This window comes from Planococcus citri, chromosome 2 (assembly GCF_950023065.1).
Source record: "Planococcus citri chromosome 2, ihPlaCitr1.1, whole genome shotgun sequence".
NCBI classification, from domain to species: Eukaryota; Metazoa; Arthropoda; class Insecta; order Hemiptera; family Pseudococcidae; genus Planococcus; species Planococcus citri.
The window spans coordinates 19,013,399-19,085,487 of record NC_088678.1 but is presented as its reverse complement, the minus strand read 5'-3'; the positions used below and the strand labels follow the sequence as shown (position 1 = coordinate 19,085,487).

The 72,089-nt window shown below is 36.8% G+C and overlaps 2 protein-coding genes across 3 annotated transcripts; both read left to right on the top strand.

The window, feature by feature from the left end:
• The first annotated feature begins 21,806 nt into the window (after nucleotides 1-21,806).
• On the top strand, nucleotides 21,807-30,116 carry LOC135834892 (procathepsin L-like). Its single transcript, XM_065348871.1, has 6 exons — nucleotides 21,807-22,116; nucleotides 22,218-22,370; nucleotides 28,965-29,162; nucleotides 29,306-29,488; nucleotides 29,570-29,738; nucleotides 29,839-30,116. The coding sequence occupies exons 1-6, from the start codon at nucleotides 21,985-21,987 to the stop codon at nucleotides 30,048-30,050; spliced, it is 1,047 nt and encodes a 348-aa protein (XP_065204943.1). The 5' UTR covers nucleotides 21,807-21,984; the 3' UTR covers nucleotides 30,051-30,116.
• A 1,044-nt stretch (nucleotides 30,117-31,160) lies between these two features.
• LOC135834891 (procathepsin L-like) lies at nucleotides 31,161-71,822 on the top strand. Of its 2 annotated transcripts, none has more exons than XM_065348869.1 (7): nucleotides 31,161-31,283; nucleotides 31,902-32,053; nucleotides 32,159-32,311; nucleotides 32,567-32,761; nucleotides 32,898-33,080; nucleotides 71,298-71,466; nucleotides 71,566-71,822. In XM_065348869.1, the coding sequence occupies exons 2-7, from the start codon at nucleotides 31,934-31,936 to the stop codon at nucleotides 71,784-71,786; spliced, it is 1,041 nt and encodes a 346-aa protein (XP_065204941.1). In that variant the 5' UTR covers nucleotides 31,161-31,283; nucleotides 31,902-31,933; the 3' UTR covers nucleotides 71,787-71,822. The 2 variants fall into 2 exon arrangements, with proteins under 2 accessions (XP_065204941.1, XP_065204942.1); XM_065348870.1 differs by having other exon boundaries at nucleotides 31,178-31,283; nucleotides 31,889-32,053.
• The last annotated feature ends 267 nt before the right edge of the window (nucleotides 71,823-72,089 follow it).

Genomic DNA, 72,089 nt, shown 5'->3' with positions numbered 1-72,089 from the left:
ATGCTCAATGACATAATACTGTACTGCAGCAAGCATTTTGTTGTTTGCATTTTTTTTTTTTTTTTGGAAGCATTTTTCTATTCTGGCTTAATGGTTTCCAAGGAAACCGTCATTTCACCTATTACATACTTAATTCACACAATTTGATTTTTGAAATTCGTAATAAAACTGGCAACCAAAAGGAGCACTTGGGCGAAGTATTCCTTTTGCACTTGGTGAATATGCAACTTCTTTTACATCAAACTGCTAAATGAATAAAAATGAATTAGGATTGTAGAATTATTCAAAAGTGACCTTGTAACCTATCAAAATGGGTTAAAATTTCGTGAAAAATTCAAATGTTTCGCCAAAACTATTTTTAGAGTAGATAATTTTGTGAAATTTTAAACCCGAAATTGTGTTTTGATTCTCGAGATTTCTGAAAAAAAAAATACTACAAAAATATGAGTGAAAAATTCTGTAAAAACAATCGTCGAAAGAAAAAAAACTGAAAAAGATGGGTAAGACTAACTTCTTTGACCTTTTTTCAAGATTTGGCACTTCCTCTATCTTGATTTTGAAGTTTTCAAAGTAGATTTTCAGGTGGTTGTTGGGGTCAAAAAATTTGAAAAAATTCAAAGTCATTACCCTCAAGTACGAGTATATTCATCTTCATTCCAATAAGTTTCAAATCAATCGATTTGAAACAGCCAAATATCACCTCCCCTCTCTTTTTTGCACCAGGTACAGCCTTCGTGGTTGAAATTTTTCAAAACAGCTTGCAAAAAGCTTTAATAAAAATTTATGATTTTTTCTGCCGAAACTCTAATCAATTTTGGTGCATAACACTTTTTTCAAAAATTCCAAAAATCATCACTCAAATTTTGAGCTCCAAAATTTCTACAACATCGCTTAAACAACATTTTTGTCAGGATATTTGAATTTTTCGCGAAACTGTAACTTACTTGGATGCATATCGCATATGACTGTTTCTTCAGAAATCTAAAAATGATTCCATCACTCAATTTTGAACTGAAAAACTATTTTTTTGCTAAATATTTGAATTTATCGCGAAATCTTAACTCATTTTCGTAGATCGCAAGAAAAGAGAAGTTTCAGCACAGGACTGCTCAAAAGGGTGCGTTTTCGACTATTTTTTTTGGGGGGGGGAGAAATTGGAGGGAGAATTCGATAAAAAGTTGTGGGGAGACCTCAAAGGACCGCCGAAAAAATTTTGGATCCCTTGGTTTGCGATGTTTGCACCATCAATTCTCTACTGAGGTTTTGAATTTTTTGGCGATAATTTGATCATGTTACGTACACTTTGAAGTTGGAAAACCATTTTTAAAATTTCTGCACATTTCCAGGGATTTCAAAATCGGATTAAATAACCTAAAGACGTGAAAACATTTTGAAATGATCTTCTCACTTCTAAGTGAATGTATTATAAACAATAATTAGCTACCTATTACGTACATTTTTTTTTCAACATGAATTTCAAAATTTGAATCCACGGTATAGATAAGTAAGTATGATAGCTCAATTCAGGAATCCAAAATTTTTTCAGCAGTCTTTTGAGGTCCCCCGCAACTTTTTATCGAATTTCCCCCTCCATTTTCTCGAAAAAAGTGAAAAACGACTATTTCATATACCTATAATCACCTATTAAAAAAATTGAGCTGAAGTCACTTTGAAAATTTTGAATTTTTAAGCCCCTATCCACCAATTGTGCTAGAGCGAAAATTCAAAATACGTCTTCTCTCTCATTTTTGAATCATTCATGCACCCTTCAGACAGAAAATCGGATTTTTGGTGCAACAAAAATTCAATCGAATTAGATTTCAGCAGCACTTCTTACCATTTCAACTGCAGACAGTGTAGATTATTCCAATCAAAATACCAGAAATTCTGAATCACATCAAATTCCATTAATTCATCGTCGTTTCGTCGTTCGAATTCACGTACAAAATTTGTTCAACAATAAAACAACAACACCTAAAATACTCGAAAACAGACATAAATTGTCTCGAGAGCATCGTTAAACTGCATCTTGCGGCTTGTCTCATCCTCGTATAGTCGAGCATACTTACAGTCGATAGCAAAACTTGGAATTACCCAAAGTGTCGAAAACGAATACGACACGACGAGCCACCGCGGGGTAGTTTAATTTTCGAGCCATCAAGCCGAGAGCTAGCAGAGATTCTTCGCTAATTAGGTGTAAAAATCAAAGCCCAGCGTCGAAGGAGGAAATGTTGCGTTTAATCAAGCTTCGATAGGTACGAACGAGAGCGTTTGAAATTGGTAAAATTTCGTATCGGACGTGCAATTTACCCGCAACAACAGATTGGTCGGCGGGATGAGACGAAAACCTCGATTTCATTAGTTGACCAGCTTGTAACCGAGTTGCAAAATGTGCCCCTTACAAACGTCACCGACTGCGCGACCTCTTCTACCACCCTGTAGCCTGTTTGTGGAGCATTGGCTCGTTGTCGTAGTCGTCGTGAACGTGAAACAAGGCCACAACTTCATTACGAGCTCAACCGCCGTCTAATTAACCTGCGAAAACGTCGATTAATCATCGACAACGACGACTATATACCCTCCCCTGTCCTCTAGCTTCGGGTATATGAGGACTTCCTCGTTAAGGAATTTTTTTCACTCTGGTGTTATCGAACGCGATGGAGTAATTTTTGGCCTACATCGAAAGCCAATTTTCTCACTTCTAGCAACGTTTTCATTATTTTATCATTAGTTGTTCAATTTATCATTGTAAGAACATGGTAGCCGTCTTTTATAATAAGCTGACAGTTTCTTTTCGCCGGAACTCGGCGGTGATATAAAATGTCTATTGTTTTTACTGCTGGCTGAGTCGACCACGACGATGAGGTAGAGTGAGGCATTTTTAGCTTTTATAACTGCCTTATCATTTTACTCTGGTTTTCTTCTATGTGCTGTATTTTTCCTCATTCATCCTCCTCGCCAGACGGCTCCACCGCTTACTATACAGCAATCTATTGTTTGCACACTTTTACATCAGCCTGTGGTATCCAAGCGGCCGCAATCTGATCCTTTTTTAAAAAGTGAAAATAGAAAAATTTTTCCAAACATCATTATTTAACAACTGCCACAGCACACGCGAGTTTTCACCGAGAAACTCTCTCATACACGGTGGGAAAAGAGGCCTAGCTCTACCCTTATACGTAGTATAAGATGGTTAAATTTTCGCCAACTTGAAAGTTTCTCTTCTCTTTTGTAATTCGATAAGAATCTTTTTCTTTTTTCGCTCATTTCACGACGAAGACGACAAGGAAAAGAGTTCGACATTAAACAGGAAAATACTTTTGTCTTTTAATCTGCGGTTTTGCGCGACAACAGGAGGAGTCGTCACAATGTAACTAGGCGAAAAAAAATTGTCAAAGGTTGCGTTATTTCTTGTCGACGCGCATCCAAATTATTTTCACATCAAAGCCAGTCGCAGTCGCGGCTTTTTCTCCTTTTATTTTTCCGCGACCTGCTGTACAGATCTGCGCGCTAATTTGAATTTAAAATGATTGACGAAATGAGCGCTCATTATTCACCGAGCCAGAAATTCGTCGTCGTGTTCTGCCAGCCTATATATACTCGTTTCACGTATACGTAATATAAAATGATCGCTTAGAATGGGCTGTTTTTGGCGGCTGCGGTTTCTATAACGACTGGTGAGATATTTCGCTGAGTGATGAATTTAGTCTTATAGGATAGTTTCACAGAGAAGAGATGCGCGTAGAACAGGTGCATTTTGTCTTGCAAGAACGATTCGTATACGACTGAAGACCGATATAATTATCGTGGAATTGTCGCGACAAAGATGTAGTACGGCGAGAGTTCCTTTCTTGAAAGGAATGCCGAGTAGACTTCCGTCAAAGGATACTGCTCTCGCAGTAATTTACATAATTCGTCAATTAAATGGTTTCGTAGTGAAGGAATTGATGACGTGGTGATTTTACTATAACCTGGTTGTGGGAACTATAGGAACGTAGAAAAAAAGTGCTTTGCGCTGTAAGTGGGAGCTACCATTTAAAATTCTGAAAAAAATTTTCATAGGGTACCTTTTGATGCTTTTTCAAAATATTTAATTTTCGAGATGGGATCTTTTGATGGAGAGAGAGCATCCCTTCTCCAAATTTGGGCAAAACTTTCAAAAAAAAATCTGAAGCATGCGATATATCGAATTGTATGTTTTTCGTGACGCTGAACACTAATATGACGTCAGATTTTTGATTGGATCTCATATACGGAAATCATTACCTATTTGTTGAACTTTTACCTATTTGGAGAGGTTCTGAGGACCATGGGTGAGGTTCATTTGAAGAACTAAGGCTATATTCGTGGTTAGCGACATCGAAAACATACTATTTCATGTGTCACTCGGCTGAAATCATTTTTTTGACTCTTACATCCTTGGGGAGGTGCTGGGGGCCGTGGATGAGGTCCAATCAAGTATATGACGCCATATTCGTGTTCAGCGTCACCAAAAACATACAATTCGATACATCACATGCCGCAGATTTCTTTTGAAAGTTTGGCCCAAATTTGTGGGAGGGGGTGCTCCTCTTCCAGATCCCATTTCAAAAATTGAATAATTCAAAAAAGCATCAAAAGGTACATTTATGGAAATTTTTCAGAATTTTAAATGGTAGCTCCCACTTACAGCGCCATTTTGAAATTTGAACTTTCATTTTGAAAGTTCAACTTTCAACTTTTAAAAGTTTCAAAATATGTAGCTAAGTACTTAAAAAGTTCAAAATGCAATGCCCTTTGAAATTGTGAAACCAGTCGGGACACTTAACATCATTGTGGATGCCCCATCTGGTAATGTAATGTTTACTGCCATCAAGGTGGCATATCCAGCTCGGATCTTGTTTAATGTGAGCCACTCTGCATTCTGCAATTTGTGTCCATTTGCCAAGTTCTCACTACATGTGACCCCCTCATGGTCTGACCATCTAGTCTCTCTTTCCTTCACAAGGTCCACATCCATTACAATATGCATCTCCCTCATGATACTCTTCCTGGACTTCAGTCTTGGGGTCACCTGTTTTTGGCTGAACATGACATGGCGGAGTCTCCTCATTGACTTTTTAGATATGGACTGCTAGCGGCCCATAAGCTCATACAGCTGTAGCAGCTCTATGTAAGAAATACACGGCCGCTCATTCTAGTTACCAGAAACATTTGTCATTATTTTGGGTTGTTATTTATTGTTATCAAATATATGTACGTTATGACTCAAGGACTCATCAGCTTTTCAAATTTCCAATTTTATATGTAAGGTGCACCGGGGGAAGTTGGAATTCGGGGTAAGTTAGAAATATTGCTCTAGCACCTAGAGGTTTATATCTGGCAAAGTGCCACTAAAGGTGACTTGAGGGTACTACTCCTACTTCATCACGGCATAAAAATTTTCGCGATTCAGTTTCATTTTAGATGTCTTTGGTTCAATTGTATTTTGTTGTTGTTTTGAACTTATTTTGAATTTGGTCTAAAATACAGACTTTCTATTTCTTAGTTTTTCGCATATAGCGGACGAACCGTGCGTCCTAGTGAAAATCTGATGAGAGTGATCTCAAAGAGAATTAAATTCTCTACAATTTTGTTTATATGCAATTTTTCTAGGACGCTCGGTTTGTGATCTACGCCTCTACAAAGTTTAGCCTGTTCTGACTTCCCCCAAATGGGGTAAGTCAGGACAGTTTATATTTTATTCCACTGAGCGAAAGCTACTGTGTCAATCGCGCTCAAATTTTTACCATAGATTAAGAACCCTTATGGGAACCTACATAATAAAGTTGATCCATATTGGTTCATTAGAAGGGGAGTAACAGCTGGTCAAAGTTGAAATTGCGAAAAATCATTCTGACTTGCCCCGGTGCACCTTATTAAGGTTGTTGGCAAACAACTGCAACCAAGGTCGGCATTTCCGTTCCCTTTGACCTAGAAACTTTATTAAAAAAGCATTCCATAGCTTGAAGTATTTCCTATAACATACTAAAATCTCAAGTCGCTGACGCGAGTGGAAAAAAATGAGAGCGATTTACGCGAGGCATGTTTGGTTTGACCCTCCAGAAAAAAACACAGTTTTTTTCACTTTAAAAACCGTTTATTTTTCATAAGTTTACAAGCATTTTACATTTTTTTGAAGTACTAACCTTTATTTACAATACATTCCTGCCATCGCTCAACCCATTCATCAAAAGTTTTTGCATAATCGTTGGCTGTGAGGTTCCTAAAAAATTGATGACAAGCGCTGATCACATCTTCATCACTTTCAAATTGTTTGCCGCGGAGATGAGCTTTTAAACTTGGAAAAAACCAAAAATCGCAAGGAGCGAGGTCTGGAGAATAGGAAGGATGTGGCATTAATTCAATTTTCCACTTCTCAAGGAAATCAGTGGTGAATTTGGCAGTGTGCAGCCTCGCATTATTGGGATGAAGAATCCAGGTTTATTTCAGGTCCAGACATTTTTTCCTGATGTGTTCTCTTAGTGCTGTTAAGACCTCACAGTAATAGGTGGCATTGATCATTTGACCTTTTGGTACAATGTGAGAATAAACTAGGCCTTGACAATCAAAAAATGCTATCAACATGACTTTCTTGACTGCTTTGGCTTGATGAATTTTTTTCTTGCACGGAGAACCATTGTGCTTCCACCTGGCAGTTTCCAGCTTGGTCAGTGGATCATAATGGTATGCCCACGTTTCATTGCACGTAATAACCTTCGATATACAATTAGGATCGTCTTACAGCATTTTTTCCATATATAGCATACCTGTACTCGTTTTTGGAGCTACTCAGTGGTCAGGTGATGAGGGAGAAGGGACCCAGCAGCAGGAAACACGTCTCATTTTCAATTCATCCTTAAGGATTTTACGGACTGTGGTCTTGGACATATCCAAAATTTCCCCTATCTCTCTGACTATAAGGGAACGATCTTCTAGAATTATGAAATGGATCATGTTGACATTCCATTCGGTTGATTTCGTTGCAGGTCTCCCTCTGTGAGGGATCAACTTAACAGACTTACAGTCCTCACTCAACTGCTGATGCCAATGGAAAATAGTGGATCTGTCCATTGGCTTTTGTACCACTAGCAGTCCATATCTAAAAAGGTCAATGAGTCCCATTCTTTCTTTGTCCTCTCTTTGTCAACTGCTACACACTGCCTTATCCCAGGAGGTGTGATGCCAAATATTCTTGGTAGATGTTCAACACTGCACTGGTTGGTTGGAGGCATCCAGAAATACTTCTCATGGTGGTGTTGAGGGCAATGTCAACCTTCTTGGTGTGTGCAGATCACATCCCCAGGTAGCACATCCATACTCTGCTGTAGAGTAACACTGTGCCATGGCTATTGGCTATTGTTCTCAATGTCTTTGGTTTTGCTCCCCATCTAGTTGATACAAGTTTCCGCAGTAAGTTACTTCTAGCTTCCAGCTTCATTTTTGTGTTCTCACAATGCCTCTTATGTGTGAGGATTTGGTCGAGCGTGATATCAAGGTACTTGGGGTTTTAACAGTTCTCTGGCTGCACTCCTCCTCATAATACCAACTTCAATGTGTACTTTGTGGCAGCATTCTTTACTCTTTAGATGGAAGATGCTCACCTAAGTTTCAGATGGATTTGGTCTGAGGGCATGCGTCCAAATAGTAGGTCTCCAGTTTATTCAGGGTTTCCTGCAGCATTTCTTGTACTTCTGTGTACCCCTTGTGTGATTTTTGCCTGATCTTCTGCGTATAGGAGTAAGTGCCTGGTTTGATCTCCAATAGGCTGGTCATTCACATAATTGGAAAAAATTTGCCTCATGGCAATAATTTTATTTAGGCGAATTGGGTGAACTATCACAAAAAAGAATTGTTGAGTGTGACACTCCCCCCCCCCCCCCCTATATGATCAAAGGTTATTCCATACATTACCTGGAGTCAATGCATTAACAGTAACATATCCACTAATTTTTGGGCATTAATGCCGATTTCAAACAATCAACATTATTTTTAGCTATTTTCCCCACTTGATGCATGCTTTCACGCCAATATCAAGAGTTCAAGACATCTACAAACTTCACGGCTGAATCAGTTTACTGGTAACGTGCGAACAAACCTACTTGTCAAAGTGAAAAATTGTAGCAACCACATTACCAACGCGTATTTACATCATTAACTTTTGGATATAAATTTGGTTTGTCGCATAACACTGATTGCGCATTGTAGGTAGATACATCAAGTAAACATTCATCTGAAATACTTGATATGACACACAGTTGTGAAAAATATGAAACTTATATTATTTATTTATGTAAATGAACAATATGAAACACTTTATAGGTCATTTAGAGCAATTTATGTGAATATTCATTTGTTTACACAATTTTCATTCATGAGAACATTAATTTTTATTGAATTACACCAGCATTGTAGGTACCTACCTATACAACTATGAAAATGAAAAAAAAAAATCAGTAAAAATCTACTCTTGTTCTTATTGAAATTTATCCTGCAGCGCTGATGAATAATTGATAAGATGTTCGCACACCCATCATTTTATTCATTATACTTGTACATTATGATCATTGGATTAACACTGTATCCAGTACATAGTATTACTCTGTCAGAGTACAACGGTTTCCAAGGGTAAGAAATACTATATTTTTTTTTTAGCAAAATAAAAACATAAAATTTCCAGCTATTAGAATGTAACAGAATTTTGTACTTGTAGTAAATCCATTGCGCTGATGTCTCAAGATTACCGTAACAGGATATGCAATGCAGTAGGTCCGAAAATAAACATGCCTCCTCTAAACATACTATACGTCTCAGTAATCACGAAATGCAAAATTATGTTGGACCTTGCACCAAAATCACCACCGGGGCAAGACTTTACCATTGATTTCGTATCGCGGTGTTACAATGGCTCACGGGATTTTTGTTATGGCAGAGGGAAAATAGCGGGTAGTGTTTATCAACTTCCGTCCGCCACATTTTCAAACGCAATGATGGAGTGTTATGCAACTGGTGACCGAGCTCAGAATTTTCCTGGTCCTTTCTGAACATTCCTTCACACAAGAAACTTCAAAGGTGATATCGGTGTTTCTCATGGAAACATCTCTAAATGTACTTATCTATCTTTCCTGAAATGTACCAAGTTTGGCAAATAATATAATTATAGGCACATTTACCCGCAAAATGAAATATACCATTGTACTGTACCTTTATCAGTTCACTCAAACCATTTTTCGAGTCCTAATACCCTTTCTGGTGACATTCTGGGTAACCATGACCCATAATTTCCAAACTCTCCATCACTTGTAGACCCCTAACCCCCTCCAATCCACTTCTCTATGTTGTTGACCTTGCCACCAAATTTACTCTCAATGGGCACCTTTTAAGCTAAACATTTTTTGTGAGTGGCTCGCCTCAATCAAAATTAAGGTCATCGTTGAATTTGGTGAAAATCCCTCTAGGTACCATAATTTATTTTTGGTCATACTCATTTCAAAAATTAATTTCAGGGTTAAAATGTCCGATTTTAATATTTTTTTATCGCATAAACAAACAAACATACATACACCACGGTAACTCAAAATAAATTCAAAACATACCCACACAAATCTTTCAACCACACAGCACAGATTCAACATTTGCAAATATAAAATCCCACTCAAAGCACACTCGAGACACACTAAATCCACTATCCAGCACCACCCATACCCCCCCTCGAATTCATCGAACTGATCTGCAGGCATCTTGACGAATCAATGACAAAGTAAACACCAACTCTGTAAAAAAATTATGCATCCTCGTGAAAGCGAAAAATCCAAATATAAACATAACATTCTTGCGGACTAATTTACATAAGCAGCAAAAGAATAAAAGAAGAAACCTTGCAAACGTAAGGTAGGTTATCTTTTTTCGCGATTATTTTCAATTCGCTTCGGTCGATAGGATTAAAATTATTCAACGTCTGGATGCGGAGAGAATTCAGGGATAGATGGAAGATGGAAGTAGATTCGCGAGGTAAATATAAATGGTAACATCAAATGATATCGATGATGGTTTATTTACTTTGCACAGGGCAAATGTACTTCTCTAGTGCTAATGCAACCCTCTTTATTTAACCGAGATATCTCGAGTGAAATTTATTCAGATTAGGTATCGAAAAGCATTGTAGATGTTTCATCGTCTCGTCTCGCTGCCTCTTGCCTGGCTAAAAATTCAAAATGTTAATAAGTTCATCGTATACAAGGGGAAAAAATCAGACGAGATAGTAGCGTTTAAAATCTTCGAATTTTCATGTAGGTACTATGCACTACGTACTGCCATATTTACTCAGTTTATGAAAGTGTGGAGAAGACAGAAGGGGTTGGAGGGTGCATCGTGTACTGAGCCAAGTGCATATAGCTCGAGAATGACGCAGACATGTATTTTGAAAGTTGATTGTGTAGCAAGAGCGCTATCGTCGATGGCTCGAGAGTCGAGACGTTCGACGACGGCGACGCTCCGTAATAAAACACCGGCATATTAACCCTTTCACGTAGATTTGTATTGTCAAATGGTCGACGAAAACGACGAGATTTTCGAAAAATGTATTTAACATGCATTTTTTCCTCCTATTTGAATTTTTTTTTTCTAAATGTACCTACCCAACTCTTGCAACCTACAAATGTAAAAATGGTATTGTGAAAATTTCTACGAAGGTACAATGAGAATAAAAAATTACCTAGGTGCGAATTTATCATTGTATTTTGTTTCATTACCGAGCTTTTTTTCCATTATTTGTCGTCTCACAAGGGCTATCTCGTTTGAATGGCGACGCGACGGTGTTCCTGAAATATGTTTCTTTTTTTCTCGCTCTCTGTTATCTGTTATTTTATGAGCGAATAATCATTTTTCAGCATGTGTTTTTTTTTATTTTCTGCTACACGTAAAACAATCCAGACACAAGCTACGAGGTAATTATTGTTATCTAAATTGCTCCCAGGCACACGTAAAATATTATATAATTCAATCGATTAGGTATTGTGTATGAATTCACGTTCGTATTTTGTGCAAAGATGAAGGGTTGAGAGGAGAAAGTATGATGAGGGGACTGGAAGTGTATCATTTTGGAAATAAATGCACGTATTTACTACAGATCTTATGTTAGATGTACCTATATAGACGATTTCAATGAAACGTCACAATGACGTCACTTGACGGACAGCTGCAACGTGATTGGCTAATGGTGTAGCGACAATTGTTCGAAAGCGCTTTTGACAACGTTTTTGGCCCTCGATTCGTCGTCGTCGTAGTCGCGCTCCTTTACAGGAGATAGCGTATATGTCCATCTATATTAGCCGGTATCTAGCGTATCTAATTGTTTCTTTCAGGGTCTTGCATGGGGAGTTGGCTGGTGAGTTTGTTGTTAACAGTTCCGATCGTTTCCTCCCTCTCGTCGATCTTCCTTGGATTTTCCCCTGTACCGCTAGCATGAAAATACCGTTTTCTCGTATTTTATGAGCTAAATACTTTAGCTTTCTGTTTTTGATGTCTTCAACTACGACTTTCCGCTCCTCTCCTATTCTTGCTAGTACTTCCTTGTTGGTAACGAAGTCCTTCCATGAGATCCGTAGTAGCCTTCGATAGCACCACATCTCAAAAGCGGATACTTTCTTCTCGCATTCTGCACTCATGGTCCATGTTTCGCAGGAATACTTCAGAACGGTCCATACGTAGCATCGCATAATTCTCTTCCTCAGATCAATACTCATCGTTTGATTTCCCAGCACATTGGCAAGGTTGTTGAAAGCAGTCTTTGCCATTCCAATCCGTGATTTGATTTCTTTATGATCTCTACCATCGTTGTTTATCAGTGCTCCAAGGTACCTGAATTGCTTTACATTTTCAATTTCTTGTGATCCGATGTTGATTTTGACCTCTTTATCATCTCCTTTCGTAAATCTCATCACCTTGGTCTTGCCTGCATTTATTTTCATTCCATATTTTAATCCAGCACTGTTGATTTGGTTGATCATTTTCTGCATCTGCGCCTCTGTCTCAGCAAGGATCACTTTGTCGTCTGCATAACTTATTTCATTTATTCTCTTGCCGTTGATCTTGAATCCCATTCGTTCTATTCGCGCTTCTCTCATTATTTCTTCTGCATACACGTTGAACAACCTGGGTGAGAGGGGGCATCCTTGCCTCACACCTCTCTTTATTCCACATCCGTTCTCTGAGTACTCAGTTCCAATCTTGATGTTAGTGCTTTGCTCCCAGTACAGGTTATTGATTATTTGCAGGTCTTTGTTATCGATATTGTATTTTTCCAGGATCTCCAACATCTTCTCATGGTTGACACGATCAAATGCTTTTTCATAATCGACGAAGCAAGCAATGATTTCCCTATTTGCATTCAGTGCTCTTTGAATGATCACTTTTAGCAGGGCAATTGCATCTCTCGTCCCTTTTTTTGCTACAAAGCCATATTGTGTTTCACTTAGATTTTCATCTATCTTCTTTTCAATTCTGGCATTTATGATGGAGAGTAGTAGCTTCAGTGCGTGGCTCATCAGTGCGATGGTTCTATATTCAGAGCATTTTTGCGAGTTGTTCCTTTTTTGGTATTGGTACAAAATTTACTGCTTTGAAGTCCTTAGGCAGAGTGCCTTCATCGTATATTTTGTTTATTATCTTCAGCAGCTCCTTTTCATACTCTGGTGTTAAATGTTTGATCAAGTCTGCTGGTATGAGATCTTCTCCCACTGCTTTGTGTGCTGTGATTGGTCGGTTTCATTATCAACAAACAAATTTGGCCCTCGATTAACATTACGTTAAATGGGGAATTTAAAATCTATAAAGAAATTATGAGAAAGGTTGTATGATATTAGGGTCTTTTTCAACGCAGAATCCGAATTTAACAAGCGTTTTCCTCATTTCTTTATAGATTTCAAATTCCCCATTTAACGTAATGCTAATCGAGGGCCAAATTTGTTTGTTGATAATGAAACCGACCAATCACAGCACAGCTGTCCGTCAAGTGACGTCACTGTGACGTTTCATTGAAATCGTCTATTGATCATAAAATGCAAAAAAACCAAGAGAAACTGCCAATTGTATGGTCATTCGTAGAGTTCTTTGAAAATTAGTTCGAACGAGATCGCCCGAAGCCAAAACTTAAGCTTGCCAATTTTTGAAAATTCAATTATTAAACATTTTCAGGGATACATAATTGATGCAGTTTTAAAGTGAATGGTTCGTGAACGAATTGATTCGGTTTTTGTGAAACTATAGTATGGGAATTGATCTGATTTCAAGCGAGGCGAATCGAATCCTTCACCAACGATTGGTGATAGAACAATATTGATTTATTTCTAGATGAATTATTGATTCATTCGCGAACGAATTGAATAATTTTTTGTGAATCATTCGCGAACGAATTGAATTATTTTTGGTGAATCATTCGCGAACAAATTGATTTGTATAAAAGACTCGTTTACGAACGAATTCAATTGTATAAGTGACTCGTATGCGAAGGAATCGATTATTTCAATTTATTTTTTGTGAATCAATCGCGAACGAATTAAATTATTTTTGGTGAATCATTCGCGAACGAATTGAATACTTTTTAGTGAATCATTCGCGAACGAATTGATTTGTATAAAAGACTCGTTTACGAACGAATTGAATCAATAAATTAATTTTTGGTGAATCATTCACGAACAAATTGAATAATTTTTAGTGAATCATTCGCGAACGAATTGAATAATTTTTAGTGAATCATTCGCGAACGAATTGATTTGTATAAAAGACTAGTTTACGAACGAATTGAATCATTAAATCAATTTTTGGTGAATCATTCACGAACAAATTGAATAATTTTTAGTGAATCATTCGCGAACGAATTGATTTATATAAAAGACTCGTTTACGAACGAATTGAATCAATAAATTAATTTTTGGTGAATCATTCACGAACAAATTGAATAATTTTTAGTGAATCATTCACGAACGAATTGAATAATTTTTAGTGAATCATTCGCGAACGAATTGATTTGTATAAAAGACTAGTTTACGAACGAATTGAATCATTAAATCAATTTTTGGTGAATCATTCACGAACAAATTGAATAATTTTTAGTGAATCATTCGCGAACGAATTGATTTATATAAAAGACTCGTTTACGAACGAATTGAATCATTAAATCAATTTTTGGTGAATCATTCGTGAACGAATTTATTTGTATAAGTTACACGTATGAGAAAGAACCGATTATTTCAATTAATTTCTGGTGAATCATTCGCGAACGAATTGATTTGTTTTGGTAAATCAGTCGTGAACGAATTGAATTATTTTTGGTGAATCATTCCCGAATGAATTGATTTATATAAAAGACTCGTTTACGAACGAATTGAATCATTAAATCAATTTTTGGCGAATAATTCACGAACAAATTGAATAATATTTAGTGAATCATTCGCGAACGAATTGAATCAATAAATCAATTTTTGGTGAACCATTCACAAACAAATTGAATCATTTTTAGTGAATCATTCGCGAACGAATTTATTTGTATAAGTGACTCGTATGCGAAGGAACCGATTCTTTCAATTAATTTTTGGTGAATCATTCGCGAACGAATTGAATTGTTTTTGGTGCATCATTCGTGAACGAATTGAATTATTTTTGATGAATCATTCCCGAATGAATTGAATTATATACATTTATTATATTTGGTGAATCATTCGCGAACAAACTGATTCGTACAAGTGACTTGTTTGCGAACGAAACGAGATTCATTCAATTAATGTTCTATGAATCATTCACGGACGAATTGAATAATTTTTACTACTATAAGATGTAACTTTCTTTTGTCACATAGATCGATTATGCGCATTGCACGTACATCTAGTAGACATTCATCTGAGATGATATGATGCCCAATTGTGAAAAATATGAAACTGAGGCAGATTATTTTACGTAATACGTACCTAAATCAACAACATTACATACCTATTTTACAGGTCATTTAGAGCAATAGGTGAATATTCACTTGTTGACACAACTTTCATAATTGAAATCTGAAAAATGAAATCACGAGAACATTCATTTTTATTGAATTACACCTGCATTATGGGTATAGGTACGTACACCTATTAAAATGAAAAAAAATTTTAGTACATACTCTCGTTCTTATTGAAATTTATCCTGTAGGTCGCAGTGATAAATAATCGATGAGATGTCCGCAAATCTCTCATTTTATTCGTTATGCTTATACCTTATGATCATTGAATTAACAATGTATCGAGTCCATAGTCATCTTACTCGTCAACAGTACAACGCTTTCCAAGGGTAAGAATAATACTAATTTTTTTTAGCAAAATTTCGTTAGAAAATTTCCAGCATTTAGAATGCAAACAACATTTTTCAGTAAACCCATTGTGCAGATGTCTCAATCAGAGCGTGACAGGATATGCAATGTAGTAGCTCCAAAAATAAACATGCCTATTACACGCAATCCATTCATTTCAATAATCAAGCTCTGCAAAATTATATTGGACTCGAACTCACCACCCGGGGTTGACAGTGTTGTAGAAAGCTTATCGGTATGTGACGACGCTCTACATTCTTTTTGTTATGGCAGAGGGCAATCGAAGAATGGTGTTTATCAATATCCGTCCGCCGAATTTAAAAACTCAATGATGGAGTGCTATGCAAATGATGACCGTGCTAAGAATATTAATGGTCCTTTATGAACATTCCTTCAAACCAGACACTTTGGAAGTATCGGTGCTTCTCAAGAAAAACCTCACCATGTATCTACATATCTCCTGAAACAGACGAAGTTTGGAAACTAATAGATAGTCATTTAAACTCATAATGAAATTATACTATCCTACCATTTATCAGTTTAATAATTTTTCTCAGTAAAAGGGATACCGGTAAAGTGAAGGGCACCCTCTGAATGTTTGAATTTGGGGAAATATTTCAGAGCTTAGTGAGGCCTGTTTTTTGGTCATTACTGCCAATTTTGAGATGAAAAAATTTTCAAAACACAAATTCGCCCAAAAATAAGCCATTATATTATTCCAAAAATTAGAAACCTGAGAAAAAGATACTTTGTTTCTAAATTTCTGTAGGTACCTGGAAAATCAAGGTTCACAAAATAAATGTTAAATGTAATTAAAAAGTTCTTCTTTCTCGCTTACCCATGTCCGGACATTGCAACTATGAAATACTGGCAACCAGTTCCCTCCAGCTATCTTTGTCTTCAACCCTACTTGTGCATTCTCCCAGCTACATTTTGGCAGCTTTCTTGATCAAGTACGTGTATCAGGTGGGTGATCATCTCCTTCCTCTCTTACCTTCTATGTGACCTTGGACTGTCAGCTTTTCCAGGTTGTCATTCTCACGACATGTCCAAAATAGCATAATATCCATCTCCTGATAACTGTGCTAAGTCTGTCATTTACTCCCAGTTATTTGCATATTGACACTTTTGTTCTTTTCTGGTCCCATGATATCCTCAGCATGTGACTGTAGCAGTACATTTCAAATGCATCGATTTTGTCTTGATCTGCCATGCATATTGTCCAGCATTCTGAATGATGTTTTTAGTGCCCATTCTAAGGCCTGATGGACTTGGAGTATGCCACATCTTATCCTGCATATTGTATTGGATCTACCTCAACATGTAGGCGTTGGTTTTGTGGTGTAACTCAAGTTTGCAGCGCTTCTGCAGCAGAAAAAGTAAACCGACTTATTGCCTTTGGGAAAAAACGATTTTTCATGTTTTCATATTTTATGTGATAGAACCAGTGTTACAAATTGATGTAAATCAACTCTAATTAACAATACAAAAGTATATGACCAAAAAAATTGATTACAAAAAATTTTACCAGTACTTTTAATAAAAATAGAGTATCAATTGAAAAAAAAAAGATTTTTGATTTAAAAGAAAATCTTACCACTATTTCGGCAATAAAATTACAAAAAAATGTTTGATTTGAAAACATTTGTTATTACCTCTATTTTGGAGATAAAATTAACAAAACAACAAACAAATTTTGGTTGAAACATTTTTTTTTTATTTCATATGATTGGAAAATGAGTAGTTTCCATAGCCAGTTTTGTGGATGGAAAATACATCTTTAACGCAGCCATCTAAACATGTATGGAAAACAGTCACTTTCCTCCCTAGGGAAGAAAGTAACTGTTTTCCACACATGTTTACAAATTCAAAATTAACAATTTAAAAATTTCAGCATTTATTTTCCTCTTATATGAAATTAAAATAGTATACGTTACAAGTAGGGTGGTTCAAAGAACAATAGAAAAAACTTCATGCTTCAATTTTTTGAGCTTACCCCCTAGAAGTGTTCCATTTGGTTAGAAAACACTTCACAAAAAAATTTCAGGGCAAAAAAATTATATTTAGAGGTTGCGCACCAGAGTTGAAGGATGAGGAGGTATGAGTGCGTCGAGTGAAAACTTTCCACGGTTGTGCTCTGGGGAATGTAGCGTTGCATTCCCTCGTTGGATTGAAGTAGTATTACACAATGTTATCCCCTCTACAATGTATGATAAGTAAGGCTAGTCCTGTGTGGGCTTTTTTTTAGATGTTATTAATGAAGAGTCAACGAAAATTTTTCAAATCCAAAGCTCATTGAAGGAGGAAATACTCGTACAAAAGATTTCAAAAGTAAAGAAAAAGGTAAGTATGAATTTAAGATTGTATTTCTACCTATTCTATTCTACTTGGTAGTCAAAGGGGGAAAATGTACATATAGGATAAATTTACGTTCAAATATGAATATTTTATAAGATTCAGCACTTCAAGTTGATGTTTTATTGACTATTATTAATTTTAAAGCTGTTACTTCATAAAAATGGAATTTTTTGATATGCAAATTCCAAATTCAAGTTCAAATGAATTCTACAGCCAGAAAATCGTGATCAATACTTTGGAATGGTTGTTTTAAAAATTCAAGAAAAATTAGTATCAATTAATAAGTTGTGGTGGGGATGCCACTCTCAGTATAGGTGCTCCAAATCAACCCTGTCAAGCTTCGTTGCGTTTCCTGCGGCGCTATCATGGGAAGTATTGTGCTTGCGAGCGCTCGTTGCTCTCAACATTCAACGCTTGTGAGCTACCCCTAAATATTAATATTTTTCAACAAAAATGGTGTCTTTTTTTTATCAAAAGGAACAAAATTAGGGGGTAAGACCTTGAGATTTCAAAAAAAATGTTACATGAACCACCCTAGTGACAGGATTGGACAGTAACGCGATTAACTTGTGTGATTTTAGTCGCTCGGCTTGTTAATCACATACTTTCCGCTCCTGTCATATAATGTACTATTACCTCCATTTCAGGGATAAAATTGACAAAAAATAAGTAGGTAGGTATTTATCTACAACACTACCATTTAAAAAATTTTATCTGCATTTTTCTAATAAAATAAAAATGAAAATTAAGTATAGGTATATTACAGTACTATCTACTAAAAAAACAATGTTTACAGCTCTTCTTTGGCTATAAAATTAACAAAAATGAAGCAATCATGACTTATTGCGTTTTGGAAAAACAATTGCAATCCGCAACTTACGTAAATAAATAGGTATTTTGGGTAGGTTAGGCATTAAATAGGTGAGATACAATCTATAAAACACAATGGTGTGAAAAACTTGATTTTCAAAAAAATTGACTTATATTCGCTTTTGGAAAACCACCCATCAATTATACAAGAGGATGGAGAAGATTAGCGTTTTTATAACTCGAGTTTTGTGACGTTTGTGATATCATGGCTTTTCCAGATCCGATTGAGCTTTCCAACTGCTGCCTTTGCTATGGCCAACTTTCTCCTGATTTCTCCAGCTGAGCCTCCCTGATTCGTTATTAACGAACCAAGGTACACAAGTCCTGTACTACTTTTATGTCATCAATCTCCGCAGGTCTGTTCTTGCGCTTTCCATTGAGTATCATTATTTTTGTTTTTCCTTTGTTGACCTTCTGACCTGCCTCGTTGCTGGCTTCTTCAATCTTCTGGAGCATTTTCCTCAGCTCATCAGCTGTTAACTTATTCTTATAAAAAAATTTCGGTTTTTCTTTTTCAAAATACAACTTTATAAAAAACCATCATTGAAACTCAAAAAAAATGTTTAAATCCAAAAATAAACTCCTCGCATAGGAAAAAAACGTTTTTTTACTTCTCAAAATACAAAATTTTGGGAGCTATTGCCCTCACTTCGTTTGGGTTTCTTGACCTTTCTTTTTTAGAACTGAAATTTCTAAAAAAATTCATTAAAATTCTGAAATTTTCTAGCCAAGAAACTCAATCACCTCCCTAAAATATTGTTGTTTCACTTATCAAAATAGGAATTTTCAAGGGCTTTTTTCCACAATGAAAAAATTTTATGTTTGAGGCTTCTAAAAAATTGAAAAATGAAAACGAAAATGTTTTATAAGTCATGATAGGCAATGAATATTGAATACATAATACCTAATTATCCACATATGATATTAAATATGTAGAATAATTGCGTCTTCTCATGTTTTATTTCACATAAAAAAACTCACCTTTCTATTCGGCAAAATTGATATTTTTTTCCTCATATCAGTTAACATTTTTTTATTTTGAAATAATACCTCTCTAATCAAATCTTATTTCCCAATTGCCACTAAATTACAAATACCTACCAGACTTCTGGCTGAATCAATTTGGTAGGTAACGTGCGAACAATGCTTATTAGTCGAAGTGAAAAGTGGCTGCAACTAGGTACAATAAATAACACATCGTTAACTTTCAGTTATAAAGGTTTGTCACAGAGACCGATTGCGCATTGTACATCTATTACTTAGTAGATAGTCATCTGAGATAATCTGACGCACAACTGTAAAAAATATAATACTAACTAAGGCAGATAATTTTTAGTACCTAAATGAACAATAGGTATATGACATATTTTATAGGTCATTTAGCACAATATATGAATTTTCACCTTGTTGACTCGACTATCATAATTGAAATTTGAAAAACAAAACAACAAGAACATTAATTTTTATTGAATTATACCAGAATTATAGGCATAGGCACATCACATCTATAAAAAAGAAAAAAAAATGCATTTTGCAGTGTACTTTTCTTTTCATTGAAGTATATCGTGTAGCGCTGACAATACTTCGATAAAATGTTTTCAAATCTGTCATACTATTCGTTATGTTTGTGCGTTATGATGATTAAATCAACCATGTATCCAGTCCATAGTCTTACAAAAGACCAGTACAAAGGTTTCTTGGGGTAAGAAATAGATTTCTGTTAACGAGATAAATTCGCCGAAAAATTTTCAGCATGTAACAAAATTTTTCAGTAAGCCCATTACACAGATATCTCAAGCTGACCGTGACAGCATATGCAATAAAATAGCTCCGATAATAAACATGCCTGCAGGGCCCCCGAAGTACACATCAACAATCAAGCAATGCAAAATACTGTTTGAAGAAGGGAAAAGTACGGAAGAAAGCATATCGTATTGTGACAACGGCTCCCTACGTTTTTGCTATGGCAAAGGATCATCGCAGTATGGCGTTTTTCAATATCCGTCCTCCGAAGCTCCTCATGAAATGATGCAATGTCGCGCAAATGATGGACGTAATATTGCTGGTGCTCTATGAACATTCCTTCAAACGAGAATACTTTCTCAAGAAAAATATCACCATGTCCTATTCCTTGGAAATCATCAAGTTTGGCAATCAGTTACTAGCATTTATAAACCTACATTTAACCTCATCGTAATATGAAATAAACTATCATACTAGTACTTTTAACAGATCAATTTTTTTCAGTGTAAAATATTTTTCCAAAATACTCCATCTTTGAGGGTCCCAATCTTTTCTTCAGAGACACCTCCGGAGATGAATTTTTTTGTCGAATGAAGGTCTCTGCAGAATTTAATCAAAATCTACCTACTTTGTTTTCGAGATCCGCCTCAATCAATATTGCAAACCAAATTAACCATTCTGAACCATTTTGGTTTGGAGCCTTCATCGAGACTTTAGATTTCTCCAGAATTTAGGATTTTTCCCCCCTCTTTTTTGAACGTACAAGAATGACGCTCAAAGAACAGCTCCTCATTAATCTTAACCATGCTACCGGAAAATGATTCTAAATCATCCCATTTCTGGCAGGTTTATAAAACACTTGGTAAATCATTTCACTAAATTGAGTTTCAATCATTCGCAGAACTAGTGTAATTTTTACCAAAAATCGATTGCAGGTCACAGGTAGAGACAATATTACTTTCAACAGGATGGTGATTAATTTGTAAAAAAAAACAAACAACAAAAAACGAGTTGATGAAATGAAAAGGTCGCGATTATCAGAAGTGAACGGATGAGCAAATGATTGAAAAAAATAGATAAATACAGCAAATTAGATTAAAATTATAATAACTTAGTGTCACAGGAAAACACGTCAAGCACCGCAGAAATAAAAATGAGTATAAATACTGACAAAATTTCCAATCATTTCACAGTATATATGTAGGTAAAGGCTCATTTATAATGGTAATTGAAAAACTACCAAAAGTAATTGAAAAAATGAAATATTCCAACTCTTCAATGAAAAATCACAAAAATTTCAATTACGGATTATAAATGCTTTCATTGAAAAACGACAGATGAACTTTTCAATTACCTATTTTATTTTATGTTTTTCAATTACCATTATAAATGAGGCTTAATTTGTTTCTTATCGGAAAATTAATTGCAAGTTTGAATGGCAAATAGTGTGTTTACAAAGTACGTGTCCATCATACACGTAGTACAATAGGTACGAGTAACTGGTGTAGGTACCTAGATATGTGCAATTTATTAGCAATATCTAGGTACGTTACGTACGTATACAGAGTGCTTACGTCTTGAAGAAACGGTAAATCAATGATGAAATAGTTTCATAAATATTCTCCAGTTAGGAAGAAACTCGACGGATCAAAATGATGGGAAGGTTATCACTTGTGTTATCATTTGTGTTATCATTTTACTGGTTCATCAACATTCAACTATTTGTGTATGGCACTGATTTTGATGATCATGAACGTAACCTGCACCAGTGGAATTCGTACAAAGTATGGATTCTTGTTATTCAAGATGAAAGTTTTAAATATTTTTTCATGCAAACAATGCCTGACCAATGACCGACCATCTTGTTCGATTTGATCCTTGTTAGGTCCAATTCAACAAAATGTACGAATCAGCAGAACATGACCAAAAAAGAATGAAAATCTACATGCATAATTTGGAGAGAATTGCCAAGCATAATGAACATTATGACAAAGGTGAAGTTACATACAAACTTGGTGTGAATCAGTTCGTCGATATGGTATGTACAACGGCATTTCTCGATAACTGACAAAAAAATCCGAATTCAACGAAGAGTATAGTAAACCCTGTGACAATATTTTCAGATCGCATATCACCTCTAACCTTTACAAAAAAAGGGAAAAATGAAATTTATTTTGAAAGTTTTCAATTCCTGAATTTATTAAACTGAATTTCTACACAATTTTTCAATTGATAAACACCCCAAAAAAATAATAGGTACATAAATAAAAAAATAAAAAAACAGGGACAAAAATAGGTGCCCTACATCACTATCATGGTTCAAAATAAAAATCAACGATTTCTAATTTTGCTGAAATGGCAATAAAATACATGATTGTGTAGGTATTTTGATTTTCATATTGAGCAAAATTGACCACATTAACCCTATTGACAATTTCAAGTGGCAGAATGCTAGCAACAGTGCTAGCATGACCATGCTAGCACTGGTTGCACCATTTTGAACACCTTTCCTAGCATATCTGCTAGCAAACTGTTGCCAGCATAATGCTAGGTAAATGGTACTAGCACTACGCTAGCAGCATTTTTCTAGCATTATGCTAGCGATGGTTTGCTAGCAGATATGCTAGTACAGGTGTTCAAAATGGTGCCATTGGTGCTAGCATAGTCATGCTAGCATATTTCTAGCATATGCTGGCATACAATTGGCATAATTCTAGCAGGGGGACTGGCATTATGCTAGCGCCAGTTTGCTAGCAGATATGCTAGTGCAGGTGTTCAAAATGGTGCTACTGGTGCTAGCATGATCTTGCTAGCTTTTTGCTAGCATATGCTAGCATGTGTATAATATGTATAATGCTAGAAGTGCATTAATTTCCTTATAAAAGAATAGGGTATTTTTAATTATGGTACGTTTCCCAAAAATATCCAAAAATGGGCAATTGCCCTACAATGCTAGTTTAGAACTAGCATTGCACTAGCATCTTGTGCTAGTATAAACTGAGTGATTAGTTTGCCAACTTCACTCTTCTTAATTTAAACAGGAAACCGTATTGAGCTTATATTCGACTTGACTACATACTTCATCTATGAGAAGTTAAGTGTATCATAATAAAGAACAACGCTAGCAATTTGCTAGCATTATGCTAGCACTTGACTGCTAGCACCTGGATAAGAGGTCTTTTAACAAAAATCCAGCACCATGCTAGTACTTTGAGTGCTAGATTTACCAAGGTTAGAATAGCGCTAGCAGTAGACTAGTGCAAGTTTACCTGTGATTGTATTTCTAGCATGTAACTAGCAGATTGCTAGCATGTCTTTTGCTAGTTCACCTCATGCTAGCACCATTACAGGGTGCTAGCAATGCACTAGCAATATGCTAGTAGTGACTGTTAGCTTTACTCGGTGGTTATGCTGCTAGCATGTAACCAGCAAATTGCTGACCTGTCTTTTGCCAGTTCACCGCATGCTAGCATCATACCAGTTCTATGCTAGGATGAATTTTCCAATAAAATGTCTGCTGGCAAAGTGCTAAATGCTAACACCATTCTAACTGGTAATCTGCTAGTTGATTCCATGCTAGCACCGTGCTAGTATTCTGCTACTAATGCTAGTATTCTGCTAGTAAAATCGTTGATGAGATAATTATTCTGCTAGGATTAACTGGTGTATGGCTAGTGTACTTTTTACTAGCTCATATCATGCTAGCAACATGGTAGCTTTATGCTAGGAGAAACTGCCAGCATCGCTCGGTAATTATGATGCTAGAATATAACTAGCATGTTGCTAGCATACATTGTGCTAGCTCATCTCAGGCTAGTATTATGGTAGAATTTTGCTAGCAGGAGCTGCTGGGATCACTCAATAATTATGGTGCAGGGTTTTAACTAGCATATCCCTAGCATATATTTTACTAGATAATCTCACATTAGCAATATGATAGCATCATGCTAGCAGAGACAACTGGCATTACTAGGTAATTATGAGGCGCGGGTTTGACTAGCACGTTGCTCGCATACATTTTGCTAGCTCACCCCATGCTAGCGATATGATAGCATCATGTTAGTATGAACTGCTAGCATCACTTGGTAATTAAGGGGCAAGGGTTTAACTAGCATATTGCTAGCATGCATTATGCTAGCTCATCTCATACTAGATATATGATAGCATTTTGCTAGCGGGAAATGCTAGCTTCATTCGGTAGTTTTATGTTGCTAGCATGTAGCTAGCTCATTTCTAACACACTTCTTGCTAGTTTGTATCATGCTAGTAATAAGCTGGCATTTTGCTAGCATGTTATGCTAGTTCATTTCATGCTAGCATAACGCTAGTATCATGCTAGTTTCCTGCTACTCATGCTAGGTGGGTGCTACTAATGCTAGCATTCTGCTAGTAAAATTGTCAATAGGGAAGTAGGAAAAATCGAGGAAAAAAGCGGTAAGTAATCACATTTTTGTTGAAAATCCCCACCCCCCCCCCACTCACTTCCACTTGTCAACTCCAAAATTTCATCTCAGGGCCAATTCTATATTTTCAACTTACCAAGGGGACATTCCATGATTCCACGTCAATTTGACTAATAAGTGGTAATGGGGGGGGGTCGGCATTTTTTTTGAAAATTTTCGTATGGAAAGTCCTTCCGAAGAGATGACCAATGGCGCAAATCGCAGCTCTCTAGCCCTTTTTCAAAGGCTGCTAGGGGTGTCAAAGTTTTCAGTGAACTTGAAATATCATCCATTTCAGCAGTGGATTACTCGATAACCGCGATACCTACCAAAATGGAACTTTTTCCAATAGTAAGGGGGTTTGAAAGGCTTTTTGGAGATATCATGAAAATCAGTGCTGCCATTTTTTTTGTATGAAAAATTAGCTCAGAAAGTTTTAAAACGTTGTTTTCATGATTTAAAACATGAAAAAAAGTTTCAACTGATGAAGTTGACCCATTCGACCCCTATTCTTACGTATACTTTGAAAAGGTTGAAAAACTCTTTCACTCCATAAAATAAACTCATCATGTCATCACAAAATTCAAAAAAATTCAAAAAATGAACAAATTTTAATTTTTTGCAATGAGGCCTATGAGTGTGATTTTTATCAACTTTTTCATCAAATACTGTCAGAAAGAGGTCAAAATGAGACAACTGAATATGGTGAAATATGCCTTAACAGTTATAAATAGATCTTTCATTATATGTACTGGAAGTATAGGTAACGTGGGAACTATGTATACCCTTTCTTATGGCAAGCTATGTACCATTGCCGTGCTTGCTGTAAGAAAGGATCTTCACTTAGCACCGATATCTCGAGCTTGTCGGTACTTCGTCAATATGAGAATAATTACACAGATGTATAGGCAGGACAGGTCCTCCTGTTCCCCACTTCCCTGATTTTGCCCACTTGTCCAAGTGGATAATTAGTGCTTTTAACATGGTTTTTCTAATATTTTAACAATTGCGGTACATTTGGGCATTTAATCGATTTTCTGCAGCATCGATAATGCTTCTTGTTGAAGAGGAGCTTTGTGTATTACATTTCTGTCATAGTGTTTAGTATTAGGGACACCAGCACAAGAGACAGAAAATATGGACAGTATGGGTAAGAGATGGTCTATACCTACTCACATCATTCATGGAACACAAGTGAACGACTAACTGAATTATATGTTTGACTTATTTGTGATTATTTTGAGACTTTGAGTTGATCCATTGTCCAGGAAATTTTTTCATCAAATTATAGTACTTAAAAAAATGTGAAATTTAAAGACAAAAAATGAAGGATGTGGATGGGTGTTTTTTGAGTACATTGAAAACATTTGATGGCGTTGTTGTATCCGATGATTCTGGTGACGCTTCTTCTTCTGGACTATGTAGTAGCGTCAATTTTTACATTGATGATAAGGAATACCTTGGTGAATTTTTAAAACACCTAAAAAGAGATGGCTACGAGTTTAGCAAGAGAATATCTTGCTTTTTGGAAGGTAAGTATCCAAATTTTTTTTAGTGCTTGTATAATTTTATGTACAATTACTATTCTCATTAACAAAGCAATAAATTCATTTCATTTTGTAGGTTCTGTGCAAACTGAAATAAACGCATCAGATGTGAAGATCCCATACTTACTTTGATCATCCTTTCATAAAAGTTCAGACCTTGTACTATGAATGCAGTCACAGTGCAAAGTATTGTATTTTAAATCAAGAAAATAATAATGTGGTAAACTAATTGAATGTCTTGGTGGAATAAGGGCGTTAGACAAAAACCGATTGAAGATTTAAACCTATGTGACTTAGGCAATACTTCACTTAGAGCTTCGCGGTTACGTTTTTTTTAAAGCTTGAAGTGTTACCTTTCATTTCCGTTACTCAACTTTGGCACTCGGTTACGTTAACCCTTTCAAAAAAGCGATTTTCTCACATCGTCATTTTTGTCTAACGCCCTTATTCCACCAAGACCCTCAATTGTGATACAATGAATGACTTATCTACACACTTTTCATGTTTCATTACTATATGTTTGATAGCAACATCAAGATTATTGGGTTTGTAAAAACAAGAAAAGATTCAGAATTCAAGACACAAAAAAAAATGAACTGCCCTGTTGTCAAGGAAAAAAACCAAGGTATGGTGCCCATTATTTTGAATATTGTAGTATTCAAAGTTCATATAAAACGAGATCCTCAATCTTTCTAAGTATTTCTATTTTCAATAGATGATGAATGAATTCCGTAGATTATTGCAATTGTCCAGTGACAAAGATGGCGAACTGGAGGGTAAAGAATGGTATTACTGCACATTTTCGTTGCCAAGGAATCACAAACATCCGATGATGACCGCTTATTTGAATAAAAAATTGGACCCTTCCATCCAAGAAGAGATTAAAAAACTTGTTGAAAATGGCATAACAAATAGGTATGTACTTTGTGAAGGCTGCCTTAAAGAAGTTTGTATCCAAAATGCCAAATGGAAATCACATACCATGGATGTCTAAAGCGTTCTAACTGTTCATTAAAATCATTTCCAATTACATCGCTAAATTTACATTGGAAAACCGAGTAAGCAACATGGATCAAGTTGCATTGCAGTCAAAAGTGAATAAACGGGAAAAGAACAAGTCCTGCAGTATTTTCTGCCATCCATATTCCACATGATACCAAGAATGATTTCTTGCTATGCTATTTGACTTCATGGCAGAAACAACTATTGAAAACATTTGATGGAATCACTCTTCTAGACACTACTTACAAAACTGTGAAATACACCTTATCAATGTTTTGTATTGCTGTCAAAACAAATGTAAATTATTGCATCATAGGAATGTTTATCACTCTCTCAGAATCATCTGATAAAATCAAAGAAGCTCTTGATATTTTCCAATTGTGGAACCCTGAGTGGAATCTACAATACTTTGTTATAGATTACTCTGAAGCTGAAATTAATGCTATAAGATCGGCATTTGGGTGTTATATTTATCTATGTGATTTCCATCCTGAGCAGGCATGGGTGAGATGGATGAGAAAATGAGATAATTTGGACTATGCTTCCAATGAAGAAAAAATTCTGACCATTTTTAGAGCAATTGCAAACAGCTGAAGTGAGTCGGAATTTAATGAGAAAATTAAAGAGCTTAAATTAAAAGACAGTTTTATTTGAAACTCCAAAGCACATAATTTGTAGAGGATAAATGAGGACCCAAAGTACTCGGCTTAGCAGGGAATATATGCCCTCGGTCATTGGTAACACTGTTGGTGAAACAAGTATGGAAATAGATTATGCTCTTAAGAAAGTCATAGCATTTTACCCAAGTTTTCACGTACTGTGCACGCACCGATCTGTTCACATTGTACAACGTTGCACCCCATTGGTTGCTCCACCGCGTGATGACACCAACATGTCATGCGCAGTACGTAACACATACGTGAAATGCCATGACTTTCTTAAGAGCATACTCTTTTTCCATTCTTGTATTAAAGAGCTTTAGTGCTATCTAGTGGATTAGTTCCGTGTACACTGTCTATAGTTCCATGAGATGTGGCAACAACCGAAACAGCCAGCTGTGTCCCCTTCGCAGTTGTCTCAGGTTGCTTAGAGTATAATTAAGAGTAATCACTCTTCTGGATGGATGTCAGGACAACAAGCCTTGAGTAGAACTGCATGGATGCGTGTGTATTTATAGCTCTAGGTACATATCCATTACCTATTAGTAGTGCTTAAATGTGTTCACTGAAGTACCTACCCCAATAAAGTGTTAAAAGTGATTTATCGTCTTTATGTTATTGTAAGGAATCTACGTGACACATGCACAACCTGTAGTATGACATCACCAAAAAGCCTTTAAAAACCCCTAACTAATGGAAAAAGTTCCATTTTGGTAGGCATTGCGGTTATACAGTTATCCACTGCTGAAATGGATGATTATTTCAAGTTCACTGAAAACTTTGACACCCCCTAGCAGCCTTTGAAAAAGGGCTAGAGGGCTGCGATTTTCGCCATTGGTTAGTCCTTCAAAAGGTCTTTCCATATGAAAAATTTCGAAAAAATCGCCAACCCCTTTCCCCTTACCACATCTTGGTTGAATTGATGTGGAATGACCCGATGCTCTTCATTTGTTTCGCTCATTATAAAAAAGTTTGATTTCAGACTTCTGAAGAATTTGAAAAATTATACTTGGTATCTAAAACCGGCTCCAACTTTGCTCAACATAAGAATTTGCGAGTGATATCACCTCTTCTTTCAAAGGCACAAACGATTCCAAATCATGTAAATTGGGTACACGAGGGAGCCGTGACCAAAATAAAAGACCAAGGAAAATGTGGCTCTTGTTGGGCGTTTGCTGCTGTAAGTTACCGCAACATTTTGTAATTAATAACTATTAACGGATAATTTTTTGAGCCATCGAGTTGGTGAATTTGTTCAAAGGACATCATGAGCTAACCCTATAAGTTATGTGATACGACCACCCAGTTCAAAAAAAATTACAGGTTGGATTATTAGAGGGACATTTTTACTTGAAAAATAAAGTGTTGGAAGATTTAAGCCCACAAAATCTCATGGATTGTGTAAGATCAGCTCATGGTTGCGAAGGTGGTACAGTTCCCAAAGCGTTAGAATACGTGAAAGAAAATGGAATAGCTACGGAAGAAGAATATCCATATGAAGCTAAGGTGAGAATAATTTAAATACATCTCGGGTATCTTGTGTACATGTATGAATATATATATTTTTAAAAAAATACTTAATAACAGAACGGAACCTGCAGATACGCTCGAAATGAACATGATTCTTCTCGTACTATAGAAAAATATTCACAAGTAACGCCACTAGATGAAATGGAACTTAAAGTTGCGGTCAGTGCGGGGCCAGTTCAGTGTTCAATGGCTGTTTCTGATTCAGGCTTTCGCTTTTACGAATATGGTAATCAAGTACATATTAAGAAGTTATTTTTAATTTGAAATTTAATGTTCTACACAATACGAGTATGGTTCCTGAATTCATATCCTTTTTCAAAAATCAGGTATCTATGACAGCAAAAACTGTTCTCAAGAAACTACAAATCATACTCTTGTGATAGTGGGCTATGGTACAACAAAGCACACAAAGCAAGATTATTGGTTGGTCAAGAACTCGTGGGGTGTGACCTGGGGCGAACAAGGCTACATGAGAGTAGCTCGAGGCAAAAATGTTTGTGCTATAGAATCAGATAACATATATATACCAAGGTCATAAATTGATAATTGCGACGCTATATTTTTCTTCAAAGCGCATACCTTATTTGAATACTGATTCATACGTATGTACCTATCTATTGATTATTTGAAAAATAAATACTTCAACAAAATTGCAGTAATATTTATTATTTTTTGTTGAATATACTGTGTTGGTTTGCAGAAGGCTGACAAAATGTTAGAAAGTCAACCAGATTTTTTTCAAATTTTTCAAATTTGACATAATGTCAGAAAGTCAGAATTTTTTTTTTGATTTTTGTTTATTTCTGACATAATATTACGACCACGGGACAGAAAATCTTGTCCACCCCCCCCCATATTAATAATAAATATAGGTATTTTATATGTACTTATATATATAAAAAAAGGTACTAGGTAGTCACCTCTTGTCCAGGTCTCACACAATTATCTCAACACAGTCCAAACATAGCATCTCATTTTTCGTTTCCTCACATCCAAGATTCATTTTTATCATTTACAGGTATTGAATAAAAAATCATACCTGCCGGAATTAAGTAGAGCGAATAATTTTGAACCATTTTCTGATAGCATGGTAGTTGACTGTTGAGTTCTTTTTTTTTTGGGGGGGGGGTGTTTATCACCTGAGAACACTTGACGGTAAATGGAAATTCTTGGAGATAATTTTAATAGAATTATCATCATGTTCAAAAAATTGATGATAAACCATTTCCATAAAAAAATAAACGGTTAATAATCAATTAATCATGTTATCAGAAAATGATTCTGAATTATTTTATTTCCGTTGTGAAATTATATCGCTCGATAAATCGGGGTCATGCGATATTTTCACCGAATTACATTTAAATCATTTGCCATACTCGTATAATTTTTACGAAAAATCGATTGCAGATCGCTAATAAACGAGACAATATTCAGCTATCATCGACTTTCAACAGGATGGTGAATCATTTGTAAAAAACCAAAAAGTGAGGTGATGGAAAAGAAAGGTTGAAATTATCAGGAGGAAACGGATGAGCAAATGATTGAAAAATTATAAAAATACAGCAAATTAGATTAAAATTGTGATGATTTGGTTTGAAAGAGATACACGTCAAGCCCCGCAGATGATAAAAATTAGTATAAATATAGACGAAATCTCCATTAATTTCACATCAGTGATTTGTTCCATATCGGAAAATTAATTGTGAGTTTGATTATTAGCAAATAGTGTGTTTCTGAAGTACATATCTGCCCATCATATGCGTAGTTATAGGTAAGTACTTACCTAATATACCTATTCCTGAAAATTATACCCAACTTCAACTTTGAGCTAAAAATTCATCCAATGTGATCAAAAAAGTTGAAATGTTTTTTTTGACTTTCTGGCCGAAATTTCAATCAATTTTGATAAGTTGCATGATGCCTTTTCCAAAAATCGCCAAAATCATGACCAAATTTTGGGATCAAATTCTTTAAAAATGCTAAAAAGAAATTTTCTATTGAAATTTTTGAACTCCTGGTGAAATTTCAACCTATTTTAATGAGTCGGATGATATTTTCAAAAACCTCGAAATCATTACCACATTTTGGGCAAATAATTCTTCAAAAATCCTCAAGAAAATTTTTCGTCGAAAATTTTGAATTTCTCGAAAAATTGCACGCCATTTTTAGATTTTAAGGTCACATTTAAATATTTCTAAGGCAGTTTATTTTTTCTCAAAATTGAAGGGAGACACGATTAAAAAAGACTCGATTACGTAATCACCATACCTAACTCAGTCTCTCCAAATGAGGTAAAAAAAAACACGTAGGTATCTACCTGCCTACCTACCTATTATATTAAGCAGGTATACTTAATAGTAATCAATGCTGAAATAGTTTCATATACTAGTTTCCAGTTGACAAGAAACTCGACGGACCAAAATGATGGGAAGATTATCACTTGTGTTATCATTTTACTCGTTCATCAATATTCAACTATTTGTGTATGGTACTGATTTTGATGATCATGAACTTAACCTGCACCAGTGGAATTCGTACAAAGTAAGTACGAGTTCTTGTTTTTTAAGCAAAAAATGTTGATATTTTTTCATGCAATGCAACCAATACCTAAACCTAACCATCTTGTTTGATTTTCATCCTTGTTAGGTTCAGTTCAATAAAATGTACGAATCAGCAGAACATGACCAAAAAAGAATGAAAATATACGTGGATAATTTGGACAGAATTTCCAAGCATAATGAACTTTATGACAAAGGCCAAGTTACGTACAAACTTGGGATGAATCAGTTCGCTGATATGGTATGTACAAAAGCATATTTTCTCGATACCAGTAAAAAAATTCGAATAGCTTAACGAAGAACATAGTAAATCCTGTAACAAAATTTTCAAATCACCATGCCACCTCTAACATCTAAAAAATTTGTGAATTTAAAATTAATTTGAAAAATTTCCATTTCTAGAATTTTTTTAACTCCCATCTGGGGGCCAATTCCACATTCTCAACTTACCATGTTCTTCATTCGGTTCGCTCATTACAAAAAAGTTTAATTTCAGACTTCTGAAGAATTTTCAAATTTATACTTATCTGAAACCGACTCCAGCTTTGCTCAAAATACAAATTCGCGTGTGATATCATCTCTTCGATCAAATGCACAAAATGTTCCAGATTACGTAAATTGGGTACATGAGGGAGCCGTGACTAAAATAAAAAATCAAGGAGGTTGTGGCTCGTGTTGGGCGTTTGCTACTGTAAGTATCTAATGGCAACGTTTCGTAATTAATAATAACCATTAAAGGACAATTTTTCGTGCCATCGAGTTGGAGAATTTGTTCAAACGACACCACGAGCTAAATGCCACGACCAATAATTTGAAAAAAATTACAGGTCGGATTATTGGAGGGACATTTTTACTTGAAAAATGGAGTGTTGGAAGATTTAAGCCCCCAAAATCTCGTGGATTGCGACAGAATATCTCACGGTTGCAATGGCGGTTATGTTACCACTGCGTTAGATTACGTGAAAGAAAATGGAATAGCTACAGAAAAAGAATATCCATATGAATCAGTGGTGAGAATAATTTAAATACATCTCTCAAAAAAAAACACACACACACACACAGGCATCAGAGTGGTCCTTATTTTCGAAGTTGGGATTTTCCTCCCTCCCAACCTCCGAAGTGAGGATCCCTGGTGAGATAATAATTCCTTATTCTTAATTTTTTCCATTTGCAAGAAACTTGGGCTGAGGTGGACTCCTCAATTTTCAAAAATTTTATAAAATACGAATTCACTGTAAAATTTTAAAATTTCGAGTTCTGTTGATATAGTGTAGCTAAGAAGCCCTACGTGTTATAGGGGGGAATAAATCCTTTACCTATGGTGGTGAGAATTAGAAATATTCCTTAGAAGGGGAATATTTCTAAGTACCTAGATAGCTCAGAAGGGTGGTAGTTTTCCTAAACTGCCCTATACATCATTTAAAAAGTGTATACCCAATAAATACGAATTCTGTAATATTTACAAGGTATATTTATAAATTTTTTACATAAATTCATTTGACCTACATGATTCTACATTTGTTTGTTTGAAAGGCCCTAAATGAATTTAAAACGAAGATAGATCTTACCATACGTGTGATGGTATAGATCAACATATTTTTAATCATAGTCCAAAAATATGAGACTTCATCCTACCCCATCTCCGAAGGTGTAGGATTGCTAAATTTTGCTTAAACTAATTTTATTTACACGAGAAAACAACATTTAAATTAGTCATCATAGATTACGACGCCTTGCTCGTAATCTATGAGAGGTGAATACAATATTAAAAGAAAGTAAGTGTATCCTGCTTACCACAAACTGTACGCGTTTTCCATCTCTTTCCTGGTGGCTCACCTAATACTACGAGCCGTCGATGGAACTTAACCAAATGAGACACATTTTAATTCTTTGCCCATTTCGGTGATGTCCGGATACATCCCAAAATGTCAAAAAGGTACACTCGTTATTAACCGTGAATATTTCGGTTAATCTAGGTTGAATTGAAACATTATCCATCAAACGATGAGATGGAAAAAACGAAAGAACTTCTGCCATGAACTCCGAATAGATGTCCATGGCTTAAGTTTTATTAACGATGACGATAGAACTGACGTACGCGCGATGTCAGAGCCAAAGTCCGGAGACTAGATTTAGTTGCCGGAACCATGTCCGCACGCATCCAAAATACATCACAATCTCTTCGCTAGCAGCTTCGAGATCTGTATTATAAAGAGACTTGAGATGGTCAAATCCCTACCCCTATTTCCGGGGGACCAATAGCGTACTTGCTAAGTACACATAAATTAGACAATTTATGTGACTTTACTAATTAATGGCCAAAATCCCTATCTCGGCCTATAAACGTCAAAGGCTGTCAAGAACTGTCAAGGGCTCGCGAACCCTTCTGCTTTTACGTTTGCCGACTCGCGGGTGCGGCCCTATATGCGCGAGTAGATCGCGAGTACCTCGAGTACTTAGCCTATCTAAAGAATTTACACACGTTCCCAACATTTCATTATAAGGGGTTCTTATTATATGCACTACCTTCGGCAGTGGGGCCAATCTGCCCTCTGTCAATTGCCCCTTCGTGAGTTCACTCAGAGGAGAGTATATCATCGAAGTGGATCACGGATCATGAACAAAAGCATAGAGGAGATTGATCCCACGCCGATATCCCCCACCCCACCCTATCCTATATGCATGCCACTGCCCCTCCGTTTTGCGCTGCGATGATTAGCAGTCTAATTTCTGAGGGGACAAACTTCAAAGTTGGTTCGGAGGCGGGACTATTTCGGTTGCAAATGCATTGAACACAACCCCTAAATGCACTTCCATCAAGTATAGGTTAGAGTCAGTCACGATTATTATTCGGTTACGAATAATGTATGGCCCTGATAAAGTTTCAGCAGTCCTGTAGAACAAGCACTCGTAGTAGAGTTACTGAAACTACGTAGTAGTTGGGAGACATAAAAAAGACTGAGGAGCTCTAATTGCTATTCAATGGACAAATAGGTATCGTGCCAAGTACATTGCAAAAATAATCGAAATAGAGGTGAAGTAATCTTAACTGTGGGAACGATTTTTGGGAATCGTATTTTTGAAAAAAGGCTTAATTTGAATCGGGTCAAAAAAAAAAAAAATTTATATCGTCTAGATGAAGGTTGACGATTTTGAAGATATTGAAGCTATTTTCCAAGAATCAAAATTTGGAAAGTAGTCGGGAAGTTGAAGTGGCCAAATAACTATCAAAATTTGGGTCAGTCTGAAGAATAAGGGTTGCCCTTTCCGTTTGCGCTATGTTTGCTAATTTGTGTCAGTTCGCTGTCAAACGTTGATAAAACTTATAAAATTTGGCCTACATTTTTTGAATTTTTGTTTACGTATGATATGATCCTGAATTCCGGTATTTTTTCCTAAAGTTTTTGAGTCTCATGCTGTTGCATTTTCAAAGGTCATACGTAATTGCTATCTATCGTGTAATTTTTTCAGTCAGAAGTGACGTTAAAAAATAGAGAAGATTTGTAAAAAATGATTAGGATTTTCTCAAAAAAAAATTGTCACTCTGTATTTTTAACTTGTTAAAATTGATCGAAATGTTTTCGTACAGTGTGGAGGGTCATAAGATACACTTACTTTTAACAGTAACATATAAATATTATGTACATGATAGAATTAAAGAAAAAAGAAAAGAAAAAGAAGAAAAATTAATAAAAGAAAAAATGAAACTTAAAATAGGTGTGTTTTTTTTTTTTCATTTGTTCATTAGTGGTGTAGTTGGAATATCTCCTTGTGAGTGGATATTGGATCATCATTTCATTTGATTGTTTACGTATCATCTTTTACGTCATCAACTACAGTGTACTTTTTAAACTGTTGAACAAATAAATTTTTAGAATTTTTGAATTTTAATTTTAATCTATAATCTAGAAATTCGGCTTACTACCTTTTGAGTATGTCGAATTTAAAATATCTATTACTAAAACTAGAAATAAGGGAAAATTGATTTTGACACATATTACTCTTTTTCCCGATTTTCTGGGTTTTGTGGTGTTTCTCTGTGGTGAATACCAGAGCAAAAACTTGTCATAATCCCTGCAGCACGACGCACTTCGGGATCCTGCTCTGCTTCTTCCGCCCACGATTGTGTGTTTTGTAGTATAACAGAGGGTTGAAGGGACTCTTCTGGTCTGCGTGGCTGGTCGCTACCATTGGTAATTCGGTGATTTATTGGTCTCGAATTACTAATTTCGAAAGTGTCATCTGACGTTTGGCGGATCGTACAGCGCAAAGATTCGTTTTCGAAATATTTCTTTGCAGCGCTAGTTCGGATCGCTGTAGTGACTGTGACTGGATGAGCTGTATCTAAATTAACAAGTTCAACATTTTTAGAAGTTGATGGGGTCGGGTTATTGTCGACTTCCATCAAAGACAAGTTTGAAGTTGAATTATTAATTTCAGTAAGATTATTCGAGCTAGAAGAAGTCTCATGAGAGGAGGATCGAGGTAACTCGTTTGTGGTCGGGTTTACTGCTGCGGTTGGTGCAATGGATGGCTCATTATTGGCTGCAGGTACTTCAGGTGATGACAGCTGGGTATCTTGCACTTTATTTGCTTCTGGGATGAATTGTCTTCGAAGGGAGTGCATTACATCGTCGTATACGGTGATTGGATAATACGGTCCTGCGCTATTCCATTCTGGTGTGCAGTAATGGTTGAGTGTTTCGAATACACTTGGGATTCGAGTTATTTTTCCACCTAAGATCTGAGACCAATCGTAATTGAGAGCATCTGAAATCTCAGTAGAACGAGTTAAATTCGTGTTGGGATGTAGAACTAGAGGTAATAGAATTAATTCCGACACGTTTAGATTTTTTAACACAGTGCATAATTTTCGCATACTTTCGAAAAATTGTTTGTATGGTGTACCACAATGTACATCATACGTTCCTATCAGGGATGGAAGAGCCTTGAATTCAGGGCTCCCGCTCTTGGCTCTGGCTCAGCTCCCCATTAAGTTTTAGCTCTGGCTCGCTCTTGGCTCTTCACTCTTTTTCTTTACATGTGCTCTTTGGCTCCTTGCTCGCTCCTCAATTCTTTCCAACTCCGCTCTTTGACTCTCAGCTCCCTCTTCCAATTTCTTGGCTCCCACTGCAGCTCCTGCTCTGGCTCTTGGCTCTTTAAATTAGAACTTAAAATTCGTGAAAAATGATGAAAAAAAATGAAAATATACTGCATTTATTTTCATTTTATTTCTCAATGAGATAACAAACGTAGAAATTATTCATTTTCTTCACAAATGTGAGTTGAAAGTTGAATTTTCAATAAAATTGTGCGCATTTTTCCACTTTTTTTTCTACTTTTAGGGAGCCAAAGAGCCTGAAAAATTTTGTGGGCTCCCACTCGGCTCTGGCTCTTTCCAGGTTAAAGACTCCTTATGTTGATGGCTCTCTTGAGTAAAATAAGGAGCTCTTTTGCAAGAGAGCTCTTGATATTTTTCTGCACTTTCATTTACTTGGCTCTTGGCTCTGGCTCTAGCTCCTCAAAAAATCCGGCTCTTTCAGACTCTGGCTCCGGCTCGCTCCCGGCTCTTCCATCCCTGGTTCCTATTGATAACATTACCCTAGTAGGGAAGTCTTTAAAATTCGAAATGAATTTTACGAGTTCGGCAAGTAATAAGTCTTGTCGATAGAGCTGTGTACTTACTGCATCAGCATAGGGTTTACCTAGTGACAAGTATTTAATGATGCTATAGACGTGGCCATCCCCTATCATTAAGATGTTGTAGGTAAAGAGTACTACAACATATGTCTCGTTGCTAACTTCGCATGCCGCCGCTGTGAATCCTTTAGGATAGGAGTTCAGAGGGTAGAAGGGAAGGAGTTCGCTGGAATCCGTTCCGTAGCGGAGACGATATTTACGATGATTGTTCCCTCTCTCGGCTGAGGTACCCTTCTTCTGTTTAGGTGGCGGTATCTTTGCTCTCTTGGAAGCATGGGAACCTGTCGAATCATTTGAACTTTTCGAATTTTCGTCGCGTGGATGATTCGATGACTCAGAGCTCATATGTTGCTTTTGGCTATTACTTTCTGAGGATGATCCAAGTGGATGAGGCGTCGAGGCGCATGAGGCGTACGGTGTCATGGTGGATGGATTTGGAAGTATGGATTGATAGGTTGTATTCGGTACACGTACGAGGTTTTGATTACATAAGAAAATCGGTGGAAGATCGGGAGTTGGGGGTGGAACGTCCATTGGGTGTGAATATAAGGATGATGGAGTAGTTTCGACATGCTGAGGAGCTGAGTAAGTAGGTATTGAAGCGAATGACGTCGGCATTGGACTGTAGATAGGGGATTGGGGTCTATAGCCTAATGGGGTATACGGCCTATTAGGAGTATTTCTCGCACGAATACTTGCATACAAATTACTATTCTGTTCATCAATCAGCATATTGTATCGAGCTTGCAAATTCGTAAGTTCCCTTTGAATATCCTCGTTCTGTGTCCTTAATGTCGTATTCTCAGTCGTAATTTCCGATACCGTGGCTTGTAACCTGGTGTACAAGTCCCGTTGCATCGTCAATTGGTTATTTAATTCTCGAACCCTCGAATCATTTTGCATATAATGCACAATTTTGGACGAATGTTTCACCACCGAAAAGTCAGTTCCACACAATTTCTCTCTACAACCTCGTCGCATACAGGTTATAATTTTCATATTATGAGCAGTCTGCATACTATCGATGTAATAGTTGTAAATACAACTATAATGGAAAAGATGTAGGCACTTTGTAATCGCAATTTTATCTCTACCTGTCACTACATCCGGACCCATATGGGTCAATGGTCGAGAACATTTATCGCATATGAGTTCGCAATGATTCATGATGCAATAGATATTTTCCAAAAAAAAAAAAAATTTCGCAAAAAAAATCAAGCAATCCTATATATTGTAGTGTACCACCGTGGGTTGCTACAATATAGTTTACATGGACGAGACAAATGCTAATATTTGAAAAGCAAAATATAAGCTAAGTCGAAAAAAGAGTCGATCTCACCAGATATCGAAGTAGGTCCTCCTGGCACTAACTTCACTACATATATGGTATTCGATCCTTTTTGCTGGATGTTTTGGACGTGATTTTTGACTATTTCTTTCTCAGGAAAAAATGTCCCTACTCCATTTTACATAAAGTTCTTATCGCGTCTTATTTTTCTCGCGACATTTACGCATATTTGGAGACGAGGGGTAGATTATTTTGTCGAAAATAATGACCAAGAGTGTGAACAGATAGAGGTTTTTAAGACAGAAGATACAAAGTTACGCCTTTAAGTAATAAAATTTTGGGACCACAGAAACGTGATTTTTTCGTAGTTTCGATTTTCTGAAAAATCACTGGTCATAAATGTCATCGAAGGGATGAAGATTTTTGACAAGAACTGTCTCTGTGATGTTTTTCTCACGTACCGATGTCCAATATACTATTTTTAGGTTTCGAGTAATTTTTACTAATTGGGCTAATCGCGTTTCGAATAGGGAGAAAAAAAAAAGGTCAATGTATCGAAAACAATGTGTGTGGTTTACGCAGGCTGTCGCGCACCCTAGCTACCGGTTGTACGTGTAAGGCGTAGGGTCATTAAATAGTTTACTTTTTACGAGCGTGTCACTGTGTCCGCGATCGTAAATGTGTTAACTAGGGTGGTTTCTTGTCTACTGTTGTGACAGTGATTGATTCAAGTGCTAAATATTCTCTCTGCGTAAACGAGGAGGGATACGTTTAAAATATGAATTATTTTGTCTTTCTATAGCGCCTTGGCTGTGAAAGAACGTAATTTTAAATCTATCTGATAAGTACTATATACCTAAGAATAAAGCTATTTTGCCAGGAATTAACATATCTTGAAAGTGCATTTACTCGAATCAGTTGCCATTTTTTGTCTAATAATATTTTGAAAAGTGGGTCATGAAGCATAAATAAGTCATTGTACAACTAAGTCAATGATATCTGTGATGCATTTATTCGCATTTTAAGAATGCAAGTTGAAAAGAACGAGAGTCTTTTTGTGGTATGTTCGTGAAAGTGTAATATATTATAGTTTTACTTAGACAAATTATGGTTCGTGTGTCATGAGCATCCGTTTATTTTTCTTATCGAGTTGTTAGGGCAATTGACAGAGTAAAAAAAAAATTTTGCTTGTGGATGCTCATAACTGTTTTGATTTGAGTAGATGGTGTGTGTGCGAGCATTCATTTGCATTTCTATCAATTGTTGGTTGACAGAGTTAGGATTTGAATAATAATAAAAAAAAATGTATTAACGAATGCTCGAGTGTATGAGTATCCATTTATTGTGATATCGGGCAATTGACATCGGGCAATGGAATAAAAATTTTGTATGATGAATGAATACTCATAATTTTCTTTTTGTCTGTATTTTTACTTCAATTGTTGGGTAACTGGTAGGTTGGTATGATCCAGCTATACAGACGAAAATATGATTTTTATTTGTTTTCGGGTGCTGGGGTGATCGATATGGTGTTTTTATCTATATACCGAAATCAATAACCTCAGTTTTCGAATAACAATACATGCGAATATGCTTACAATTAGTATTTTGAATATTTCTACCGAATTATTACGATGTAATGTGCGTGGGATAGCCCTGCAACATGTACCATCGAAATAATATCAAATATTTCAACGGAGGACGCTGCAAGGTGGTTCCACGCTGTGTTGTGTTGACGTAGCGGCTAAGTTGCATATTGCATGGGGTTGATGAACTGGTTTTTAGGGTGTGTACGTATTTTCAACGCGTGTGTTTGAGAAATACGTCGCGTATATTTTTATATTTTTATAGATTTTAAAATTTTTCGCTTCACATGTGTGTAGTAGATAGGTATGTTATACAATTGGGGAGCAACTGACAAAGGTGTACCTATCTACGTTGCAAAATACCTGGGTATTGGAATGACGTGTATGGAAAAGTGAATTTTTAATCTAAAGAATCCCGTTTGTTGTTATCGGGATTGTCTATGACGTCGACTGTATTGGCTACGAATTGTTTTTTCCAATATGATTCAGATTGAGGTCGCCCTAATCTAGCCCTAACTCTATCAGATATACGGATGATTGGGAGGGGAGGATATCGTGGATTTCTTGCCCCAGCCTGTACATCTTCTTGAGACTGTGTTGCGGGTTGCTGAGTTTCTGCAAAACCTGAGTCAGGGGGAGAATTTTGAGATTTTTTAATTCTCCTAATAATGACTGGAGTAGGTGTTGTTTCGAGATTTTGGGATTCTGTTAGTACCTCTTGGGTGACGTTATTATCTGAATCTCGTTGTGAATCTGGCGAGGTGTTATCCTGGGATTCATTCTCCTTGTCTTTCTTGGGAGGTCTCCCTCGCCTTTTAGTTGTAACAGGTGGTGAATTCTCAGGTGCCCCTTGAGAAGGTTGATCGTTTTCAGATTGAGAAGATTGACTATAGATGGTTTCTTGCGAGTCATTCAAGGGGTTTTTCCTTGGTCTTCCTCTAGGTCTTTTCGTTGGCAAGTTATTGTCTATAACTGCCCCAGAAGAGGAAGGAGGTGGATCCGCGAGAGTTTCACCATCCAGTAATCGAGAGTCTAATTCCTCGAGCGCTTTACGCTCGGCTCGGGCTTTCGCGCGATGCTCTCTTGCTGCTTTTTCGACTTCTTTTATAACAGCTTCGGAAGCTCGTTTGAAGTCTTTATTGCTTACTATGATTTCACTTGTGATGTCGTCTTCCTCAGATTTTGAGTTATTCTCATCATCAGAGTCATCCTCAGTATCATCACGATGATTTGTGAGGAAGTCTTTGATCTTCTGTTCCAGGGAACGATGATCGATGTGAGATTGAAGGCAAACTTCCTTTTTCAATTTCTCCAAATTGTCTCTAGTAATAAAGAGAGTTAGTTGACGGATGTTTGACACTCGGTCATCTGTGGCATCGTCAGTGGGTGCTAGTAAGTAGCAGTTTTGGCCATTCCTTTGAATAACTATGAAGGGTCCTACTTTCTTCTGGTAGAGTTTAGCAGAAGTGCGTTTTTCTCGTGACGATAATTTGTGATTCGTCATAAGGACCCAATCACCTGGCTCAAAAAATGTCGGATCGAGATGTTTTTTGTTGAACGAAGATTCTTCCTCAATTTTCTTGAGTCGTCGTTTTTCGCGAATGAAATTCTCAACTATTTGACGTTGAGTCATATCGAAAGTTCTTTGATTTTGTTCTTCAGGCGTGTAAACAGCTTTCTTGGCTAGAGAATCAGCTATTATGTTAGTAAATTCATGCTTACGTGCGAAGACATGAATAAACTCTACAGCTTCAAATTCTTTCTTGAGTTCAAGAATTTGTTTGAATAATTTCTCGTGGTGAACAGGTTTGTTCCGTGAATTTTTCCAATTATTCGTCTGCCAAGATGAGCATGTGTTATTGAGCGCTTTTATTGCGTAATTTGAGTCGCTCAACAATTTGACTTTTGTAATCTCATTATCTTTCAAAATTTCCAGAGCTGTTTTGATTGCAATCAGCTCTGCCAGGTTATTAGATGTAGGATAGTCTGGGTGAGTTATGCGTTCCGAGACATTCATCAGGGATTCTGGCGCAAAACAAATCCCAATTCCTGCGATAGCATTAGCGTCGCCATTTTTCGAGCACGCACCATCGGCTGTGACTCGAACATAGCCATCCCTGTCTATAATTAAGTCTTTGTTTGGGTCTAGTGTTTGACCTAAACATTGAGCAACTGAAATAGACGGGATTTCTTGTTTTGCCATTTTATCGCGGAGTTTTGTGAGTTCACGATTAAAATTGAATTTCAATTTTTTGTGAGGGATTTGTGAGGTAATTTCATCAGGAATGCCCCACGCCTCATTCGGTTTAAAGCCGAATGATGTCGGGGTATTGTTCAGTTCGAGTTCGATTTCCTCAATTACGTCATACCATCCGAGGTGTGTACGTCGAGGGTCATGAGTGGCATTTGTCTTTACTCTAATTTTATCGCCTATGCTTCTCATAGTTCGCTCTACGGAGGAAGATTGAGGATTGTAGGCACTTGTGTGTGCCACTTGAATTCTATGGGATTCAAGTAAGTCATACCAGGCGTTAGATATAAATTGACAGCCATTATCAGTGATGACTTTTCTGATTCGAACTTTTTGATTTGTGATATCTTTAATGATAGTATCCATCTTCTGGCATACTGACTCCTTTTTGGTGTTATACAGAGTTCGTATCCAGGTACGGTTCGTAAAAACGTCTTTTGCTACGAGTAGATATTTTGGCTCACAGGCATTTGCAGGCAAGGGACCGAATATGTCGACAGATAGTACGTCGCCGAGTGCGTATGCTTCGATTTGAGCATATTCAATTATCTTATGTTTCGCGTAATTTTTGTTAACTTTGCACACAATGCAAATGTTACAAACTTCTCGGATATACGCGAGAGAATTATTGTGGTAATAAATTCTCCTGAAAATTACATCGAGCTTGTTGGCACCTACATGGCCGTGAGCACAATGTAAATAATCAGCTGTATCGAAAAATAACGTATCTGGCAAACATGGAACTCTTGATCCATATTCAAGTTTACGTAGGAGAACTTTCTCGCCTTTGGTATTTATAAAGAGTTCAAATTTCGACATTTTAGATTTTTGAATGTCTCTTTGCTTTTTATTGTTTGCTGGGACTCTTTCTTCAAGGATTTCAATGATCTTTTTGCAGAATGGATCAGTCTTCTGATGAAAAGAAATATTTTTGAGTCGTTGATTGAGCTCAGAAATATTTTCATCTAGAAATTTGAGTTCGTAGGGTTCGATACTCGTCTCAAAATGGTCATCCTCGACTGCTGTTGAATAACTTTCTTCTGAAGAAGAGTATTCAACTTCGACACAATTTATCTCTAAGTCAGGGGCTTTTATATCGTAAAGCTTCTTATTGGATGTATTCATGTCATAGATCAAATCATAACAATTCAAGACAGTGATCCAGTGTGCTGCCTTTCTATGCGTTTGTGCGATTTCTCTGAATCGGTTTACAATAGGTAAAAGGTTCGACCGTACATGGATTCGTCGACCATGTAACCAAATTTGTAATTTTTGGACGCATTTTACAAGACACATCATTTCACGGTCAAAGAGAGTGAAGTTTTTCTGGTGTTCTTTAAAAGCTATCGAGACAAATAGAATGATTCTTTTCTCTTCTTCTTCCATGTAAAAGAGAACACCATTCATCGCGTCATTTGATAATTTTGTATCGAGAAATAAATCGCCCTCTTTAGGTGCTTGTTGAAGTTTAAAGTCCTTGCGAAATTCAGCTTTGAGCTTTTCAAAAGCAGTTTGTTGGACTTCAGTCCACTCGACAGGTACGTCACCTTTGGTAAGTTCGTAGATGGGGTTAACAATTTGCGAATATTCGGGTATAAAGTCCCTATATAGACCTGTATTCCCTACCAAAGCCAGTATATCATTTTTCTTGGAGAGTGAGAATTTACCTCTTTTAGTGTGTTTTTTCTCAAACTCGTCCAATTTCCTAATCTTTTCGCTTTGTTTTCCAACGCCTTGGTCGGAGATAACAAAGCCTAAATGGTCTGCATAATTACGAAAAAATTGGGTTTTAGTCGGGTTAAGTGTTAGACCATGTTCGCGAATTTTTTGGAAAACTTTTTCTAGTCTGGCGATAGTTTCTTCAAAGTCTTTGCCTGATATTTTGATATCGTCAACATACTTTGTGATTCCGTCTTCATTGTCGATCACTTTATTGATCATTAGGACAAATTCACCAGAGGAAATTTTAAGTCCATAGGGGAGTCTTATAAATTCAAAAACCTGCCCCTCGACTTGAAAAGCTACAAATTTTCGCGACTCTGGGTCTAAGACTAATTGCCAAAAGCCAGCTGTGAAGTCGAGTGTGCAAAATAGTCGATCTCCAGCATTGTCGTAGATCATGCTAGAGATGGTATTCGGCTCCGTCAATACATTAATGAGGAATTTATTCAATTCGTCTGCATCGAGGCAGAGGCGAATGTCACCATTCTTCTTCACAACTGGTGCTAGGGTGTTAATATAAGGTGAATGTGAATATTGAATAATTTCGAGTTCTAGCATTTTTGCTATGGCGCGACGTAATGCTGGCAATAATTTTTTGCTAGGTCGAAATTTTTCACCTCTCCAGGGTTTTAGATGTTCACCACCCTCTGGAAAGTTAAATTTTACTTGTTCACCTGAGTACATTCCGGGATTTAAATCAAAAATATCGTAAAATTTTTCTAATCTCTCGAATCCTTGAACAGATTGCTCTTGAGTAATTGAACCATTAGCAACTGCCATTTTTAAATCTTTTCGTAAGTTTTCTCGGAAAGTTTTAACCGCGGTCATTTTATCTTCGATAATTTCTCTTTGCACTTTAGTAATTTGTGCATTAGTCATATCTTCGTAAATTTGTGGATACTCGTCTTGATTTATCGTTACGAGAGAATACACAGTGAGTGCATTTTGAAATTCGATCGTGGGCATAAATGGGATAGTGAATTCTTTAAAAAATTCAGGTTCACATTGTAGCTCACGCTTATGAATATTTAATGACATGCGGAAAAATTCCATGGAAACTCTACCCATTAAAAATGAAGTTCCTGGAGCGTCCATTATATAGAATGGAACGCTCATCAATGCTGGTCCTAATTTCATTAAAATTTCAGCCATATGGGTGGTAGCAGTAATTATTGTATTATCGGCTAGCTTCAGTTGGACCCTCTTCTTTAATTTAATAAATTTGATGAATTGGGGGGCTTCCTTCAAAAGTGTTTTTACTACTAGTTTAGTGAGAACGTTTGGAAGTGCCCCCGTGTCCAACTGTAATGCCAATTTTCTATTTCCAACAAATACTGGCACAACGCATGCAGGGTCGTCTGTGCATTGTTTTACAATTTGACGTGAGATAAATGGCATAGGTTCATTATCTTGAATTATTGCATTATCGATTGCGTCAATGTAGGAAGTATTTTGTCGTTTTGGATTTATGAGAGGTTCTTTATTTTTACGTTTTTTAGCATGTTTTTGAAGCGATTGGTTAATTTTGGATGAAAATAGCTCGCCTAAATTTTGAGAAGATTTTGAGCGAGGGTCGTTCTGCAGTTGTCTAAATGCTGCTCTTACGATTTTTCGTGGTTCAAAATTTTCCTGATTCGTATTCAAAGTTATTTGATTGACTGGTATAGTTGTCATTCCCCAAATTTCACCTTGAGTGTTGGTGAATTTTTGTTCTTGTTCCATTGAATCAACGTGTTCGACCCACGCTTCGAAATTTCGTTGGCGTATCATTTCCATGATGATGGAATTACGAACATCGCGGTATTCAAGAATTGAAGGGAAATAACGTCTTAGTGCTGGAATATAATGGAACTTCTGTTCAATAGGCTGAAGTTCTCTACGATTCCCTAGTTTGGGTCGTGTATAAAATCTTCCTTCATTGCACATGACTTCAGTTTGTAAAAATCGCATAGCGGGGTTTTTCCAAAAAAGTACACTGGGATGAGAAGCGACACGAGCGTATATGTTTTTGAAATCGATGTACCTATACAGCTTAACATCGGGTTCTTCAATATTTCGCGGTTTGACGAGAGGAAATAAGAGAATTATTTTTTCAGCATGGTGATAACCTAACAGCAATTCGATTATATTATTTAATTGTTGTTCAATTACTCGATACGGTTTGCGCGAGAAATTGAATTCTAATTGACCTGCAGAAAGTATGAAATTTGAGTAGGGTTTGAATTCGACTTTCAATAATCGATTGTAAAGTTGTTCGAGTGGTATTTGATCGCGTAAATAATCGGGTAGATCTTTAGATACTATCATTTCTCCGCATGCCATATAATGGGCTAAACCATCGCCAACCCATATATATTGGTTCAAGATGTCTCTGAATGGGGCTAACTTAGCACTAGGAACTGCCCCCGGGCTGCCTAGTGATGATCGTTTCCCGCATCGGAGCTGTCATCTTCCTCATCACTCGGATCAGGGGAAATCATCGATGTTACTGAGCCTACTGCCAAAGTTATTGATTGAAGATCTAACTGCTCTGGTTGCTCCTCAAATAGTTCGTTGAGATAATTACATACTGAGACTGTTTCACCTAAGTCTTCTGGGTCGTTATCGACGATAACATATTTATTGGCTTTTTCATCGAATTCTACAGTTTGAACCGGAGCGGGAGGAGTACGCGGAGGTCTCGATTTATTATTGGTGATTAAATTACCGAATTTATCGACATTGAAAGGTTTTGAATTTGAATTAAATTTTTGAGGCGTACCTTGATTAGAGGTTTGACTAATTTTCGGAGATTCGGGCTTATCTTTGGGATAAGTTGTTGGAGATTGATCGGCTGAATCTTTTGGATTTTCAGTAGAATTGCCAGAGCGATTATTACGATAATTGTTATTATTAGGTTTCCTAGCTTTTTGAGATAGCATATCCCATAAGTTTTGCAATTGTTCCTGAGACGGATACGATTGCTGTCTAGGTGCCTGAGGTGTGTATGGTTCGGAATTCGGATATCTACGAGCTCGAGAGAGGGTTATTGGGACCTCATTTTCTGTATCAATTTGAATTTCTGTCAAATTTGATAATTTTTCGATAAATTGATCCAAAGTTTGTCCTTCTTCCTTGAGCTTATATTGATATGGCTCGGGGGTTTTATTAATGAGTAATTGAATAAGGTCCTCCGTATAACCATGACGATGATGGGATAGAGATCGAGCCCATCGAATCATTTTATTTGCCATATCTTTTATATTTTCCGCGGCATTAAAATGGTATTTGCAAAACTTCATAGCCTCATTTTGAGCCCTCCTGTCCCAATAATAATTCAAGAATTTCTTTTTCAACTCGTTGAATCGATAGACGTTACGGACTGTTTCCAAAAATTCCTTGGCATTTCTTGTGCAAATTACCTTTTTGAATGCGAAAACTTTATGATCTTCAGCTGCATTAGCGTAAGAAAAATATCTATCGAAATCGTCCAAAAATTCGTGCGGAAAATGTAATAATTCATCCGAAAAATAGACACCTGCATTTTTTACAGAACCTGGATCTATTGGATTGGTTTTTACTTTATTTTGTTTGATCATAGGTAAATGGCGAATCGCGGTTTTGATAAAATTTACTTCATCAGAGAGTTTGTTACACTCGTTTGAGTCGCTATGTATTTTTGTGACGAGTTCAGAAATTTTTTGGAGGTTGGAAGAATTATCAGAAGTTTCGGATTTTGTTTCAGTAATGATAACCGATGTTTCATTTAATTTATCAGTTATTTCTTTTAGCCAATCATTAGTACATTCAGCATGTTTAGACTGTTGAATCGAAACGTCTTGTATTTTATCGTTTAAATAAATCGCGGCGTTTTTCGCTTCTTTCGCATAATTTTTGGCCTTAATAATTTGCTGATTATTAATTTTGAAATTCGATTTCACTTCTGAGTGAATTTTGTCATTCCAATCCCAAGTAGTTTTAAAAGTTTCGTAAACTTCCTCGTCAATAAGATCCTTAAATGATTCGGGGTCAAATGGACGCGAATATTCCTGAGTACCGATACCTTCATCGGAAGGTGTATTCAAATTACTATCTTCCTCAACTGGACACGCTTTGGCGTACATTTGAGGTTGATCACCACAAAACGATTGATCTGAAGTATGACTCTCTTTGTCGTTCATATTCAAATCAGAATTCATTACGCGATTGGGCTTGAGACTATTAGTGCCTAAGTCCAGTGAAATAAACGATTTGTTTTTACTTACTCTACTGCGAGTGCTTAAGGCTGGTGGAGTATTCATAAACGCGAAGTGCTTTACGAATGAGTACTGCAACCCACGACGGAAGAACGTAGTATGAATTTCTTGTGGCAAGTGAAAGAATATTTATGAAGAGTTAAAGAGACCTGATCAAGTAGTGGGAGGTCCTAGCATTCCAATAGTTTCTCACCCCTTTTTGAAGTCGTCGCCTTTGGTCATAAAATAGAAAGAATCTGACAGATTTACGATTTCGGCACGCGCCTTTAACTAAAAGGGTGACACTTGTTACATTTTTTGTACATAACAATTAGTATTTATGTATCCTGTCATAATAAATACTTCGGTGAAATATTAAAAAATGAGCCGCCGGTGGTGGCGGGGTTGGTGGAGGTGAAAATGTACTCGAAGTATTCGAATGCACTTCCATGAAATTCCTACATCTTTTCCCTTTAAGTTGCAATACTATTCGCTAATGCGATCTAAGAGGGAAAGATCTACGCCCTCTGAGCTAGGTCTAGGTTGATGGAATTCTCTCCCTTTGATAAAGAATTTAAGAAAAGGGTGTTTCAAGGCCAAGATCTAGCGGCACGTGTAAGAATATTGCACCAAAAATTAGTAACTTAAGAAAAAATATTTCTAACTCTAAGTTACTTAGCTACCTCGTTTTCGTGATTTTTTCCTTCCAAATAGTTCGAAAAAATGTCTAAGTAGCAGGCTGATAAAAAAGTAAAGTGATTTTTCTATTTGGTAATTAGATCTATGTATCTATAATTACGTGATTATCTCGTCTCGCCACTGCAAGCAGTTTGGAAACAAGGTAAAAAATATAAATTATGCCTAGGGATAATTTAAGCTTTGTCAAGTTTATCAATTCGATTCTGATTGGACTCAGAAAGATGTTTAAATGAAAAAGAGTCTACAAAACAGTATCAAGAATTGAGGTAAAAAATATTGCACTAAATTTCTAACAATCTATGCTTATTTCTTACGCATGTCCTATTTCAATGTTGTTTCATTTCCGAGATTAGTCGGCAAAAACACCATTAAAATAAGGTAAGAAGGTGTATTGTATTTTTTCAACTTAGTAAGTTTTTACTTCGTGCTTAAAAAACTTACTACATGCGTCGAAAAAATACAATATACATTCTGGTGGGATTTTGATAATTTCTGTACACGAATGTTCACAATTATCGAATCCATGCGGTAACCTAGAGTTTATAGACTAAATAAATTACGCGAAAAGACACCCTCTTTTTCATTGAGAAGTGTTGATTTTTAATGGTGCTATGGTACATTAAAAACGTCACGTTTCCCTATGCTGCTGTGTTCATTCACACTCAGCATCGTAGCTCCTCTGTCTGTGAAGGACACGGTGCGAGATCCCTAACCTAGTCACCTATTTATTTTGGAACTATTCGTCTCGAAAATATTGTGACGTTTTGGTCAATTTTGGGGTAATTAATTTCGTCTATAATTGTGTTATCCTAAGTAAGGTTAACTAACTAGGCTATTAGGTAAGTTTTATCCTCATTTCGACACTGTTTTCTTCTAAAACATGCAGAAAAATACTTGTCAAAAAACGAGGTGAAAAGATTTTTTAAAACTATGCTTAAATTTTCAAATTTAGTGACTAATTTTTTAGCCTTTGTCAGATTACGTTCCAATCGGTTCTCGGAATACTGAGATTGGTCAGATATCGATGACGAGGTGAAAATCTAAAATTAGATATTTCTAGGTGAATTTAGCTCTTTAACATACATTCCGCCCCATGAGGTTTGGAGAAAATGCTAAATGAGCAAAAAATCTAAGCATAATTTTATATTTAGGGTAGAATTCGTAGTAAGTCCAGACATTTGCCAAACCCGTCTGCAGTGAATATAGTGAGATTATTCCAAGGCTAACCAAAGATCTCAATTTCTTGAAAATCAATGAAAGTGCGATCTACACACCAGGTATAATTTCAACTCTTGGTGCTTAATGTAGATCTCCCTACATTTTTTGAGGCTAACCAAAGATTTTCAGATGGCAAGACTCACTTCGGAGGCTAACTTCCAAATAAAGCGCAATGAGAGTGCAAAGGGCCTCTGTGAGTATCTCAACCTTAAGGAAATCAATGAAAGTGCGACCTACACAAAAGATATACGTTAATACCAATTGCTAATGTAGGTCTCCCTAGAGTCTCGCACTCTTAACCCGAAAAATGAGGACATTAGCGACCCATTTGATTTCAGTCTGGTACAAGTACCCATGTCGAAAATCAGCATTTTTCGTTTTAAAAGTTTGAGAGTACCCTTTTTCCAACAGACGAAATGAACAAAGTTCAAAATTTCGCTGTTTGGAAAATTCTTCTACTTATGATCCGAATTAGAGGAAATTAATCGACTATTTTTATTCGTTTCATAAGTAGGGTGGTTCTAACTATAGGCTCCTTTAACTGAAAATTACGTGAATTTTCAGCTAGAGGGTAAAATATTTTCCTTAATTCACTACAACGTGAGTCTCAAAGTGTAGACTTACTAACCCATCTTTAATTTATAAATAAATTAAAACACAGGTCCCACGTTCAGGCGCCAAAATAATGATATAGTGTAGCTAAGAAGCCCTACGTGTTATAGGGGGGAATAAATCCTTTACCTATGGTGGTGAGAATTAGAAATATTCCTTAGAAGGGGAATATTTCTAAGTACCTAGATAGCTCAGAAGGGTGGTAGTTTTCCTAAACTGCCCTATACATCATTTAAAAAGTGTATACCCAATAAATACGAATTCTGTAATATTTACAAGGTATATTTATAAATTTTTTACATAAATTCATTTGACCTACATGATTCTACATTTGTTTGTTTGAAAGGCCCTAAATGAATTTAAAACGAAGATAGATCTTACCATACGTGTGATGGTATAGATCAACATATTTTTAATCATAGTCCAAAAATATGAGACTTCATCCTACCCCATCTCCGAAGGTGTAGGATTGCTAAATTTTGCTTAAACTAATTTTATTTACACGAGAAAACAACATTTAAATTAGTCATCATAGATTACGACGCCTTGCTCGTAATCTATGAGAGGTGAATACAATATTAAAAGAAAGTAAGTGTATCCTGCTTACCACAAACTGTACGCGTTTTCCATCTCTTTCCTGGTGGCTCACCTAATACTACGAGCCGTCGATGGAACTTAACCAAATGAGACACATTTTAATTCTTTGCCCATTTCGGTGATGTCCGGATACATCCCAAAATGTCAAAAAGGTACACTCGTTATTAACCGTGAATATTTCGGTTAATCTAGGTTGAATTGAAACATTATCCATCAAACGATGAGATGGAAAAAACAAAAGAACTTCTGCCATGAACTCCGAATAGATGTCCATGGCTTAAGTTTTATTAACGATGACGATAGAACTGACGTACGCGCGATGTCAGAGCCAAAGTCCGGAGACTAGATTTAGTTGCCGGAACCATGTCCGCACGCATCCAAAATACATCACAATCTCTTCGCTAGCAGCTTCGAGATCTGTATTATAAAGAGACTTGAGATGGTCAAATCCCTACCCCTATTTCCGGGGGACCAATAGCGTACTTGCTAAGTACACATAAATTAGACAATTTATGTGACTTTACTAATTAATGGCCAAAATCCCTATCTCGGCCTATAAACGTCAAAGGCTGTCAAGAACTGTCAAGGGCTCGCGAACCCTTCTGCTTTTACGTTTGCCGACTCGCGGGTGCGGCCCTATATGCGCGAGTAGATCGCGAGTACCTCGAGTACTTAGCCTATCTAAAGAATTTACACACGTTCCCAACATTTCATTATAAGGGGTTCTTATTATATGCACTACCTTCGGCAGTGGGGCCAATCTGCCCTCTGTCAATTGCCCCTTCGTGAGTTCACTCAGAGGAGAGTATATCATCGAAGTGGATCACGGATCATGAACAAAAGCATAGAGGAGATTGATCCCACGCCGATATCCCCCACCCCACCCTATCCTATATGCATGCCACTGCCCCTCCGTTTTGCGCTGCGATGATTAGCAGTCTAATTTCTGAGGGGACAAACTTCAAAGTTGGTTCGGAGGCGGGACTATTTCGGTTGCAAATGCATTGAACACAACCCCTAAATGCACTTCCATCAAGTATAGGTTAGAGTCAGTCACGATTATTATTCGGTTACGAATAATGTATGGCCCTGATAAAGTTTCAGCAGTCCTGTAGAACAAGCACTCGTAGTAGAGTTACTGAAACTACGTAGTAGTTGGGAGACATAAAAAAGACTGAGGAGCTCTAATTGCTATTCAATGGACAAATAGGTATCGTGCCAAGTACATTGCAAAAATAATCGAAATAGAGGTGAAGTAATCTTAACTGTGGGAACGATTTTTGGGAATCGTATTTTTGAAAAAAGGCTTAATTTGAATCGGGTCAAAAAAAAAAAAAATTTATATCGTCTAGATGAAGGTTGACGATTTTGAAGATATTGAAGCTATTTTCCAAGAATCAAAATTTGGAAAGTAGTCGGGAAGTTGAAGTGGCCAAATAACTATCAAAATTTGGGTCAGTCTGAAGAATAAGGGTTGCCCTTTCCGTTTGCGCTATGTTTGCTAATTTGTGTCAGTTCGCTGTCAAACGTTGATAAAACTTATAAAATTTGGCCTACATTTTTTGAATTTTTGTTTACGTATGATATGATCCTGAATTCCGGTATTTTTTCCTAAAGTTTTTGAGTCTCATGCTGTTGCATTTTCAAAGGTCATACGTAATTGCTATCTATCGTGTAATTTTTTCAGTCAGAAGTGACGTTAAAAAATAGAGAAGATTTGTAAAAAATGATTAGGATTTTCTCAAAAAAAAATTGTCACTCTGTATTTTTAACTTGTTAAAATTGATCGAAATGTTTTCGTACAGTGTGGAGGGTCATAAGATACACTTACTTTTAACAGTAACATATAAATATTATGTACATGATAGAATTAAAGAAAAAAGAAAAGAAAAAGAAGAAAAATTAATAAAAGAAAAAATGAAACTTAAAATAGGTGTGTTTTTTTTTTTCATTTGTTCATTAGTGGTGTAGTTGGAATATCTCCTTGTGAGTGGATATTGGATCATCATTTCATTTGATTGTTTACGTATCATCTTTTACGTCATCAACTACAGTGTACTTTTTAAACTGTTGAACAAATAAATTTTTAGAATTTTTGAATTTTAATTTTAATCTATAATCTAGAAATTCGGCTTACTACCTTTTGAGTATGTCGAATTTAAAATATCTATTACTAAAACTAGAAATAAGGGAAAATTGATTTTGACACATATTACTCTTTTTCCCGATTTTCTGGGTTTTGTGGTGTTTCTCTGTGGTGAATACCAGAGCAAAAACTTGTCATAATCCCTGCAGCACGACGCACTTCGGGATCCTGCTCTGCTTCTTCTGCCCACGATTGTGTGTTTTGTAGTATAACAGAGGGTTGAAGGGACTCTTCTGGTCTGCGTGGCTGGTCGCTACCATTGGTAATTCGGTGATTTATTGGTCTCGAATTACTAATTTCGAAAGTGTCATCTGACGTTTGGCGGATCGTACAGCGCAAAGATTCGTTTTCGAAATATTTCTTTGCAGCGCTAGTTCGGATCGCTGTAGTGACTGTGACTGGATGAGCTGTATCTAAATTAACAAGTTCAACATTTTTAGAAGTTGATGGGGTCGGGTTATTGTCGACTTCCATCAAAGACAAGTTTGAAGTTGAATTATTAATTTCAGTAAGATTATTCGAGCTAGAAGAAGTCTCATGAGAGGAGGATCGAGGTAACTCGTTTGTGGTCGGGTTTACTGCTGCGGTTGGTGCAATGGATGGCTCATTATTGGCTGCAGGTACTTCAGGTGATGACAGCTGGGTATCTTGCACTTTATTTGCTTCTGGGATGAATTGTCTTCGAAGGGAGTGCATTACATCGTCGTATACGGTGATTGGATAATACGGTCCTGCGCTATTCCATTCTGGTGTGCAGTAATGGTTGAGTGTTTCGAATACACTTGGGATTCGAGTTATTTTTCCACCTAAGATCTGAGACCAATCGTAATTGAGAGCATCTGAAATCTCAGTAGAACGAGTTAAATTCGTGTTGGGATGTAGAACTAGAGGTAATAGAATTAATTCCGACACGTTTAGATTTTTTAACACAGTGCATAATTTTCGCATACTTTCGAAAAATTGTTTGTATGGTGTACCACAATGTACATCATACGTTCCTATCAGGGATGGAAGAGCCTTGAATTCAGGGCTCCCGCTCTTGGCTCTGGCTCAGCTCCCCATTAAGTTTTAGCTCTGGCTCGCTCTTGGCTCTTCACTCTTTTTCTTTACATGTGCTCTTTGGCTCCTTGCTCGCTCCTCAATTCTTTCCAACTCCGCTCTTTGACTCTCAGCTCCCTCTTCCAATTTCTTGGCTCCCACTGCAGCTCCTGCTCTGGCTCTTGGCTCTTTAAATTAGAACTTAAAATTCGTGAAAAATGATGAAAAAAAATGAAAATATACTGCATTTATTTTCATTTTATTTCTCAATGAGATAACAAACGTAGAAATTATTCATTTTCTTCACAAATGTGAGTTGAAAGTTGAATTTTCAATAAAATTGTGCGCATTTTTCCACTTTTTTTTCTACTTTTAGGGAGCCAAAGAGCCTGAAAAATTTTGTGGGCTCCCACTCGGCTCTGGCTCTTTCCAGGTTAAAGACTCCTTATGTTGATGGCTCTCTTGAGTAAAATAAGGAGCTCTTTTGCAAGAGAGCTCTTGATATTTTTCTGCACTTTCATTTACTTGGCTCTTGGCTCTGGCTCTAGCTCCTCAAAAAATCCGGCTCTTTCAGACTCTGGCTCCGGCTCGCTCCCGGCTCTTCCATCCCTGGTTCCTATTGATAACATTACCCTAGTAGGGAAGTCTTTAAAATTCGAAATGAATTTTACGAGTTCGGCAAGTAATAAGTCTTGTCGATAGAGCTGTGTACTTACTGCATCAGCATAGGGTTTACCTAGTGACAAGTATTTAATGATGCTATAGACGTGGCCATCCCCTATCATTAAGATGTTGTAGGTAAAGAGTACTACAACATATGTCTCGTTGCTAACTTCGCATGCCGCCGCTGTGAATCCTTTAGGATAGGAGTTCAGAGGGTAGAAGGGAAGGAGTTCGCTGGAATCCGTTCCGTAGCGGAGACGATATTTACGATGATTGTTCCCTCTCTCGGCTGAGGTACCCTTCTTCTGTTTAGGTGGCGGTATCTTTGCTCTCTTGGAAGCATGGGAACCTGTCGAATCATTTGAACTTTTCGAATTTTCGTCGCGTGGATGATTCGATGACTCAGAGCTCATATGTTGCTTTTGGCTATTACTTTCTGAGGATGATCCAAGTGGATGAGGCGTCGAGGCGCATGAGGCGTACGGTGTCATGGTGGATGGATTTGGAAGTATGGATTGATAGGTTGTATTCGGTACACGTACGAGGTTTTGATTACATAAGAAAATCGGTGGAAGATCGGGAGTTGGGGGTGGAACGTCCATTGGGTGTGAATATAAGGATGATGGAGTAGTTTCGACATGCTGAGGAGCTGAGTAAGTAGGTATTGAAGCGAATGACGTCGGCATTGGACTGTAGATAGGGGATTGGGGTCTATAGCCTAATGGGGTATACGGCCTATTAGGAGTATTTCTCGCACGAATACTTGCATACAAATTACTATTCTGTTCATCAATCAGCATATTGTATCGAGCTTGCAAATTCGTAAGTTCCCTTTGAATATCCTCGTTCTGTGTCCTTAATGTCGTATTCTCAGTCGTAATTTCCGATACCGTGGCTTGTAACCTGGTGTACAAGTCCCGTTGCATCGTCAATTGGTTATTTAATTCTCGAACCCTCGAATCATTTTGCATATAATGCACAATTTTGGACGAATGTTTCACCACCGAAAAGTCAGTTCCACACAATTTCTCTCTACAACCTCGTCGCATACAGGTTATAATTTTCATATTATGAGCAGTCTGCATACTATCGATGTAATAGTTGTAAATACAACTATAATGGAAAAGATGTAGGCACTTTGTAATCGCAATTTTATCTCTACCTGTCACTACATCCGGACCCATATGGGTCAATGGTCGAGAACATTTATCGCATATGAGTTCGCAATGATTCATGATGCAATAGATATTTTCCAAAAAAAAAAAAAATTTCGCAAAAAAAATCAAGCAATCCTATATATTGTAGTGTACCACCGTGGGTTGCTACAATATAGTTTACATGGACGAGACAAATGCTAATATTTGAAAAGCAAAATATAAGCTAAGTCGAAAAAAGAGTCGATCTCACCAGATATCGAAGTAGGTCCTCCTGGCACTAACTTCACTACATATATGGTATTCGATCCTTTTTGCTGGATGTTTTGGACGTGATTTTTGACTATTTCTTTCTCAGGAAAAAATGTCCCTACTCCATTTTACATAAAGTTCTTATCGCGTCTTATTTTTCTCGCGACATTTACGCATATTTGGAGACGAGGGGTAGATTATTTTGTCGAAAATAATGACCAAGAGTGTGAACAGATAGAGGTTTTTAAGACAGAAGATACAAAGTTACGCCTTTAAGTAATAAAATTTTGGGACCACAGAAACGTGATTTTTTCGTAGTTTCGATTTTCTGAAAAATCACTGGTCATAAATGTCATCGAAGGGATGAAGATTTTTGACAAGAACTGTCTCTGTGATGTTTTTCTCACGTACTGATGTCCAATATACTATTTTTAGGTTTCGAGTAATTTTTACTAATTGGGCTAATCGCGTTTCGAATAGGGAGAAAAAAAAAAAGGTCAATGTATCGAAAACAATGTGTGTGGTTTACGCAGGCTGTCGCGCACCCTAGCTACCGGTTGTACGTGTAAGGCGTAGGGTCATTAAATAGTTTACTTTTTACGAGCATGTCACTGTGTCCGCGATCGTAAATGTGTTAACTAGGGTGGTTTCTTGTCTACTGTTGTGACAGTGATTGATTCAAGTGCTAAATATTCTCTCTGCGTAAACGAGGAGGGATACGTTTAAAATATGAATTATTTTGTCTTTCTATAGCGCCTTGGCTGTGAAAGAACGTAATTTTAAATCTATCTGATAAGTACTATATACCTAAGAATAAAGCTATTTTGCCAGGAATTAACATATCTTGAAAGTGCATTTACTCGAATCAGTTGCCATTTTTTGTCTAATAATATTTTGAAAAGTGGGTCATGAAGCATAAATAAGTCATTGTACAACTAAGTCAATGATATCTGTGATGCATTTATTCGCATTTTAAGAATGCAAGTTGAAAAGAACGAGAGTCTTTTTGTGGTATGTTCGTGAAAGTGTAATATATTATAGTTTTACTTAGACAAATTATGGTTCGTGTGTCATGAGCATCCGTTTATTTTTCTTATCGAGTTGTTAGGGCAATCGACAGAGTAAAAAAAAAATTTTGCTTGTGGATGCTCATAACTGTTTTGATTTGAGTAGATGGTGTGTGTGCGAGCATTCATTTGCATTTCTATCAATTGTTGGTTGACAGAGTTAGGATTTGAATAATAATAAAAAAAAATGTATTAACGAATGCTCGAGTGTATGAGTATCCATTTATTGTGATATCGGGCAATTGACATCGGGCAATGGAATAAAAATTTTGTATGATGAATGAATACTCATAATTTTCTTTTTGTCTGTATTTTTACTTCAATTGTTGGGTAACTGGTAGGTTGGTATGATCCAGCTATACAGACGAAAATATGATTTTTATTTGTTTTCGGGTGCTGGGGTGATCGATATGGTGTTTTTATCTATATACCGAAATCAATAACCTCAGTTTTCGAATAACAATACATGCGAATATGCTTACAATTAGTATTTTGAATATTTCTACCGAATTATTACGATGTAATGTGCGTGGGATAGCCCTGCAACATGTACCATCGAAATAATATCAAATATTTCAACGGAGGACGCTGCAAGGTGGTTCCACGCTGTGTTGTGTTGACGTAGCGGCTAAGTTGCATATTGCATGGGGTTGATGAACTGGTTTTTAGGGTGTGTACGTATTTTCAACGCGTGTGTTTGAGAAATACGTCGCGTATATTTTTATATTTTTATAGATTTTAAAATTTTTCGCTTCACATGTGTGTAGTAGATAGGTATGTTATACAATTGGGGAGCAACTGACAAAGGTGTACCTATCTACGTTGCAAAATACCTGGGTATTGGAATGACGTGTATGGAAAAGTGAATTTTTAATCTAAAGAATCCCGTTTGTTGTTATCGGGATTGTCTATGACGTCGACTGTATTGGCTACGAATTGTTTTTTCCAATATGATTCAGATTGAGGTCGCCCTAATCTAGCCCTAACTCTATCAGATATACGGATGATTGGGAGGGGAGGATATCGTGGATTTCTTGCCCCAGCCTGTACATCTTCTTGAGACTGTGTTGCGGGTTGCTGAGTTTCTGCAAAACCTGAGTCAGGGGGAGAATTTTGAGATTTTTTAATTCTCCTAATAATGACTGGAGTAGGTGTTGTTTCGAGATTTTGGGATTCTGTTAGTACCTCTTGGGTGACGTTATTATCTGAATCTCGTTGTGAATCTGGCGAGGTGTTATCCTGGGATTCATTCTCCTTGTCTTTCTTGGGAGGTCTCCCTCGCCTTTTAGTTGTAACAGGTGGTGAATTCTCAGGTGCCCCTTGAGAAGGTTGATCGTTTTCAGATTGAGAAGATTGACTATAGATGGTTTCTTGCGAGTCATTCAAGGGGTTTTTCCTTGGTCTTCCTCTAGGTCTTTTCGTTGGCAAGTTATTGTCTATAACTGCCCCAGAAGAGGAAGGAGGTGGATCCGCGAGAGTTTCACCATCCAGTAATCGAGAGTCTAATTCCTCGAGCGCTTTACGCTCGGCTCGGGCTTTCGCGCGATGCTCTCTTGCTGCTTTTTCGACTTCTTTTATAACAGCTTCGGAAGCTCGTTTGAAGTCTTTATTGCTTACTATGATTTCACTTGTGATGTCGTCTTCCTCAGATTTTGAGTTATTCTCATCATCAGAGTCATCCTCAGTATCATCACGATGATTTGTGAGGAAGTCTTTGATCTTCTGTTCCAGGGAACGATGATCGATGTGAGATTGAAGGCAAACTTCCTTTTTCAATTTCTCCAAATTGTCTCTAGTAATAAAGAGAGTTAGTTGACGGATGTTTGACACTCGGTCATCTGTGGCATCGTCAGTGGGTGCTAGTAAGTAGCAGTTTTGGCCATTCCTTTGAATAACTATGAAGGGTCCTACTTTCTTCTGGTAGAGTTTAGCAGAAGTGCGTTTTTCTCGTGACGATAATTTGTGATTCGTCATAAGGACCCAATCACCTGGCTCAAAAAATGTCGGATCGAGATGTTTTTTGTTGAACGAAGATTCTTCCTCAATTTTCTTGAGTCGTCGTTTTTCGCGAATGAAATTCTCGACTATTTGACGTTGAGTCATATCGAAAGTTCTTTGATTTTGTTCTTCAGGCGTGTAAACAGCTTTCTTGGCTAGAGAATCAGCTATTATGTTAGTAAATTCATGCTTACGTGCGAAGACATGAATAAACTCTACAGCTTCAAATTCTTTCTTGAGTTCAAGAATTTGTTTGAATAATTTCTCGTGGTGAACAGGTTTGTTCCGTGAATTTTTCCAATTATTCGTCTGCCAAGATGAGCATGTGTTATTGAGCGCTTTTATTGCGTAATTTGAGTCGCTCAACAATTTGACTTTTGTAATCTCATTATCTTTCAAAATTTCCAGAGCTGTTTTGATTGCAATCAGCTCTGCCAGGTTATTAGATGTAGGATAGTCTGGGTGAGTTATGCGTTCCGAGACATTCATCAGGGATTCTGGCGCAAAACAAATCCCAATTCCTGCGATAGCATTAGCGTCGCCATTTTTCGAGCACGCACCATCGGCTGTGACTCGAACATAGCCATCCCTGTCTATAATTAAGTCTTTGTTTGGGTCTAGTGTTTGACCTAAACATTGAGCAACTGAAATAGACGGGATTTCTTGTTTTGCCATTTTATCGCGGAGTTTTGTGAGTTCACGATTAAAATTGAATTTCAATTTTTTGTGAGGGATTTGTGAGGTAATTTCATCAGGAATGCCCCACGCCTCATTCGGTTTAAAGCCGAATGATGTCGGGGTATTGTTCAGTTCGAGTTCGATTTCCTCAATTACGTCATACCATCCGAGGTGTGTACGTCGAGGGTCATGAGTGGCATTTGTCTTTACTCTAATTTTATCGCCTATGCTTCTCATAGTTCGCTCTACGGAGGAAGATTGAGGATTGTAGGCACTTGTGTGTGCCACTTGAATTCTATGGGATTCAAGTAAGTCATACCAGGCGTTAGATATAAATTGACAGCCATTATCAGTGATGACTTTTCTGATTCGAACTTTTTGATTTGTGATATCTTTAATGATAGTATCCATCTTCTGGCATACTGACTCCTTTTTGGTGTTATACAGAGTTCGTATCCAGGTACGGTTCGTAAAAACGTCTTTTGCTACGAGTAGATATTTTGGCTCACAGGCATTTGCAGGCAAGGGACCGAATATGTCGACAGATAGTACGTCGCCGAGTGCGTATGCTTCGATTTGAGCATATTCAATTATCTTATGTTTCGCGTAATTTTTGTTAACTTTGCACACAATGCAAATGTTACAAACTTCTCGGATATACGCGAGAGAATTATTGTGGTAATAAATTCTCCTGAAAATTACATCGAGCTTGTTGGCACCTACATGGCCGTGAGCACAATGTAAATAATCAGCTGTATCGAAAAATAACGTATCTGGCAAACATGGAACTCTTGATCCATATTCAAGTTTACGTAGGAGAACTTTCTCGCCTTTGGTATTTATAAAGAGTTCAAATTTCGACATTTTAGATTTTTGAATGTCTCTTTGCTTTTTATTGTTTGCTGGGACTCTTTCTTCAAGGATTTCAATGATCTTTTTGCAGAATGGATCAGTCTTCTGATGAAAAGAAATATTTTTGAGTCGTTGATTGAGCTCAGAAATATTTTCATCTAGAAATTTGAGTTCGTAGGGTTCGATACTCGTCTCAAAATGGTCATCCTCGACTGCTGTTGAATAACTTTCTTCTGAAGAAGAGTATTCAACTTCGACACAATTTATCTCTAAGTCAGGGGCTTTTATATCGTAAAGCTTCTTATTGGATGTATTCATGTCATAGATCAAATCATAACAATTCAAGACAGTGATCCAGTGTGCTGCCTTTCTATGCGTTTGTGCGATTTCTCTGAATCGGTTTACAATAGGTAAAAGGTTCGACCGTACATGGATTCGTCGACCATGTAACCAAATTTGTAATTTTTGGACGCATTTTACAAGACACATCATTTCACGGTCAAAGAGAGTGAAGTTTTTCTGGTGTTCTTTAAAAGCTATCGAGACAAATAGAATGATTCTTTTCTCTTCTTCTTCCATGTAAAAGAGAACACCATTCATCGCGTCATTTGATAATTTTGTATCGAGAAATAAATCGCCCTCTTTAGGTGCTTGTTGAAGTTTAAAGTCCTTGCGAAATTCAGCTTTGAGCTTTTCAAAAGCAGTTTGTTGGACTTCAGTCCACTCGACAGGTACGTCACCTTTGGTAAGTTCGTAGATGGGGTTAACAATTTGCGAATATTCGGGTATAAAGTCCCTATATAGACCTGTATTCCCTACCAAAGCCAGTATATCATTTTTCTTGGAGAGTGAGAATTTACCTCTTTTAGTGTGTTTTTTCTCAAACTCGTCCAATTTCCTAATCTTTTCGCTTTGTTTTCCAACGCCTTGGTCGGAGATAACAAAGCCTAAATGGTCTGCATAATTACGAAAAAATTGGGTTTTAGTCGGGTTAAGTGTTAGACCATGTTCGCGAATTTTTTGGAAAACTTTTTCTAGTCTGGCGATAGTTTCTTCAAAGTCTTTGCCTGATATTTTGATATCGTCAACATACTTTGTGATTCCGTCTTCATTGTCGATCACTTTATTGATCATTAGGACAAATTCACCAGAGGAAATTTTAAGTCCATAGGGGAGTCTTATAAATTCAAAAACCTGCCCCTCGACTTGAAAAGCTACAAATTTTCGCGACTCTGGGTCTAAGACTAATTGCCAAAAGCCAGCTGTGAAGTCGAGTGTGCAAAATAGTCGATCTCCAGCATTGTCGTAGATCATGCTAGAGATGGTATTCGGCTCCGTCAATACATTAATGAGGAATTTATTCAATTCGTCTGCATCGAGGCAGAGGCGAATGTCACCATTCTTCTTCACAACTGGTGCTAGGGTGTTAATATAAGGTGAATGTGAATATTGAATAATTTCGAGTTCTAGCATTTTTGCTATGGCGCGACGTAATGCTGGCAATAATTTTTTGCTAGGTCGAAATTTTTCACCTCTCCAGGGTTTTAGATGTTCACCACCCTCTGGAAAGTTAAATTTTACTTGTTCACCTGAGTACATTCCGGGATTTAAATCAAAAATATCGTAAAATTTTTCTAATCTCTCGAATCCTTGAACAGATTGCTCTTGAGTAATTGAACCATTAGCAACTGCCATTTTTAAATCTTTTCGTAAGTTTTCTCGGAAAGTTTTAACCGCGGTCATTTTATCTTCGATAATTTCTCTTTGCACTTTAGTAATTTGTGCATTAGTCATATCTTCGTAAATTTGTGGATACTCGTCTTGATTTATCGTTACGAGAGAATACACAGTGAGTGCATTTTGAAATTCGATCGTGGGCATAAATGGGATAGTGAATTCTTTAAAAAATTCAGGTTCACATTGTAGCTCACGCTTATGAATATTTAATGACATGCGGAAAAATTCCATGGAAACTCTACCCATTAAAAATGAAGTTCCTGGAGCGTCCATTATATAGAATGGAACGCTCATCAATGCTGGTCCTAATTTCATTAAAATTTCAGCCATATGGGTGGTAGCAGTAATTATTGTATTATCGGCTAGCTTCAGTTGGACCCTCTTCTTTAATTTAATAAATTTGATGAATTGGGGGGCTTCCTTCAAAAGTGTTTTTACTACTAGTTTAGTGAGAACGTTTGGAAGTGCCCCCGTGTCCAACTGTAATGCCAATTTTCTATTTCCAACAAATACTGGCACAACGCATGCAGGGTCGTCTGTGCATTGTTTTACAATTTGACGTGAGATAAATGGCATAGGTTCATTATCTTGAATTATTGCATTATCGATTGCGTCAATGTAGGAAGTATTTTGTCGTTTTGGATTTATGAGAGGTTCTTTATTTTTACGTTTTTTAGCATGTTTTTGAAGCGATTGGTTAATTTTGGATGAAAATAGCTCGCCTAAATTTTGAGAAGATTTTGAGCGAGGGTCGTTCTGCAGTTGTCTAAATGCTGCTCTTACGATTTTTCGTGGTTCAAAATTTTCCTGATTCGTATTCAAAGTTATTTGATTGACTGGTATAGTTGTCATTCCCCAAATTTCACCTTGAGTGTTGGTGAATTTTTGTTCTTGTTCCATTGAATCAACGTGTTCGACCCACGCTTCGAAATTTCGTTGGCGTATCATTTCCATGATGATGGAATTACGAACATCGCGGTATTCAAGAATTGAAGGGAAATAACGTCTTAGTGCTGGAATATAATGGAACTTCTGTTCAATAGGCTGAAGTTCTCTACGATTCCCTAGTTTGGGTCGTGTATAAAATCTTCCTTCATCGCACATGACTTCAGTTTGTAAAAATCGCATAGCGGGGTTTTTCCAAAAAAGTACACTGGGATGAGAAGCGACACGAGCGTATATGTTTTTGAAATCGATGTACCTATACAGCTTAACATCGGGTTCTTCAATATTTCGCGGTTTGACGAGAGGAAATAAGAGAATTATTTTTTCAGCATGGTGATAACCTAACAGCAATTCGATTATATTATTTAATTGTTGTTCAATTACTCGATACGGTTTGCGCGAGAAATTGAATTCTAATTGACCTGCAGAAAGTATGAAATTTGAGTAGGGTTTGAATTCGACTTTCAATAATCGATTGTAAAGTTGTTCGAGTGGTATTTGATCGCGTAAATAATCGGGTAGATCTTTAGATACTATCATTTCTCCGCATGCCATATAATGGGCTAAACCATCGCCAACCCATATATATTGGTTCAAGATGTCTCTGAATGGGGCTAACTTAGCACTAGGAACTGCCCCCGGGCTGCCTAGTGATGATCGTTTCCCGCATCGGAGCTGTCATCTTCCTCATCACTCGGATCAGGGGAAATCATCGATGTTACTGAGCCTACTGCCAAAGTTATTGATTGAAGATCTAACTGCTCTGGTTGCTCCTCAAATAGTTCGTTGAGATAATTACATACTGAGACTGTTTCACCTAAGTCTTCTGGGTCGTTATCGACGATAACATATTTATTGGCTTTTTCATCGAATTCTACAGTTTGAACCGGAGCGGGAGGAGTACGCGGAGGTCTCGATTTATTATTGGTGATTAAATTACCGAATTTATCGACATTGAAAGGTTTTGAATTTGAATTAAATTTTTGAGGCGTACCTTGATTAGAGGTTTGACTAATTTTCGGAGATTCGGGCTTATCTTTGGGATAAGTTGTTGGAGATTGATCGGCTGAATCTTTTGGATTTTCAGTAGAATTGCCAGAGCGATTATTACGATAATTGTTATTATTAGGTTTCCTAGCTTTTTGAGATAGCATATCCCATAAGTTTTGCAATTGTTCCTGAGACGGATACGATTGCTGTCTAGGTGCCTGAGGTGTGTATGGTTCGGAATTCGGATATCTACGAGCTCGAGAGAGGGTTATTGGGACCTCATTTTCTGTATCAATTTGAATTTCTGTCAAATTTGATAATTTTTCGATAAATTGATCCAAAGTTTGTCCTTCTTCCTTGAGCTTATATTGATATGGCTCGGGGGTTTTATTAATGAGTAATTGAATAAGGTCCTCCGTATAACCATGACGATGATGGGATAGAGATCGAGCCCATCGAATCATTTTATTTGCCATATCTTTTATATTTTCCGCGGCATTAAAATGGTATTTGCAAAACTTCATAGCCTCATTTTGAGCCCTCCTGTCCCAATAATAATTCAAGAATTTCTTTTTCAACTCGTTGAATCGATAGACGTTACGGACTGTTTCCAAAAATTCCTTGGCATTTCTTGTGCAAATTACCTTTTTGAATGCGAAAACTTTATGATCTTCAGCTGCATTAGCGTAAGAAAAATATCTATCGAAATCGTCCAAAAATTCGTGCGGAAAATGTAATAATTCATCCGAAAAATAGACACCTGCATTTTTTACAGAACCTGGATCTATTGGATTGGTTTTTACTTTATTTTGTTTGATCATAGGTAAATGGCGAATCGCGGTTTTGATAAAATTTACTTCATCAGAGAGTTTGTTACACTCGTTTGAGTCGCTATGTATTTTTGTGACGAGTTCAGAAATTTTTTGGAGGTTGGAAGAATTATCAGAAGTTTCGGATTTTGTTTCAGTAATGATAACCGATGTTTCATTTAATTTATCAGTTATTTCTTTTAGCCAATCATTAGTACATTCAGCATGTTTAGACTGTTGAATCGAAACGTCTTGTATTTTATCGTTTAAATAAATCGCGGCGTTTTTCGCTTCTTTCGCATAATTTTTGGCCTTAATAATTTGCTGATTATTAATTTTGAAATTCGATTTCACTTCTGAGTGAATTTTGTCATTCCAATCCCAAGTAGTTTTAAAAGTTTCGTAAACTTCCTCGTCAATAAGATCCTTAAATGATTCGGGGTCAAATGGACGCGAATATTCCTGAGTACCGATACCTTCATCGGAAGGTGTATTCAAATTACTATCTTCCTCAACTGGACACGCTTTGGCGTACATTTGAGGTTGATCACCACAAAACGATTGATCTGAAGTATGACTCTCTTTGTCGTTCATATTCAAATCAGAATTCATTACGCGATTGGGCTTGAGACTATTAGTGCCTAAGTCCAGTGAAATAAACGATTTGTTTTTACTTACTCTACTGCGAGTGCTTAAGGCTGGTGGAGTATTCATAAACGCGAAGTGCTTTACGAATGAGTACTGCAACCCACGACGGAAGAACGTAGTATGAATTTCTTGTGGCAAGTGAAAGAATATTTATGAAGAGTTAAAGAGACCTGATCAAGTAGTGGGAGGTCCTAGCATTCCAATAGTTTCTCACCCCTTTTTGAAGTCGTCGCCTTTGGTCATAAAATAGAAAGAATCTGACAGATTTACGATTTCGGCACGCGCCTTTAACTAAAAGGGTGACACTTGTTACATTTTTTGTACATAACAATTAGTATTTATGTATCCTGTCATAATAAATACTTCGGTGAAATATTAAAAAATGAGCCGCCGGTGGTGGCGGGGTTGGTGGAGGTGAAAATGTACTCGAAGTATTCGAATGCACTTCCATGAAATTCCTACATCTTTTCCCTTTAAGTTGCAATACTATTCGCTAATGCGATCTAAGAGGGAAAGATCTACGCCCTCTGAGCTAGGTCTAGGTTGATGGAATTCTCTCCCTTTGATAAAGAATTTAAGAAAAGGGTGTTTCAAGGCCAAGATCTAGCGGCACGTGTAAGAATATTGCACCAAAAATTAGTAACTTAAGAAAAAATATTTCTAACTCTAAGTTACTTAGCTACCTCGTTTTCGTGATTTTTTCCTTCCAAATAGTTCGAAAAAATGTCTAAGTAGCAGGCTGATAAAAAAGTAAAGTGATTTTTCTATTTGGTAATTAGATCTATGTATCTATAATTACGTGATTATCTCGTCTCGCCACTGCAAGCAGTTTGGAAACAAGGTAAAAAATATAAATTATGCCTAGGGATAATTTAAGCTTTGTCAAGTTTATCAATTCGATTCTGATTGGACTCAGAAAGATGTTTAAATGAAAAAGAGTCTACAAAACAGTATCAAGAATTGAGGTAAAAAATATTGCACTAAATTTCTAACAATCTATGCTTATTTCTTACGCATGTCCTATTTCAATGTTGTTTCATTTCCGAGATTAGTCGGCAAAAACACCATTAAAATAAGGTAAGAAGGTGTATTGTATTTTTTCAACTTAGTAAGTTTTTACTTCGTGCTTAAAAAACTTACTACATGCGTCGAAAAAATACAATATACATTCTGGTGGGATTTTGATAATTTCTGTACACGAATGTTCACAATTATCGAATCCATGCGGTAACCTAGAGTTTATAGACTAAATAAATTACGCGAAAAGACACCCTCTTTTTCATTGAGAAGTGTTGATTTTTAATGGTGCTATGGTACATTAAAAACGTCACGTTTCCCTATGCTGCTGTGTTCATTCACACTCAGCATCGTAGCTCCTCTGTCTGTGAAGGACACGGTGCGAGATCCCTAACCTAGTCACCTATTTATTTTGGAACTATTCGTCTCGAAAATATTGTGACGTTTTGGTCAATTTTGGGGTAATTAATTTCGTCTATAATTGTGTTATCCTAAGTAAGGTTAACTAACTAGGCTATTAGGTAAGTTTTATCCTCATTTCGACACTGTTTTCTTCTAAAACATGCAGAAAAATACTTGTCAAAAAACGAGGTGAAAAGATTTTTTAAAACTATGCTTAAATTTTCAAATTTAGTGACTAATTTTTTAGCCTTTGTCAGATTACGTTCCAATCGGTTCTCGGAATACTGAGATTGGTCAGATATCGATGACGAGGTGAAAATCTAAAATTAGATATTTCTAGGTGAATTTAGCTCTTTAACATACATTCCGCCCCATGAGGTTTGGAGAAAATGCTAAATGAGCAAAAAATCTAAGCATAATTTTATATTTAGGGTAGAATTCGTAGTAAGTCCAGACATTTGCCAAACCCGTCTGCAGTGAATATAGTGAGATTATTCCAAGGCTAACCAAAGATCTCAATTTCTTGAAAATCAATGAAAGTGCGATCTACACACCAGGTATAATTTCAACTCTTGGTGCTTAATGTAGATCTCCCTACATTTTTTGAGGCTAACCAAAGATTTTCAGATGGCAAGACTCACTTCGGAGGCTAACTTCCAAATAAAGCGCAATGAGAGTGCAAAGGGCCTCTGTGAGTATCTCAACCTTAAGGAAATCAATGAAAGTGCGACCTACACAAAAGATATACGTTAATACCAATTGCTAATGTAGGTCTCCCTAGAGTCTCGCACTCTTAACCCGAAAAATGAGGACATTAGCGACCCATTTGATTTCAGTCTGGTACAAGTACCCATGTCGAAAATCAGCATTTTTCGTTTTAAAAGTTTGAGAGTACCCTTTTTCCAACAGACGAAATGAACAAAGTTCAAAATTTCGCTGTTTGGAAAATTCTTCTACTTATGATCCGAATTAGAGGAAATTAATCGACTATTTTTATTCGTTTCATAAGTAGGGTGGTTCTAACTATAGGCTCCTTTAACTGAAAATTACGTGAATTTTCAGCTAGAGGGTAAAATATTTTCCTTAATTCACTACAACGTGAGTCTCAAAGTGTAGACTTACTAACCCATCTTTAATTTATAAATAAATTAAAACACAGGTCCCACGTTCAGGCGCCAAAATAATGATATAGTGTAGCTAAGAAGCCCTACGTGTTATAGGGGGGAATAAATCCTTTACCTATGGTGGTGAGAATTAGAAATATTCCTTAGAAGGGGAATATTTCTAAGTACCTAGATAGCTCAGAAGGGTGGTAGTTTTCCTAAACTGCCCTATACATCATTTAAAAAGTGTATACCCAATAAATACGAATTCTGTAATATTTACAAGGTATATTTATAAATTTTTTACATAAATTCATTTGACCTACATGATTCTACATTTGTTTGTTTGAAAGGCCCTAAATGAATTTAAAACGAAGATAGATCTTACCATACGTGTGATGGTATAGATCAACATATTTTTAATCATAGTCCAAAAATATGAGACTTCATCCTACCCCATCTCCGAAGGTGTAGGATTGCTAAATTTTGCTTAAACTAATTTTATTTACACGAGAAAACAACATTTAAATTAGTCATCATAGATTACGACGCCTTGCTCGTAATCTATGAGAGGTGAATACAATATTAAAAGAAAGTAAGTGTATCCTGCTTACCACAAACTGTACGCGTTTTCCATCTCTTTCCTGGTGGCTCACCTAATACTACGAGCCGTCGATGGAACTTAACCAAATGAGACACATTTTAATTCTTTGCCCATTTCGGTGATGTCCGGATACATCCCAAAATGTCAAAAAGGTACACTCGTTATTAACCGTGAATATTTCGGTTAATCTAGGTTGAATTGAAACATTATCCATCAAACGATGAGATGGAAAAAACGAAAGAACTTCTGCCATGAACTCCGAATAGATGTCCATGGCTTAAGTTTTATTAACGATGACGATAGAACTGACGTACGCGCGATGTCAGAGCCAAAGTCCGGAGACTAGATTTAGTTGCCGGAACCATGTCCGCACGCATCCAAAATACATCACAATCTCTTCGCTAGCAGCTTCGAGATCTGTATTATAAAGAGACTTGAGATGGTCAAATCCCTACCCCTATTTCCGGGGGACCAATAGCGTACTTGCTAAGTACACATAAATTAGACAATTTATGTGACTTTACTAATTAATGGCCAAAATCCCTATCTCGGCCTATAAACGTCAAAGGCTGTCAAGAACTGTCAAGGGCTCGCGAACCCTTCTGCTTTTACGTTTGCCGACTCGCGGGTGCGGCCCTATATGCGCGAGTAGATCGCGAGTACCTCGAGTACTTAGCCTATCTAAAGAATTTACACACGTTCCCAACATTTCATTATAAGGGGTTCTTATTATATGCACTACCTTCGGCAGTGGGGCCAATCTGCCCTCTGTCACTGTTATCTCTAAAAAGTCTCTTTTCAGTAAATAAATAAACTCTCATGACGATTTTGGCCCCCTCCATTGAAAACCTAGCTGACCCCCTAAAATGGCTGAAATTTAATGTAAAATACAAATTTCAGCTATTCCAGGGAACCAGCTTGGTTTTCTAGGTAGGTGGGTAATATCCTCATGAGAGTTCATTTTACTCAGAAGAGGATTTTTAAAAGTGCTGGAACTTTTGCTTTGAAGCTATATTTTTTCAAATTTTTGAAAATTGAGAGGCCCATCGCAGCCAGAGTTTTTCAAAAATGGAAAAAATAAAAAATATGGAATTATTCTCTCACCAGAGGTCACCACTTTGAGGGCTGGAAGCAGAAGAATTCACGATTTTTTTTGTCATGCATTTAAGGACCCCCCCTATACAAGCATGGATTATCTGAATGTTGTTTTCTTGTTTTTTCTTTAAAAATATAACAGAACACAAGCTGCAGATACGCTCGAAATGAACATGATTCTTCTCGTACTATCAAAGAGTATGTACAAGTATTGCCACTAGATGAAACAGCCATTAAAGTAGCAGTCAGTGCGGGGCCAGTTAAGTGTTCAATGAATGCTTCCGATTCGAACTTTCACCTATACGAATATGGTAATTCAAATATTTTAAGAAGTTATTTCTTTGAAATTTGTTGTTATACACAATACGAGTACTAACCCTAAATTCATATCTATGCTTTTTCAAAAATAGGTATCTATAACAGCAAGAATTGTTCCCAAGAAACTACAAATCATGCTCTTGTAATAGTTGGTTATGGTACAACAAATCACACAAAGCAAGATTATTGGCTGGTCAAGAACTCGTGGGGTGTGACTTGGGGTGAACAAGGCTACGTGAGAATAGCTCGAGGCAAAAATGTTTGTGCTATAGAAACAAATAACATATATATACCAAGGTCGAATATCAATTAAGAATTGTGAAGCTGCATTATTTTCAAAATGCATACTTTATTTATCGTATTATTATGTATATGTATTAATTATTTGGAAAATAAATATTTCAACATGATTGCAGTTGCGATTTCGGCTGACCTGTCAACCAAAATGACCGCCATTTTGTTAGTAGGGCAAACCTTCTCTTTTTTGTCAAGTTTGCTTTAAAATGTTTCTCTAGTTGTCTCACATGATTGAGGGGGGGGGGGGGGTGCGATTATTCCTATTGTCATAAGCCGGATTAGGTACTAATAAAGTTCACTCCCTTCCATTTTATAGAAT

Coding starts and splice junctions, on each gene's coding strand:
- LOC135834892 (XM_065348871.1), top strand. CDS start 21,985: ATGATGGGAAGGTTATCACTTGTGTTATCATTTGTGTTATCATTTTAC. Junction 22,117..22,217: donor ACCAGTGGAATTCGTACAAA/GTATGGATTCTT, acceptor GATCCTTGTTAG/GTCCAATTCAACAAAATGTA. Junction 29,489..29,569: donor AATATCCATATGAAGCTAAG/GTGAGAATAATT, acceptor ACTTAATAACAG/AACGGAACCTGCAGATACGC.
- LOC135834891 (XM_065348869.1), top strand. CDS start 31,934: ATGATGGGAAGATTATCACTTGTGTTATCATTTTACTCGTTCATCAAT. Junction 33,081..71,297: donor AATATCCATATGAATCAGTG/GTGAGAATAATT, acceptor AAAATATAACAG/AACACAAGCTGCAGATACGC. Junction 71,467..71,565: donor CTTTCACCTATACGAATATG/GTAATTCAAATA, acceptor TTTCAAAAATAG/GTATCTATAACAGCAAGAAT.